The sequence below is a fragment of the Psammomys obesus genome, unplaced genomic scaffold (genome assembly GCF_907164565.1).
Source record: "Psammomys obesus unplaced genomic scaffold, mPsaObe1.curated_primary_1811, whole genome shotgun sequence".
In the NCBI taxonomy this organism is placed as follows: domain Eukaryota; kingdom Metazoa; phylum Chordata; class Mammalia; order Rodentia; family Muridae; genus Psammomys; species Psammomys obesus.
Genome location: NW_026596040.1, coordinates 388,991 through 456,787, shown reverse-complemented (window position 1 = coordinate 456,787; position 67,797 = coordinate 388,991). Strand labels below are relative to the sequence as shown.

Sequence of the window (67,797 nt, the reverse complement as noted above, 5' to 3'; positions counted from 1 at the left end):
ACACACACACACACACACACACACACACACACACACACACACACACACTCCTGATTCCTTTTCTTCCACCAGCCCCAGTAAAGTTTATTCACTTACCTATAGGAAGAAGCAAATGATTGAATACAGTTTTTCCTTCTCAAACCATTCACCTTTCAGGGCACAGAGAGGCATTATTATTCCAAACTGTTGCTTACTCTTATTGTTTCTCTTTTATGAACTGATAGCTGAATGGATGAATGAATAAATAAATAGAAGCAAAAAGCATTGGTAACAATTTGCAATTATCTACTCATTCGTGTGTTTACCTGTTTAATGCCTGCCTCTCCCACTGAGATTTCAACCCTCTGACATCAAGGATCCATTCTGTTCAGTGAATCTGACTGATACTAATAGATGCTCGATTTTGGGGGGAGTTTTGCTGGTGCTAGGCACTGAACTCAGGACCTTGCACATGCTAGGCAAGTTCTCTACCACTGAGCTACATCCCTAGACCCTTATATATGTTTTGATTAAATGAAAATACAAAATTCAGTATCCCTGTGATGTCAAATGAGCAGGGTTTTTTATTATTATTATTATTATTATTATTATTATTATTTAAAAGAAATAGATTCTTGGGCATCATTTATGATGTCAGTCATAGTTCCTTTGGTTTGCAGCCTGACTCATCCATTTGTCACATGCCATAGAAAATGCTAGGGATCTTATTCTGTGGAAAGGGATACAGGAAATGCCCTGATTTGGCTGGCATAAGAAGTATCTCTTGAAGTCTTTGAGATGGCTCTGTGAGTAAAGGCACTTACCACCAAGCCTGACAACCCGACTGAGTTTAATCCCCAGGCAGGACCCACATGGTAGAAAGAGAGAATTGACTCCTGTATGTTGTCTGCTGGCCTCCACGTTACACCCACAGAGGCATTTGCGCCTACACACACGCAGATACGATGAGAGATACAGACTGACAGACAGACAGACAGACAGGGAGAGAGAATAGAATAGATTTTCTTTTCTTGTATACACCTTTAATCACGGTAGTTGAGTGGCAAAGGCAGGTAGATCTCTGAGTTTGAGGCCACCCTGTCTACAGAGTGAGTTCCGGGATAGACAGGACTACACAGAGAAACCCTGCCTCAAAAAAAAAAAAAAAAAAAAAAAAAAAAAAAAAAAAAAAAAAAAAAAACAAAGCAGAACAAAACAAAAAACCAAAAAATAAAATAAAAGGAAGGAAGGAATTTTAAAGAAACTATTTGACTATTGAGAATTCCAGACCCAGAGAGGGAGAGGGTCAATCTCCGTTCAAGAATGCTGTCAACATGCCAGGTGTGATAGTCCATGCCTGCAATCCCAGCACCTGGGAGGGAGAGGCAGGAGGCTCAAGAATTCAAAGATAAGGCTGAGAAGATGGCTCAATGAGTAAAGCACTTGCTCTGGAAACACGAGGGCCGGATTCTGGATCCCGAGAACTTAGGTGAAGATGGGTAGGCATGGCAGTCTTCCTGTAATGCCAGCACCTGGGAGGCCGAGACAGAGGATCACTGGGCAAGCTAGGTAAGTGTGCCAGGTGGAACTGGTGAACTCTGGGTTCACCTAGAGCCTCTGCCTTCATAAATGCAGTGGAGAGGGATCAAGGAAAGCACCCGCCTTCAACTTTGGGGATCTACATATGTGTACATGCACCTGCATGCACACGTACTTACAAACACACGCATACACACACACACACACACACATACACACATGCTCAAACACAACATTCACACACATATAAAAACTGCACAAGCTGTATTCGATCCTGTCTCAAAAAAAAAAAAAAAGTCAGGGGAAGATGGGAGATAACGCATCAGTAACACATTTGCTTTGCAAGCATGGGGCCTGAATTTGATTCCAAAATGTACCCTAAACAATCTGGGCCTGGTAACACGTGCCTATAATCCTGGTGCTGGGAAGGCAGAGAGAGTAGGTTCCCCTGGGGTTCACTGGCCAGACAGTTTAGCCTAATCATCAAGCCCCAGGCCAGTGAGAGACAGTCTCAAAATACCCAAGATAGGGAATGACATCTGGAGTCAATCTCTAGCCTCTACATGTACATATGAATGCATGGGCTTGCACACACCAACTATGAGCAAGATAAAACTGAACACACCTTCAGAAAGCCAAGTGTATTCAAGGAGACAAGGAGGCCAGTGACCTCTCTAGCACTTTTCCTATTTTGGGAGTTGGCTTTCCGGCACAGCACCAGAGCTAGCTGAAAGACCATGCCGCAGGTGAAAGCATAATTGCTCCTTACTTTCCCTGGCTTCTCCAGTGTTAAATTAGCTTTATGTCAATACCACATCAGCAGCTTGGATGAATTATTGAAGCTCATTCACTGCAATGGGCCCAGGTTCCATTCGCTTTATAGGATGGAGGTGGATGTGAGCATATTATTTTTGTCTGTCTAGTTGTAGTCAGTACATTTTCAGTCTGTCACTAATATGAAGGGACTTGGGCCCGATGGGCAGATCATTCCAACCTCTATTTTTCATGAGAGCATCGGAGACTGGCATAGCAGGAGGGCTGAGCCCTGGATGAGATGGAGGAGCAGAGGAACGCCAGTACTGACCACTAGCTCATGGGGGCTCTTATCACCACCACCCTTCACACTGTCATCCCTAACACCTGTTCATCTACACAGAAACACATACCACCCGCCCATCGATGCGTGTGTGTGCTTTTTAGAGTGCTAATAAACTGTATTCACCAAAAGCCCAGGGCAAAAATATAAAGGATGGTCAACATTTTAAAAGAATGATTTTCCAAAAGATGACAAATTTTAAAGCCTTCTTCCCTTCCCCACCTTCAACACCAATGCTTGCCTAGAAGTGCTGGCTAGATAGTGCTCTGTCCTTGGCAGGGGTGGATGACCTGAAATGTATAGTGTCAAGGGCATGGAACCTGACTGCTGGAGGCTTCTGTGTAGGGGGGCAGCTGTCCCCCTCTCCATTCAGGGGCTGGTGCACTCCTGAATTTCAATGTATCCTCCTCCTGCTTAGTCCAGATGCCAAAACTTATTAACTGTAGCTTTGCATATACCCATGAACACCTGCACTGATGCTTATTGTCGCAAAGACGATTCCATATGTCCACTCTCTTACACACACACACACACACACACCATTCTCAAAGATAGACCTCCTAACTACAGGGTTTGGTGTTGGAAATCCGATTCTATCAGTAGGTAACGTACCTTCACACACCCCGCCATTAAATATTTATTCCTTTGGGAGTCCCCAGTTGAAAATCAAGTACCTCTGGTCAAGGCACTGCACCATAAAGTTATCATCTAACACTTTGGCAGGAACTCCCTTCTGCCCAGGGAACCTCCTTCTTCTTGTCTGTGTTGGTATAATATTCTTTTAAAATGTATACACCTTACCCTTGTTCATGCAAATGCTGATCCCCCCCCCCACTCTCTGGCTTCGATCTGGATATTGTGTTGTGATACTCATTCTAAGCATCTTGTCTCAACTCTTGTGTAAACAGGCCAAAATAAAGCAACTAGACACAATGTTGAGCTGGGAGGAGCGAGAGGACAGGAAAGAGGGGAGGAGCTAGAGGGCAGGAAATGAGTGGGAGGAGAAGGGGGGAGAGGAGAGCTAGGAGAGCGGAGCTGGAGGAGAGATCTTGGAACTACATGGAGAGATGGACTGGACCTAAGATATCACTAAAAGCAAGTATAATGTGGGAAATCTAAATGTTAGGAAACTATGAGGGCTTGGAGGTTTAGGATGGAGTAAATATTGCCCAGCATTGTGTTCTAGGTTAACTAAATAAGCCCAGTCTCTGTGTGGTGGTTTGGTTATACAGCTGTTTAGGACTAACAGCAGAATTACCAGAAGTTAAACCAACAGTTAATATTAATCGCTCCCTTACAACATGTCTGGCTGATTCTTATTTATTCTTCAGGTCTGGTCCTGTTTGAACCTCACTAGTCAGGGAGAGCAAGTTGTTCCATTATCCACCCTCATTACCCCTATCATTTCCCCCTGGATGAAGCTATTATAAATGCAATTAAATAAATGCTTGTGTGGTTCTATTTGTTGTAGCTGTTATTCACGTGCCTTGAATATAGGCTAGGGCCTGTCTAGCACAATACTTGTTACAGAATAGATATTCAATAAACTTAGATGAAGTTGGAGGGTTTGAGGAAAGGAGAACGGGGGGGGCATGAAAATTCAGAGACACTGACTCTAAACCCTACTAATCTCAGATCTCAGATTGCTATCACACCCCTCCCTTCCTCACTACGAGGATGTCACAGGGCATGATAAAAGCCCAGTGGGACCACAGGGGACAGAGCTAGGGGTGAAAAAGAAAGACGATTCAGAGACAAAACAGGCTCCAAGAGGCATCCTCACCTGGCCTGGATCCCCACTTATCCAGAAAGTGACTGGGCATGTACAGAGTGAGCCTCATATGAGGGATGTCCTCTACAGATATTTCCTAGTTGTTAATAGGAAAGATACTTGTTCCAGAGAACATACGTACTGTTAGTCATTGCAAACAATACTGGCAGACAGTATCTATCAAAAGTTCAGTACATGTCAGGCACTGATGGTTTGTATCTGTCATGTATCATTATCCAGCCAATACTCTTAACCACCTTGTGAGATAAGTACACAATTATTTCCACTTTATAGGTGGAAGAAAAAGCTCAGAGAGAAGAAATAATTGGCCTAAGGTCACACGAATAAGAAATGACAGAAGCCATGTGGTGGCACACACTTTTTATTTTGTTTTGTTGTTGTTGTTTTGGTTTTTGAGATAGGGTTTCTCTGTGTAGCCTTGGCTGTCCTGGACTCACTTTGTAGACCAGGCTGGTATCGAACTCACAGAGATCAGCCTGCTTCTGCCTCTCAAGTGCTAGGATTAAAGATATGTAGCACTACCACCCAGCTTGGACAAGCAAGGACAACCAAGGCTACACAGAGAAACCCTGTCTCAAAAAAATGAAACAAACAAACAGACAAACACATTAAAAAATAAAAAAAAAAAGAAAATACATGGCAGAACCCTTGCAGCAGAACTGTGAGGCCAAGCTTTTTGTTTTATTTTTCAAGCCAGGGTTTCTCTGTGTATCCCTGGCTATCCTTGAATTCACTCCATAGACCAGGCTGACCTCACACTCACAAATATCCTGCCTCAGCCTCCTGTGTCCTGGGATTAAAGGGTACACAATCAGGGCCTGGCTAGACCAGGCTTTTAACCCTAGGATATGCTGTCTGCCTTAAGCTCTTTAGGAGCCAGGGAGCCGGGCCACCCCTTGTCCTTACATTTTCATGTTCACTCAAAGGACACACACCAATGTTGTTTAATGGACTTGTGACATATTTGTCGGAATGTCAGCAGATGCCACTGTTTTCTTACAACCCCCAGGACCTGTCTCCTGACTGTTGGACTCAGAGAACAGGCGAGAGGATGCCCAAACATCTGTTATATCAGAAGGAAGCAGATACCAACAGCGGGGAGGCATTAGCTCCTTGGTGTTTTCCAGCAAAACATTCCTAGACTCCTGGCCCTCCTGCTTGAAAGATGAGTCCTTACAAACACTTTAAGTCATTTCCTTCTAACCCTCTCAGGGGAATCCTGGGCCTCGTTTCAGAACGATGGTTGTGAGGTAGGTGACAGGTGGAATGCGCAGGGCAACATGGCCCCAAAACAGACAGTGAAAGAGAGAAGCTGCCACTGTTCGCTGGGACTGTCTTCAAGGCCCTGGATTGTAATGTACTGCTAGCTCCTTGTAGGGAGTGAGATCAGCATACCTTTGACTTTGAGGCCCCAGTCTTGTCTGTTTCTTTCTCTTCCCAGTGTGCAGGGTTTAGCTTTGCTTTCCTAGGGATTCTCAGAGCCTGATCTCCTTAGAGATCTCCCAGTTAGAACTTGGGGACAGTTTGAAATAATTATGATCCTAGATTTGTGTTGCTGAAATTTGTTCGGAGACAGATAATTTCTTTCCCCTTTCATCCTGTTCCTATACTAACACTACCTGCTTAGTCACAGAACTTCCATAGTCCAATGGCAGGTGGCTTAGCTCCTTCTGCCTTCTCTGGTGTGTGTGTGTGTGTGTGTGCACGCCTGTGTGTATGTGCTGGAGATGAAGCCTAGGGTCTTTTCTTTTCTTTTCTTTTCTTTTCTTTTCTTTCAAGACAGGGTTTCTCTGCATAATAGCCCCGGCTGTCCTGGACTCACTTTGTAGACCAGGCTGGACTCAAACTCACAGAGACCCACCTGCCTCTGCCTCCCAAGTGCTGAGATTACAGTGTGTGCCACCACACCAGCTAAGCATAGGGTCTTAAGCCAATATGGTAACATTGAAATAGGTCTCCAGAATTCTTTCTGCTTTTTATTTGAGACTGGCCTGGACCTCACACAGGCAAACGTAGACCTCACAGTCCTCCTGCTTAAGCCTTCTAAGTAGCTGGGATCATAGGCTTGTGCCACTGTGCTCTGTTCTTGCTTTCTTCTAATGAGAAACCTCGAGATCTGGTCTGTATTCCTTGGACCCCCGTAACACTGGTGCACTTAAGTCATCAGATGGCAGAAAGAAGAAAGGAGTCTTTCTGTTTTCAATACATGTCATTTATTTATTGTGTGTGCACGTGTTCGGGTCAGAGGACAACTTGCAGGAGTCTGTTCCCTTGTCTCACCGCCTGAAAACCAAACTGAAATCATCCAAATGCTCTTACCCCTGAGCCATCTCCTTGGCTCTTCACTGATAAGTAGAACCCTAGAGATGGGGCATTCTCTTGTAAGAGCCATTCCAGCTTGTGAATATCTGCTTCCTAATTCCTGGAAAGTAAATTTTTGGCAAAGTGTTTTTTTTAAATCAATAGTCCCACCATCGTGGCCTTTTGATTTCTTACCTTGCCAGTCTTGACAAACACTAGCTCATCTGGTGCAGCTTCTGGGACTCTATCCACAAGAACTTTTAATTATTTTGGAATCACTAATCCCCTAAATTAACTCTTCCAGTTTAAAATACCTAGACTGGTTTCTGTTTCCTGGGCTGAGCTGAGCCCTCACATAGTTATAAAGTGAAACAAAATGAAACAAAATGAACAGAAGACAGTGTTAAACAAAAAACACTTTTAAAATTCACCGCTTAGGTCTATGGTCCAGATTACAATAACAAAGACAGAATGACAGAAGAAAACTATATATAGTTATTTAGTGTTTTATCTGACATAAGAGCCTTCATATGGAAATGAAGACCCAAAGAAACAGGGAAACCTGTTTAATAAAAATTAAATTTAAATAATTTAAATATACACTGTTCCTAGGGCTCAGTGAAATTGTCCTTAACACAAACAAACTGTGGCCCACAAAACCAGAAGCTGCTGTTATAAACCAACTTCTTCTGCTAATGCAGGGTAAGCTTTCTCTTTCCAAGGAAAAAAAGACATCTGAACTCCTCAGATTATATGTACTAAATGTGTGCAGTCTGGGCCAGCAAAATGGCTTTGGTGGGTAAAGGTGCCTGCTGCCAAATATGATGATCTGAGTTCAAGTTTCAGAACCCACATGGTGGAAGGAAACAACTTGTTATCCCAAGTTGTCCTGTGACTAACCACATGAACACTGTGGTGCATGTACACACACACACACACACACACACACACACACACACACACACACAGAGAGAGAGAGGGAGAGAGAGAGAGAGAGAGAGAGACACACACACAGAGAGACAGAGAGACAGAGAGAGAGAGAGGATAGAATATGTTTTTAGAAATTTTAAGTTGGACATGATGGAACATGCTTTTAATACCAACACTTGGAAGGCAGAGGCAGTCAGAACCCTGAGTTCTGAGTTCAAGGTCACATTGGTCTACAGAGCAAGTTCCAGGACAGAGAGACCATGTCTAGGAAAAAAAAAAAAAAACCTTACTCAATAAGTAAGTATCAGCATTTTAATTTCAGTTATATCTCAGTAAGAACGATTAATATAAGAACAGCATATGTTTAGAAGATAGAGGCAGGGACAGAGAGTATAGACAGGCAGCCAAAGAAACATACACATTTCAGAGCTTTATGACTTCTATAGGAGAGCTGCAGACAAATAAGCTTACAGTTCAGATGTTACCATTTAGAAGTCTGCTATACACTCACTATTGAATGGATAGTACCATACAGACTTACACACACACACGCACAAATCATGACTTACAATTTTCTCTCTTCCTTTGAAAATCCAACCCCTCCTCCCCCCCCTTTTTTTTTTACTCTGATGGCCTCAGTGACATGAGGAATGATGGAGAAGACAAAAGTAGCATGCATGTTAAAAGGATTCGAATCCTGGTGAAAGGTGAATTAAACCCAACAGAGGCAGGTGGCAGAGGCAGGTGGATGTCTAAGTTGGAGGCCAGTCTGGTTTGCATAGCAAGTTCCAGAACAGCCAGAGCTACACAGAGAAAGCCTGTCTCAGAGAGAGAGAGACAGAGACAGAGACACAGAGAGACAGAGACACACAGAAAGAATCCAGGTGACAATAAGAGAAAGAGAGAAGGAAAGCTGGAATGGGAATCATGAGGTGGCTAGACAGGACACAATGGGACAGATAGGTCACGTCGTATCTGTTGCATAGAGCCTGGAAAGTAGAAGGCAGTCTATAAACATTTCCTGAACCAAAGAACAAGGAGAGGCCCTGGGAGCAGGTGACATCATGTGGGGCACACTACCAACATTCATGGAGCTTTACCATAAGCCAAACGTTCTGCCAAACATTCGGTGAGCATTTTCACCGAAACTCCACAAGCCCATTTTATAGATGAAGAAACTGAGGCTCAGATAGGTTAAGTAACTTAATCACATGGGCAATGAGTGGCAGACATGAGCTGGATTCTTGCTCATTGGACTTCCCATCAAGTCCCCTTTGAGTCAAGCATCAGTCTGTGCTTCTTGCTTCTTTTACTACCTTAAACATTCAAAAGTCTAGAGAGGACCTCAAAAGCCATGGTCCTGAAAAAAAAAATTAAGAGGAGAGATGGGGTGCCTTCCCCCACTGAGGAGGGACCATATTAAAGCTTCATCTTCAACAACAGAAAGAAAAACAATTTGAAACTTAATCATCTCCCAGAATTATGATCCCTCCCCGCAGCGGGGAGCACATTAGCAGAACTGAGAAATGATAATTCAGCAGCCCCCAACCCAGCAGGAATGGAAAGAGGAGGGGAGGGAGGAAGGCAGGCACAGGCAGAGAGATGGGGGAGGGGAGGCAAGGCTGAGCTCCGAGGGTTCTTTTTCTCTTGCTCAGGTGTGAGAAACGGTTCAGGGGAGCAGTCTGCTACCACTTAATTCTTCAATTCTGCTCAGCTAGAGTAAGGGGTATGTTGCTTCCCAGGTCAATTCTGAGCACCGAGGGATGCCCACACCCAAAGCATCCAAGTCCACCTAGGTAGTCTGCAGTCTTAGCTTAGGCGAAGAAGACCTCCTGAGCTACCGGGGCTGGCTCTGGGCGCCCTCCTCTAAACGGCACCTAGGAGAATTAGCAGCCTATCAAACCTGAAGTGCTGGACAGCTCCCGACTGCACTGCTTTCCCCGAGCGCAGAGAGGTGGGGCCAGACTCCGCCCGCCCCTTCTCTGACACCACAGCAGTCCCCACCCTCAAGGGATGCGCGAAGGCTGCTGGGAACTAATGGGGACCTAACTTAGGGTCACGAAAGGGTCCCGACTGAGATCTGGTGGGGACCTTGAGACTGGAGCTACCCTCCCCCCTCGGGGAGGGTGCGGAGTGCAGGCAACGTCTCCAGACGCATTCCTTCCTTCTGAGTCGAGACCCCCCTCAGTCCCCATGCTACGTGCCCCTCCCGCGGGGGGCGACAATGGTGCCTTCAGCCCCTAGACATGAATGGGGCCTTTGAGAGCTGCACGCCATGGGGTCAGCAGAGGCCACCGGGTCCCCCGGGGCTGCCCAGCCTTCTGATTCCAGAGTCTCTGGACAAGGGAGGGAGAGGAGCTGGTGGGGGAGAGAAGGTGTCCTATGGTCCCAGTCGTAGGGATTAATGGGCCCTGGGAAGAAAGTCATTCCCTGTCAGGCAGTTTCTGGTAAACAAAGATCTTAAAGAGGTGAAGGGGGGAATTCCCTTATGTTGTGCCGGAAGAACACAGTTCTGCCCCTTCGCAGGAGGCAGCAGGGCAAACTGTATGCAAGCAGACTCTAGCAGGCGTTTTCTACCTCTTATCTCCCCTCCTAAAAGCAGTGTCTGACTCTGGATGAAGCAGAACCCCATCTTCTCTCGGTACCCACGTTTGTTCATCTGGGGCCGCCCTTGAGGCTTGGTCCCTCTTTCCCTCGGTCTCCCCTCCCACTTCTGCACTGCACAACCTACCAGGTTTCTATGGAAACGGGCTAGGAAGGCTCTGCCAGGAGGCCAAGGCCACTACTGCTCTTGAAGGGAGGGGAGAGAAGAAATTGAAAGTGAAGATCGGGAGACAGGTTCTAAGCATTCCCGAGGGGGTACAGATGTGTCGGGAGGGAGGCTTTCTCCAGGAGGAGGGGGCACAGGAACAGAGATGCAACTGAATGATTGAGGGGTTCCTTCTCATTCCCCCAACTCCCAGTGCTCCAGACATTTAGACAAGCTTCCTCGGAGGGAACATTAGTGGCTGATAAAGGAAGGGAGGCAGGTAATACCGAGACTTCTGGTCCTTCCTCTCTTGCAGGGGCTCTCTTTCTTTTAGAACATGCCCATTTGAGACGACATCTCTAGGGAACTAAGAAATAAGAAAGAGCCGAGTGAGAGCATCTGGGATACTCAGGTGCCTCCCGTAGGCAGGCGGTGCTAGCAATGGTTGGACACCTCGGGCTGCCAGGTTCTTTCATGGCACCCTAATCTACTCAGGCACCTTCACGGAGATGCTGGCAGTGGATGGCTAGTCTGGAGGACAGCATTTTTCTCTCATCAGTCTGTCCCATCAGGACATTGAACGATGAGTGGAGATGACCCAATGGGGCTAATCCTAAAACAAGGCAAGGGGAGAAGTGGTTAAGGGGAGGGTGGGTGACTGCAGATGTATTCGACTAGGGCACATTCTAACCTCAAGAAAAATCTGTCTCTAGATCAGGAACTATTGAAAATATCAGAGTCCTAGGAAAGTATGCTCTAAGGTCCCTTGGGAAGCAAGCTCCTAGGTTATCAAAAGGTTCAGAAACCTTCCTTAGAGAACAGGGGGAGTGAATGGGCTCCCCTGGGAACCTAGGCTTTCCAAGATCTTATCCATCAACTCTTCTTTGGCTGTAGCCCCCACTATAGCCATCCTGGTGTTTGCTTATTTTGGTTATTTTTTGATCAGATATTTTGGCACTATGCACACTGCCTCCTGTTGCCATGACAGCCGTGACAGGGGCTGAGGCACCGTGAGAAAAATACCAAAATTAATGAGTGAGCGAAAGTGCAGCCGAGAGAAAAACAAGGTTAAAAAAAGAGTTAAAACAGTAATGAAAACAGTCTTCTGAGCTCCACAGCAGAACAGCTGCTGAGGCCTCCCCAGAGCAGCAGCTTCAGCCCAACCTTAGGGTCCTGGCATCTCCCAACCTCTAAACAGGACTCACCTGCCCTCCCCCACCCAGTCCACCACAGACCCAGCAAGAGCCACTGGAGGACCATCCTGAACAGTAGCATGCTGCCTCCCAGGACAGCATCTCAGGGAACAGCTTCTCATCTCCTAGACAACGGAGTCTTAGCTACAGCCCCCACACAACTGTGGTCCAGCTATATTACCAAGAAATGGCATCCTAGCTACAGCCGTGCTTTGGAGCTTTAGCTGCAGGCGTAACAGCTTCCCAGTGAGAGTCTTGCACACAAGAACAGCCCAGCCACAATCCTGGGCAATAGCATCTTAGCTATAGCCAATCCTCAGTATGCTGTCATCACAGCTATAGCTTCAGGACCAATAGCATGCTAGCTACAGCCTTATATACAACAGCAGCTCTGCTCTTATCTCAGGTAACAGCCTGCTTCTTAGGTACAGGCTCCTAGCAACAGCTTTTTTATCTCCTAAGACCTACACAGTAGATTCAGCTACAGCCATAACTACATCAAATTAACACACAGCAGCTCAGCTATAGCCAGCCTCAGGCATGCCAGCCTCAGGCATGCCAGCCTCACACCTACAGCTACCAGACCAATGGCTCTTCAGTTACCGCCCTCTTTCAACGTGCACACACGTATACACACATCAAATCCCCACGGCTTCTTGGATCATCTGATTGTTTGGCTACAGCCTAGGCACACCAGCATCACAGCAAACGGAGGCAACAGCCTTTCTATTAGTCTCAGGTTCCACTGTATCCCAGTCCTCTTAGCGACAGCCCGCCCCAGGTAAACACATGTCAACAAGCATCCCGGCCATACCTAGCATCACCCAGGCTTCACTCTCTGGACACGGTCCCAGATGGACTCTCAGTCACTGTCAGTTTGAGGAGCCTCCCCCAACACTTCACTTGCCAACTGGTCCTCCTCCCAGTTTGGTACAGGGCCAAAAGCCCGGCTTCTCCTCTTCAATGCTCCCCCCTCTACTCCCCAACCAGCCTCCTCGAAGTCTCAGCAATCTTGCTTGCCTTCCCTGGGTGGGTGGACAGGGGGAACAAGCCCCAAAACGCATACCTACATTGTCCCAACTCAGGTCCCCACAAAAACAGTCTTGCAGCTGGAGTAGGAAGGGACCTGAAGCAGGGAAGAATAATAAACCCACCCTATGATTGCAGCCTTGGCCCAGTTCTATTCCAGCCACTTGGTGCAGGATTTTGGGTTGATGGTGGTGGAGCAGGGAGGATGGAGGGGAACATCTGGGAGATTAGCATTTCCTGCCCAGCTCTGCGGCTGCTGATCCTGCTCAGCCCTGAGCAAAGGAGGAGAACAGAGGAGCCTTTGAATGGCTCCCAGCAAGCAGCCTGGGGAGGGTTTGCTGCAGTGGGCAGCAGGCACATGCTGGGGGCAGGGAGGCTGGGGCAGCTCCTCTGTGGAAGATTTCTTCTCTCCGGCCCAATGATTTGCTTCTTGGTGCTGTGCTCGATGATGGGGTGAGAATGAGCTTTGCAACGGACAGAGAGAAGCCACTTAAAGGACAGACTCTCTTCCCACCAGCTTTCTGCATCTCCTGTTGAGCACCCCAGTTGGGCAGTTGGCTTCCTGGGCCTGAGAGTGAGCAGAGGGCCCAGATCAGAAAGGGAGAAGAGTTGGAGGTCAGGGGTGCTCTGAGAGATCCCTGGCAGTTCTCCATTGCTCCTTCAGTTAGCTACAGATCTCACCCCTACTTTGAAGAATGTTCCACATAAAGAGGCCCAGAGGCTAGGAAGGGGAGAAAGCAAAAGAAAGAAACACTAGACAGAAGAAAGGTAGAGATGGGAAAATGAGGGAGGGACGGAAATGGGGAGGGGGAAGGGTCAACGGCGATGGCAGAAACCTCCAGACAGTCTTCTCGTATTAGCACCTTATCCACACACAACATCAGGCCTTGCTACAGGCCTTGCTCATTTGTCTGACCTGGAACATGGGGCCTTGGCTTATAAAGCGGCACTAGGCAGGAGGTCCTACTGAATTGGGGCACTTGGCAGCCTGGGTACCAAAACCTGAGCGAGAGGGAGTGCCCAAGCTGCTCAAGCACCTCAAGATGGCGCCAGAGAGCCAGAGCTGAGCTCCAGAAACCAAGTACTGGGAGTGTGAGACACTGCGTGTGACACGGTGTGTGACTCGCCGAGTGTGTGACAGGGAGCTTGTGGCACTGTGAGGGCGTGTGACACAAGTCGTGACACTGCGTGGCTTCACGGGGTAGAGACCCATTTGACTCTGAAGTACGTTAAGTCACCGCCTGAAGCGAGTGGCAGAGGGTAGGTGACCAGGCGACCCTCGAACAGCCTGACATCAGGAGAGTCATTTCATCCTCACACTTGAATATATATATATTTTTCTGTCTTCGCTCTAGAGCTCCCAGATCCCATCCTCTAACCCTTTCTACGGTCCCCTGTATAGTCTCGCTCCCACTGCAGCTCCGGCCGGAGGGGGAGGGGCGGACTTCCCCCGGAGCGCCAAGAGAAGGGAGGGCCACTCTGGGTTACTCGGGGGTCTGACTGGGAACAGGGTGGGCTTGGAGAGGTTACTCGGGGAAGATGCTGGGAGGGGAAACAAGAGCTAGAGGAGACACTTCCCCGGCTTTGACTTCCCAGGAGGCAGAGCGGGGGACAGGTGCTTGAGGCAGGGGAGAGCAATTCCGAAGGGGTCCTAGATGGAGGCTTGGGTGGGACGAGCGTGAGGTGAAGAGCCGAGAAGGAAGCCTTAGGCAATGGTGGGGACAGCGTAAAAGGAGGGGGAGCTGGTTTGGGGGCGCGGTGCTCAGGGTCCCCTCCCAGCGGGACCCGAGCGGTCCCAGCTCCACCTCCCGGCCGAAGGAGGGGGGAGGGAGGAGGGCGGGCAGGCCGGGAGGGGGGGGGGGGGGGGGGGCGGGCCGGCTGTGCGCTCCGCTCGCTGCTGGCTCCGCCGCCGCCGCCGCCGCCGCCGCTGCCGCCTCACACACTAGCGGAGCGGGAGCGCGGCGCGGACGCGAAGCCGCCGGGCTGCTGCGCTCACAGCCGGCCGAAGCCGGAGCCTGGACCGCAGCGCCAGCCTCAGCCGTGCCGAGCCGCAGCCCGCGCCGGGGCCGGCGGCGGCTCGCGGACAGCGGGGCGGGCGGCCGGTGCTGCCCCGAGGCGGGTAAGGATCTGGCGGCGGCGGCGGCGGCGGCGGCGGCTCGGGGCCCGGAGCGGCCATGGCCGGAGGGAGCGGAGGGAGGGGCGCTCGCCGGAGCGGGGAGACCGGGGCCCAGCCGGTGCCTAGCGCGGCGCGCCGGGGCTGAGGGGGAGGCCGTTGGGACACCGAGTCGGGGGTTGCGGCTGGGGCGCCCCGGTCTCCGAGGTCCACCGCAAGAAGCGGAGAGGAGGGAGGGGGGCGCAGAGTTGGACCCCGGCCCCGGCGTCCGCAGCCAGGCGCGCTCCGAGCCGCGGGGATGGGAGACTCCAGGGGCGCGCGGAATGGAGAAGGTTTGGGGGAAGCGCGAGGCCCTCAGTCCAGCCGTGGGCTGCTGGAGGACCAGGCAAGCCGGGAACATTATCCACGACACACACACTTGTTGGGCGATTTGCTCGGCTCACTCAGGCGCTTCCAGCTCGTCGCGGACACCTGGAGGAAGAGCCACATCGCAGACACATACACACATACATCCATCCGTACATATGTGAGCGCAGACATACCTCCCGCACACCAGCGCCCACTGGGGCACAGTCACCAGCTCGGGATCTGCTTCCGCGCCTGCACGATCGGCAGCGGGGACACAACCCGTGGCCACAGATAGCTACAACACAATCCGGCGTGATGCTGAGCGGTGCCGGACACACAAACACAACCTCACGCCTTCATGTGCGATTATGATTCCAAATGAAGGCTCAAATCCTAGCTCCCTACACCCAGCGTTGAGGGAACACACCCTAACACAACGCTTGCCCACTCCTTGGCCAGGACATAGGTACACAGCACGGGTCTTGCTTACCCCTCTCTACGGCACCCACACATGCACAAGCCAGTATCTCTTAGCACGCCGTGGCAGCACACACCCTAGCACACAGAGGCGCCTACAGCAGCGCCTCACAAACAGGATCCGCTGCTTCGAGCATCTTTAACACTGGTTGTCACACACACCTTACACCAACAGTGTCACATTACACTCCGCAGCGCGCGCGCGCGCGCGCACACACACACACACACACACACACACACACACACACACACACTCCACTCTCCCTGGCCAGATTCCCTCGGGAGAAGCCTCCAGGCTCTCCTAGAGAGCACCCGGAGCCCTGTCACCTCAATCGGGACTTTGTTATTGTGAATATCGGCGCGACCGGAGTCCCCGGGCCGGCCAGACCGGCTTCCCGGCGGCACCACCCCCCACTTCCACTCCGGGGCCTGACCGGCTGGGTATTCCGGGAACAAGCCGGACCTGACAGGCCGCGCCATGCCGCCACCCTGGGCCTGTGTGGACCTAGGTCCCTTTGCAAAAGGTACGACACTGTAGGTGTTTGGGACCTTTTTCGGGCCATTTGGCCGAGCTCCCCGAGCCTCCTGGGTTCCTAGCACACCTAGGTCGCGCACACCTGGGTGCCCCTCTCCGGGGGCCCGGTTGCAGGCCAGTCCTGTGTACCAACAAGGCCCCGGGGCCAGAATGGAGACGGCAGCATGCGCAGAAGAAAAACTGGTAGGCGAATAGGACTCTCGCCCCTTTCTCCGGCCACTCTCTGGTAGTTCAGGCTTCTGGCCTCAGTTTCCCCAGCAGTGAGGGCGACTATTTCTTCGGCAGGAAAAACAGGTGACGCTGAGGCCGTGGAGGACCAAGTGCAGGGCAAGTACCCGGTTTCTGCAGCCTCGAGAGGATCGGTTTTATGAGAATGTCCCCGCCCGGCCAGGCTCGCGGCTTTGTGATTCCGGCGCCGGCTTCCTCCCTGCCCCCTCCCGGCGCCCGCTGCGCTGCTCCCGCCGGCGCCGGCTCGTGGGGGGACCTAGGCGGAGTCCGGAGATGCGGGAGAGGAGGGATTCCCCGCGGCGGTCCCGAAGGCGAGGGACGTGAGTGGCCGCCTGGCCTAAGAGAGTTCTCACTGTACTGCGCCTCACCTAGCCTCACCTTGGGCTCCAGGAGGCCAGGCGTCACCCTGGTGGGGGCGGGGATGTGGCGACCAAAAGCTTAGGAGGGGCCGCCAGCTCCCCCCACCCCCGCCGCCCCATAGACACACACTCGGCGTCCTCTGGGAGGAGGCGCTCGGGTGTGCTTGGGTGTGTGCTGAGAGCGCTCGCTGACCGAGATGGTGAGGACTAGGGTGTCTCATGCTGGCCGAGCCTGGGACCTAGAGCTGGGAGGTCCAGGGCTCCCTCTAGCACTTGCTCTGGGTCAGCCCTCAGGAGTTGCCTGGACCGGTACATCCCAGAAGGTGTTTGTAGACCCTGAGAGGTCTAGATGTGTGTGAGAACGCCTGCGTGCTACTTTCTTGAGTGGGGGATGGGGTGGGGTCCACGGTGGGTTTGAAGCCTTAATAAGAATTAGGTGAGGTCAGAGGACCCTTAGAAAGGGTGGGAAGCAGGGCATGGGGGACAAGGCCGGGTTCTGGTGCATCCTCATCTAGTTGACTCCTCTCCGTCTCCCATCCCCAGTTCTACATTAGAAGGGCCCAGGGTATTTTGCATCTTTGGCTACTTCTGCAGAGAGCTGGGCAAGAGACGCTGCCTGGAATGGGGCCTGCATGGTGGGGAGGAACTAAGAGGAAATCCAGGTTCTGATGTGGGGTGAGAGGTGCCCCCGCCAGGAACAAGGCTGGTTGGCGTTGCAGAGGGGGATTTTGTTAAATAACGTATTGAGCAGATACTATTCGCCGGGGCCCATGTGGGAGCAGCAATAGAACAGGCACTGTCTTTTCTTTTACAGGCTAGTAGATTCGTTCCTTCAGTGATTGAGGCAGAGAGCACCTACTATGTGCCAGGTGTGGGGGGAGATGCTCCATTACAGGATTGGGAGACTTAAATAGCTGACCTGTCTTGCGACGTATGGGAATCTCATTTAGTTCTCCCACATAACTTGAAAGGGCAGGATTTTAAAAATTGTATTACCTTTATTTATTTAGTTTATCTGTGTGCACACACATTTGGAGGTCAGGGAATGACTTTCAGTAGTCAGTTTTCCCCTTCAACTCTGTAGGTCTCGGGAATCAGGTTCAGAGATAGGCTCCTACTGAGCCATCTTTCTTGTCCAAGAGGCAGGATTTCCTCTCCCCTCCCCCTCACTCCCCATTTAATAATATGGAAATGGATTCAGAAAAGTGGATCACCTGGATAAGGTCACACAACTATGAAGTGTTGGGGTGAGGGTTTGAACTCAGCAATCTGGCTCAAGAATGCAGGTGCCTGGGAGCATGCAGAGGCTAATGGCAGGTTCTGGAAGACGGGGAAGAGAAACAGTACTGCTCGCTGTGGGAAGCCCCTGAGCAGCTCCACCCCAGGCTGCTCTTCTTGCTTACCCTCCCGCCCAGGCTCTCAGATGCTCCCTTTGTCCTTTGGTGTTTTGTGTTTGCAGCCCCAGTGCTTGTTGTGTAATGGTGCTGGGGCAGGTGTAGGGGTCAGGGGCTTCAGAGCTGACCTGCTCACCGGGACAGTGAGAGCTGTAAGCACAGCAGTCAGCAAGGAGTGGACCTTGATCCCAAAGTGGTGTGGAAATGAAGGTTCCAAGTGAACCCTCACCTGTCCCCATACCTTCTCAGATGCTGACACAAGATGGGGACTCCTTTGACTCTTGTCCGTTTGTTCCTCGCTCCTACAGTCCTGATTTTTTTTTCTCAGTCCTGATGGAAACAGGTCAATGTGCCTTTCTCCACTTAGGGTCTGTCCTATCAGGGTCCTGGGCACCCATGTTCCTGGGTGGAGAGGCAGTCCTGCCTAGGAAGGCAGCCCAGGCAGATAAGGTACTAATCCCTTCAAAGGCTGCCGCCTGAGACTAATGACTCCCAGCACTAACCGCCTGGGACAAAGTTCAGCAATGTTGGGGGTAGGGAGGTGGAAAGGCCTCTTTACTGCTTCTCCCAGCCCTTCCTGGCAGGCCACATGACTCCCTCCACAGCTGCAAATGGCTGGGAGCTTAGGTTCCCTCTTGACCAGGCCAGGTTGGCAATCTAGGGTTGGGCCGGAAGTAATAAATGGAATAAATACCATATTTCAGCCTCAAGCTTCTGTTGAGTCTTTTCCCAAGTCGGGTCTTTTGAGTTGGGAAGAGATCCTGCCAGTTCATACAGTCTCTGTGACCTAGGGTGTTGAAGAGTTTTGAGTCTTATAGCATAAATGATGTGGAGAGTATGGGGCATGGTGGACACAGCTTTTTTTTTTTTTTTTTTTTTTTTTTTCTTTTTCTTTTAAGACAGGGTTTCTCTGTGTAGCTTTGGCTGTCCTGGACTCGATTTATAGACCAAGCTGGCTTGAACTTGGAGATCTGCCTGCCTCGGCCTCCCAAGTGCTGGGATTACAGGCGTGCACCACCACACCTAGACTGTGGGCACACCTTTTTTTAATCTCAGCACGTGGGAGGCAAAGGCAGGTGGATTTCTGAGTTCAAGGCCAGACTGGTCTACAGAGCAAGTTCCAGGATAGCCAGGGCTACACAGAGAAACCTTATCTCAAAAAAAAAAAAAAAAAAAAAAAAAAAAAAAAAAAAAAAAAAAAAAAACCAAACAAACAAACAAAAAAAAGGATGAGGAGAGAGCTTTAATAATAGGTGATAGCCATTTCAAATGATTGGCAAATTCCATGAAATGCTTAGCAATGCACTAGTAAAGCTTTAGAGTTTTTTGGGATCATGGTGGTGTTGGGTGGTAGCAGAGGTGGTGATGATAAAGTGTGCAGGGCTTAAGCTCTTTTTCAGCTCTGTGAAACTACTGTCTCTCAAGGTTGTTTTCCCAGACCTTCCTATCACAATTGCCTAGGTGGGGGTTCTCCAGGTCCCACCTTCCAATCAAAATTCCTAAGGGTAGGGCCAGATAATCCTTAGGTTGGTAAAACTCTCCAAGTACTTCAAGAACCGAAACTCTGCTTAACACTTGTCCCCTTTCTGGCCAAGCCTGCCTCCAGACCCCATCCCCATGACCTCCTCGGATTGTGCCTTACTCTGTGATAAACCTTTTTTGACTGCAGCTAGCTGGAGGCAAAGCAAACCCTTAAAGGGAGGTAGACCACAGACCAACCAATTTGCTGCCAAGTTTTGTGAACAGACATTTTCCTAGGAAAGTCCTGCTTGATAATATTGTGTAGTTCTCCAAGGGAATGTGCCCCCCGCCCCAAAACATGACCTCTTGATCTGGGGGCAGAAAGCACTGATGAGGAAGCTTTTTTGAGCAGTCCTCTGGAGATAATTTTTAGGTTGGAGCTTGAAGCAGTATGGAGGATGGTTGATCCAAACAGGGCATCATGAAATTCTTCCTCCTTCAAAGAGAGTAAGCTGTGGCTGAGAATGGCGTGCACAGTTCTCTGGTGAAGGTCTCACAGGTTCAGGAGGGGCCTGTATTTGGGGAAGGCTCTCCAAGGAGATGTTGTGCTTGAGTTGTCCAAGGAATCAGTACATTTGGTGAACATTTGCTGAGCATCTACTACAGAGTAGACTCTAAATAGAGATTTGCATTTTATCCCAGTAGATTCCTTAGGGAATTGGCAAGCAGGCGAGTGACTAAGCCATTGACCATACAACCAAGGCCATCATCGGGAGCTAAACCCAGGGAACCAAAATAACCCCCACTGCGCAAGAACTGTTTACTGCGCATCTACTATATGTTGGGTCCAAAGCTAAGATGACACAGTAAACAATCAGAGGGTTATAACTGTAATCTCAGCTCTCAAGAGGCTTGAGTTTAAGGCCAGGCTCGTCTACATCTTGACCTCCAGGACAGCATGTTACAGGGTACGAAATCCTGCCTCAAGAAATGCTGTCAGCTTATGGTCCTGTAAGAGAGATAAACATTCACCAATTTTCCAAATAGGCCTGTGACTACAATTGTGCTTTGAAAGAAAGGATTGTTTGTTGAGTGCCTACTTTTAGCCGGTGTGAACTCAAACCCACCGGGAAATAGATAGCATCGTCTGCATTTGATGGGTGAAGAAACTGAGGCTTTGAGTTTTTGCTCCAAAAGTCTGCAGCCAGGGCTTGCCTCACAGTATCCGAAGTCAGAACCCAAGCCCATCTTCACCCTTCTGCCTTACAGATGCCAAGTGGGTACACAGAGGTAACGCAGCAAACTGACAGTCACTGAGCTAGAAGCACCGTGGGAGCAGATGGGCCCAGTCTGAATAGGCACAGTTTTACCCAGTTTTACAAGGTTCATCAGTGGGGCAGGGGGATGAGTGAGTATATGAACTCTTGCCTCTTTGGAATGTCTGGCATCTTCCTGGGGAGACGGAGAACACAGAATAGGTGCTCAATACTATAGTTGAACAACAGGGCTGGGCAGTGGCCGGGGCAGCCCAGTGATTCATTGCCGTAGGATTGGCATAGACAATAAGTGGCTGTGAATTGGAGGAGGACAGAGGTCACTGTGGGCTGGAGAGACCTAGGAAGGCTTTGTAGGGTTGTGGGTGGAGGGAGGCAGAACCTGTCTTCAGTGGGATGGGCATGATCAGTGTAATGCCTGGAAATTCCAGGGGTGAGGAGCATGACACCTTCCTCCCTCCCTACAGAAAATGCTGGACCAGAGACTTGGGGTTTGAATAGAGGAAGGGTTTGCCAGGGTTGCCTTTTTGGAGACAAGAGAGCAGTGATTGGGACAGCACTGGCAAGTCTGATAACATAGGCAGGTGGGCAGCCTCAGAACTGGGTGATGAAAGAGGCAGCCATTGTGGTAATGGTGGTGCAACTTCTAGTCTTGAGTGTTCACAGCACAGCCCTTCCTGGAAGGCTCTGGGGGTGGCAGAGGGAGGAGGGTGTAAAGACACTGGACCAGTCAGGGACGGGAGGTGGTGAGTATGCAGCAAGCTCTGGATGCAGACCGTGATAAGGGTCAAACAGGAGCCAAAGTCCGGTGTGGTACTGCTCATCTCTAATCCCAGTATTCTGAAAGCTGAGTCAGGAGGAGTTCAAGGCTAGACTAGGATACCTTGTGAGACTCTTTTTTTAAACCCAGGTCTGAGAATGCGGCTCAATGTTTGACCATTCATCTAACAATGCTCTGTGCTCAAATCTCAGGACCAGAGGAGAAAAGAAAAGAAAAAGAAAGAACCAGGAGGCAGATAGATGAGCATCTGGAGAGCAGAGGGGGTGGACCAGGGAAAGGCTGATGGTGTCATTGAAGCTCTGTCCCAGTTAGAGCTGCTGGGCTCTCTGTTGCTAAGGACAGGCCAGGGAAGCTCCCAATGCCAATTTGAAGGTCAGTCAGTCCTAACCCTAATCTTGGCCTCTATTCCTCACACCTGCCCATGGCAGGTGTGTGTGTGTGTGTGTGTGTGTGTGTGTGTGTGTTGAGACACATTTGTATGGAAGCCAGAGAGAGCTAACACCTATTCATTTCAGCATTTTCTTGTTTTAAAATTCTTTTTATCATATTTATTTACATAAGTGTTGAAGGCTGCATATCACAGGAAGTGTTTGGGGGTCAGAGGATAACTTCCAAGGGCCAGTTGTCTCCATCTGATGTAGGCCCCTGAGACTGAACACAGATCTTCAGGCTTGGCAGCAGGCACCTTTACCCACTGGGCCATCTCACTGGCCCTGCTACCAGCCACTTTCACAAGGTATTGGCATTCAGTTATGGGAGTGGGGAACACTGGGCGCCGTGGATGCTCTTTGTCAAAAATGGAGGATTTGGGGTGTAATCCCACATACACATAAGCTTATTTGCCATCTCAGAAGAAGGAGAAATGAAATACTCTTCCACTCTTCCTCCAGCTATCGTGAGAGGGAAGCCCGGGCAATGACTCTCAGGGTCTGGGGTATTTGAGGGGTTGGTACATGCTGCTCTCGTACTACACGTGTGGGGAGGAGTGTTCCAACGGGAGATGTCCCAGGCCTAACCCTTCCCCTTGCTTTTGCTCTGTATCTCAGTATCAGGGTAATTACCATGGGTGACTAAGGCAAGATGCTGGTGAGAAGGAGGTGTTGTGCAAAGCACAAAGCTGAAAGCAGACAGCGAAGGAGGGTGGGGGGCGGTGCCCAGGGAACGTCAGCTGGGTAAGGGCGTGCCATGGGCTGGAACTGCTGTAGACCTGCCTGTCATCTTACCAACTTCACCAGCTGGGTCAGGCACAGCTGCTACACCCCACCGTGGGTGAGACTCTGGGTTCTGGAATCCCAGATCTGGGCCGGGAGAATGGTGTATCGCTGGGAGAGGGTGGGGTGGGGGGTTGGCTCTGGCAGCCTCCAGGGTTGACTTCCTCTTCAGAGCTGATGGCCTCTACTCTGTCTTCTTGTAGTTCTCCTGGTTCTGGATCCTCCCAGGATGGGGCCTCTGAGGTCCAGCCCAGGGCCTGGGGGGCAGCGGCTGTTGCTGCCCTCCTTACTGCTCGCATTGCTGCTCCTACTGGCTCCATCTGCAGGCCATACCACCCAGATAATATACAAGGTGCAAGAGGAACAGCCGCCCAACACCCTCATCGGGAGCCTTGCTGCTGACTACGGTTTTCCAGACGTGGGTCATCTGTATAAACTTGAGGTAGGTGCTCCGTACCTCCGAGTGGATGGCAAGACTGGTGACATTTTCACCACAGAGACCTCCATTGACCGAGAGGGGCTCCGTGAATGCCAGAACCAGATCCCTGGGAATCCCTGTATCCTGGAGTTTGAGGTGTCTATCACGGACCTCGTGCAGAACGGCAGCCCCCGGCTGTTAGAGGGTCGGATCGAGGTGCAGGACATTAATGACAACACGCCCAACTTTGCCTCACCGGTCATCACCCTGGCTATCCCCGAGAACACCAACATCGGCTCGCTCTTCCCCATCCCACTGGCCACGGACCGAGACGCTGGCCCCAATGGGGTGGCATCTTATGAGCTACAGGCTGGGCCCGAGGCCCAGGAGCTCTTCGGGCTGCAGGTGGCCGAGGACCAGGAAGAGAAGCAGCCACAGCTCATTGTCATGGGCAACCTGGACCGAGAGCGTTGGGACTCCTACGACCTCACCATCAAGGTTCAGGATGGTGGCAGTCCTCCCCGTGCCAGCAGCGCCCTGCTTCGTGTCACTGTGCTTGATACAAACGACAATGCCCCCAAGTTCGAGCGACCGACCTACGAAGCTGAGCTGTCTGAGAACAGTCCCATTGGCCACTCGGTCATCCAGGTGAGAGGCCCACTCCATTTTACCCATTGGGGTGATTTGCCTTTAGAAATGGGATCTCCCAAAAGCAGGTTAAAGATTCCTTCACTTAGGGGGAAAAACCCAACAGAAAGCTACGGGACCCTCACTTCTCCCCAGCCCCAGCCAAAAGAGACTTTTTCACCAGCTTCCTCTCCTCCACTTCAACAAGTGGTACTTTCTTCTGCTGTCAATCAACTTAGATGACAGTGACATAACATCTCAATAGCATCATACCTCCCCATCAGACTCAGCTTAGGGAAACTTCTTGGGAAGTGAAATTGCTCTGAGCTCAGGGAGTACCCTCTGCTTAGCCCAGGCTGGATCAAGGAACTCTCATTTTACCCAGTAGACACCCTCCTGTCATGAGAGTGTCTTCTACCCAGGGGCAGGGCCCTTTAGACAGGTGAGCTTTCACTTCAGCTAAAGACTCAACCTCATTGTGCCCCTGCCCAACAAAGCCATGAGACATTGTCAGCCAGAAGTCTCCTCAGTTCTGACAACATTCTTCAGACTGCTTTCACACTTGCTCCTTCCCCTGCGATGGGGTGCCATTGGTATGTGGTGTCAGTAACTCTACAAAAGTTCTCAGCATCCTTCTTCATGGGAACCGCCCCAGGGGCAGGGCAGCAGCTTGGTGGGGCTAGGGCCTTGGAGGGAGCAGAGAAGCGTCCTGGCAGACAGGTGGGCGTATCTCCCGCTGTCATCTCGGCCCCTGGCCTCCTGCCAGCCCTGTCTTCTTTCTCCTTCCCCATGGGCTGAAGGTATCTCTGTCCATGATGTGAGTAAGCCAAAGAGAGTTCAGCTGACCTGGACACCATTACTCAACCTGAGACCCTTCGTTCTGGGTCCTGGAGCTGAAGTGAGTGGGTGGCAGTTTTTAATCTTTTCTAGAGGCTGGTGGACTAGAATATAGCAACAAGGCTGAGAAAGAATAGAAAGACAGCCATTCGGGATGGTGAATAATAATAGTCTAGGGGCCAGGCACTGTTCTAAAATACACTATGTGCATTATATAATTTAATCCTTACCGTACAAAGTAAGTAAGCATTATGCCCATTTTACAGATAGGAAACTGAGCCCATAGAGATTTTTAAACTTGCCTGCGGTTGGAGCCCACCTTACCCACATGGGACATGCGGAGTCCTTAGAGGTTGGCAGTGTTGAAAAGTGGATGGGAAGAGACCAGGTGGTGGAAAAGAGGCAGAGTTAGAGTTAAGCAAGAGTGGAAAGCTAAGAGTCATAGATAGAAATAAAGATGAGAGGTCGGTTAAGGAGCTAGCTGAGAAGTGAGGTGACCAGTCTAGAGACAGGAATGCCACGGGAGCATAGTCAGGGAGCTGGTGATGGACATGCTGGGATTGGGTAGGGAAATAGAGGTTTGCCTTTAAAGGTGTGAAGGGGGCAGGTGGTGATGGCTCATTCCTTTAATCTCAGCATTTTGGTGGCAGAGGCAGGAGAATCTGTGAGTTAGAGGTCAGCCTGCTCTACAGAGAGTTCCAGTACAGCCCACACAGAGAAACCCTGTCCCCAAAACAAAAACAAACAAACAAAGAGGTATGAAGGACACCAGAGTAGCTGGGAGCCCTTGTCCATAGGAAAGCCTTGATGGGTATGGACCCTTCCCGAGGAGAAGGACGGAAGTTCAGCAGTGGCACAAACGACTCTAGGTGCTGTGCTCAGCACTGTGTAATTGGACTTCTTAGAGACAGATGGACGGGAACAATGAATGAATGGATGACAGATAAAAAGAAAAGCGGAATTATTTAAGAGTCACTCGCCATGTTCCAGGCAGCAGCAGGTATTTCTTTTATATTACCCCATTTAACCTTTATCACAATCTTAGGAAATAAGTTCTATTAATCATCCCCATTTTATACATTTGTAGAGAGAGGCTAGGGAAGATTAAATAATTGGCCCAAGGCCATATAATTAATTGGAAAGCGGTCGAGCTGGGATTTGAACTCAAGACTTTCATTTTGCTCCTTAGAGGCTCTGCCAAGTTATGCCTACTCCTTCCCACCCTTCCCCCCTCACACATACACTTCATTACAATTCTGTTTGCCTGTAAACACTTCCAAACCCTCACCAGTGGTACCTCCTCACCATTCCCACCTGGCTTCTGTTGCCCCATTACCACCCATGTTTGTGTAGACTGGTCCCAGTGCAGGGCGGCATTGGCGTGGGAGGGCGTGCCCGCTGCAAAGGGACAGGCAGTTCATTGTTTGGTTCTGGAAGCCCAGCCTGCTGCCAGCAGGCTCTGTGGCCTGCACCAAGCCCTCCCTTCTGGCCCCAGGCTCAGGCTGGATTCCTCACACTGGTGCCTTGCCAGCAACAGACAACAGTAAGGGAGTTGAAGAAACAGGTTTCCCCAGTTTGACAGCAGTGGCTGGGTTGGGCCCGCCGGGCTCTTTCTGACCCGTATCTCTCTCTACCTGGTTGCTTTCAATAGAAATCCCCTCACCTGGGGCCTCTAGTTGGGCATGGGGGTCCACACTGTTGCATGCGCACGCATGAATGAACACACCTTCTCACACTGAAATATAAGCACAGCTTAGAGTCACATATTTGTAAGTATGTCACATGCCTGCATACCAGGTATGTACACAATAAGTGCACGCATGCCTGCCGTCTCTGATGCGTAAATCCTTTCTCATCCCTTCAGAATGCGGGGGGGGGGGAGAGCTCGTTTGACGAAAAGGGTTTGCTCGATCCTCACCTCTGTGCTTAGGTGGACTGGTACAAATGAAGAGTGGAATATAATTCTGCCCGGTCCTGGCCATGTAGTGTCACTAAGAAGGATTTGCAAGCTGCATCTGAGCTCTTTAGGAAAAGAGGTTAGCGGCATCGACCAGGGTGCCAGGCCTAGGGGAAAGACCACACCGAGTGCTGCTTTTGGAAAGGTTGCTAAGCTAGCATCATTGAGCCTGACCTGCTTGTGGGAAAGGACCTCAGCAGCACGTGCACTGTTAGCTCACTAACCTGTCCCCATCCCCTGTAGGTGAAAGCCAATGACTCGGACCAAGGTGCCAATGCGGAGATTGACTATACCTTCCACCAGGCGCCCGAAGTGGTCAGGCGTCTCTTGCGACTAGACAGAAACACTGGACTCATCACCGTTCAGGGCCCCGTGGACCGCGAGGATCTAAGCACTCTGCGTTTCTCGGTGCTCGCCAAGGACCGAGGGGCCAACCCCAAGAGTGCCCGTGCCCAGGTAGTTGTGACTGTGAAAGACATGAACGACAATGCCCCCACCATCGAGATCCGAGGCATCGGGCTGGTGACTCACCAAGACGGGATGGCCAACATATCGGAGGACGTGGCCGAGGAGACCGCTGTGGCCTTGGTGCAGGTGTCCGACCGGGATGAGGGAGAGAACGCGGCTGTCACCTGTGTGGTAGCAGGTGATGTGCCCTTCCAGCTACGCCAGGCCAGCGAGACAGGCAGTGACAGCAAGAAGAAGTACTTCCTGCAGACCACCACGCCTCTCGACTACGAGAAAGTCAAAGACTATACCATTGAGATCGTGGCTGTGGACTCCGGCAACCCCCCGCTCTCCAGCACCAACTCCCTCAAGGTGCAGGTGGTAGATGTCAATGACAACGCCCCCGTCTTCACCCAGAGCGTCACTGAAGTTGCCTTCCCGGAAAACAACAAGCCCGGGGAAGTGGTGGCCGAGGTCACCGCCAGTGACGCCGACTCTGGCTCGAACGCAGAGCTGGTGTACTCTCTGGAACCCGAGCCAGCGGCGCAAGGCCTCTTCACTATCTCGCCCGAGAACGGAGAGATCCGGGTGAAGACCTCGCTGGATCGGGAACAGAGAGACAGCTATGAGCTGAAGGTGGTGGCGGCCGACCGAGGCAGCCCCAGCCTTCAGGGCACAGCCACGGTCCTTGTCAATGTGCTTGACTGCAATGACAATGACCCCAAATTTATGCTGAGTGGCTACAACTTCTCCGTGATGGAGAACATGCCAGCGCTGAGTCCAGTGGGCATGGTGACTGTCATTGACGGCGACAAGGGGGAGAATGCCCGGGTGCAGCTCTCGGTAGAGCAGGACAATGGTGACTTTGTTATCCAGAACGGCACAGGCACCATCCTATCCAGTCTGAGCTTCGATCGGGAGCAGCAGAGCACCTACACGTTCCAGCTGAAGGCGGTCGACGGTGGCGTGCCGCCTCGGTCGGCGTACGTTGGCGTCACCATCAACGTGTTGGATGAGAACGACAATGCACCCTTTATCACGGCCCCCTCCAACACGTCTCACCGACTGCTGACCCCGCAGACGCGTCTCGGTGAGACGGTCAGCCAGGTGACAGCGGAGGACATTGACTCCGGCGTCAATGCTGAGCTGATCTATAGCATTGCCGGTGGCAACCCTTATGGACTCTTCCAGATTGGATCGCACTCAGGTGCCATCACCCTGGAGAAGGAGATCGAGAGGCGCCACCACGGACTACACCGCCTTGTGGTGAAGGTCAGTGACCGTGGCAAGCCTCCTCGCTACGGCACAGCCTTGGTCCACCTTTACGTCAATGAGACCTTAGCCAACCGCACCCTGCTGGAGAACCTGCTTGTCCACAGCTTGGACACGCCCCTGGATATTGACATTGCCGGGGACCCGGAATACGAGCGCTCCAAGCAGCGGGGCAACATTCTCTTTGGTGTGGTGGCCGGCGTGGTGGCTGTGGCCTTACTCATCGCGCTGGCGGTACTGGTGCGCTACTGCCGGCAGCGGGAGGCCAAGAGCGGGTACCAGGCTGGGAAGAAGGAGACCAAGGACCTATACGCCCCCAAGCCCAGCGGCAAAGCTGCTAAGGGAAACAAGAGCAAGGGAAAGAAGAGCAAGTCCCCGAAGCCTGTGAAACCAGTGGAGGATGAGGATGAGGCTGGGCTGCAGAAGTCCCTCAAGTTCAACCTAATGAGCGATGCCCCCGGAGACAGTCCCCGAATCCACCTGCCCCTCAACTACCCGCCAGGCAGCCCCGACCTGGGCCGCCATTACCGCTCCAACTCCCCACTGCCTTCCATCCAGCTGCAACCCCAGTCACCCTCGGCCTCCAAGAAGCACCAGGTGGTGCAGGACCTGCCGCCTGCAAACACGTTTGTGGGCACCGGGGACACCACGTCCACGGGCTCCGAGCAGTACTCCGACTACAGCTATCGAACCAACCCCCCCAAATACCCCAGCAAGCAGGTAGGCCAGCCCTTTCGGCTTAGCACACCCCAGCCCCCGCCCCACCCCTACCACGGGGCCATCTGGACCGAGGTGTGGGAGTGATAGAGCAGGTAGTGCGCCTGCCATGATCGACTAGATCATGTGCGAGCATCCTGAGCTAGCCGTGGGAGGTGGGAACACTGATCTGGGGGTGCTGAGGCCTCAACTAAGGGTCCTGCTGCCTTGCCCAGTTAGGGAGGGTTAGGCTGAGTGGAAACTGACTTGGGGTGGGGCTCTGTCCTCCCAGCTCCTCCCCACAGGGAGAAGCCTGGCTTGTCAGATCCCAGGATGCTGAACTAGCTCCCGGGTCTTTCAGGTGGAGCTGATGGGCAGGTAAATAGGTTTGGAGATAGAAGGGAACAGGGGGAAATGGGAGGAGACTGCTCCAAACATGGGTCTCTGCTGGAGATCAGCTCTATAGGTGCTCCTTTGGAGGGGACACAGAAGACCTAGAAACTGGGTGGGAACTCTGCTAGAGAGGGGGGAACCTCCCCACTTGTGCCTTCTACATGTACTGTGTGTTAACTTCTTCCTCATCCCCAGGCCCCAGGGGCTGGCCCCATGTCCCCTACCCCAGCCCTATTCATGTGGCCCTACAATAAAGTTGTCTATTTTTGGAGTTTTGGTTTCTTATTTTCCCGGAACTGAGAGAAGCAGCGAGAGAGACTGGAAGCAGCTTTGTTCTCAAATCCTGCCTCAATTTCACTATATCCCTCCCTACTCCCTAGACCCGCCTGCTTTACTCGGGAGCCCTATCTTAGCATATTATCTCCCAGCCACCCCCACACCCATCTCCATGTCTGGAGAAAGTTTCAGCTTTCAAATGGAGGAGTGTGGTAGCTTGCTTCCTCACCATATACTCCATATTTGTGAGGCTTTCTCCCTGCCCTAGGACTCTTCACCAAGAAAGAGTTGGAAAGGTTCTGTTTCCCTGGTCCCAGACAATTTTTTCCTATCTGCCTGAATGGAATAGCTTCTGAGAAACCTGAAGCCAGAGCACCTGTGTGGGGTGGCAGCCAGCCTTCCTGCCCCAGGTGAGGCCAGAGAACCTTTTGATTACACCATCCACTTTCCCTTAGGGCAAGCTCTTCCCCCAAGTCTCTTTCCCAGCCTCTTCATCACACCAACACTCAGCAATTAGCTGGTCCTGTCCTGTGTCTCCTCATGATCCAGCCTGGGAAGGGCCCTGGGAGAAGCAGGGGCTTCTCTAACACTGCAGAGACTCACTTCACACCCTCATGCTTGGGTGAGCCTTTGCCATAGGATGAGGTGTCCCATTTCTGCCTCCTGCCCGAAGCCACCTCCATCCCCTTCTGCCAGCCCCTTAATCTAGCCAGGATCACCAGCTGGCTCTCACTCTCTCTCCCTCCGTCTCTCACTTCTTGCTCTCCTGGGTCTCCTCTGTCTCCAGTTGTGCCTGAGGGAAGTTAAGGTGTGGGTGAGGGGCCTTCTGTCCTGGGGGAGTCTCTGAGGTCAGAGGCAGCTTATCTCCATGGTGATCGAAGAGGCTTGAGACACTCCCAGGAGGTCCAAGGCGCCAGCTCTCTTCTTGGTTCCATGTATAAACTCCCCAAAGTCCTGGGATACCCCCCAAAGTGAAAAGGCAATCCGAAGAGTTTTGGAGGAGCAGGGTTTGGGGAGGTCATATCTAGTTACAACTTCTTTCTCCTGAGAAGTCAGGATATCTCAGGTGACTTCCAGAAACTCGGGACCTCCCACTCTTTCTCTTCCATTTCTGCCTTGCAACTGTTGCTTCTTCCATACTTTTAGTTCACTGAGCCCTTTTCTTCCCCCTCAAGGTCTGAGGGATTGTCCTTCACTGGTCTCCAACCCAGCCCATCCGCAGAAACACACTGAATACCTCCTCCCAACATTTGAATATAACCAAACTACATTACCTGTTGTCTTCGACTGAGCATATAGGCCAAGTTTCTACTGTGTGCTCAGCATGGTACTCAGAAAAAATGGTTACAAGTGAAATGAAACATAAGTATCAAGTGTCAATGAATCCTATGCGTCAGAGCTTTTACCTATGTATACTGCAAAACTCTTTTAGGTTGGTTTTGTTTGTTTGTTGTTTTGTTTTTGAGACAAAAACATTATGTAGCCTGAATGGTCTGGAGCTTGCTATGTAGACCTGGCCTCGAACTCATAGACATCCACTGCCTTTGCCTTCCTAGTGCTGGAATTAACTCATGCACCACTATCCTAATTCTATGAAACTTGTATTACTGCTGTTTCCCATTTTGGGAGGCCTTGCTAGGTGCAAGGTACCATATGTGAATTCAGTCAATGCTCATAACTTTATGACACAGGCCAGTTTATTATAGTCATTTCACATAAGTGAAAACTAGCAGTTGATAAAGTTAAGATTTAAGCACAAAGCATCAGGGAATCTGATTGTCAGAGTCTGCCATTATCTACTATACAATTAAAAGCTGATTCTGTGATTAAGTTAGTAAGAGACTAGCTATCACATTAGCCTATAAAAAGTTCTGCAAAACCCTGTAAGAAAGGGTGAACTTGTTAAACTTGTATAACTGAGTTTTCCACATTTGTTTGTCTGTAACATCTCCTACTTTTAGGATATAATGTTGGGGAAATATGAATGGGCTTATAGGGGAATAGGAAACCAGAGCCAGCTTGTCAGTGGTGAGTAGGATTTGGGCAGAAGGTCCCCACCCCCCTGGCCTAGGGTCACTGTGTGAGCAGCTCTTGAAGCAGGGGGTGAGTGTCACCAGGTTGCAAGCAAGAAGAGGATGGAAAAGGGACCATTCAGGTTGGAGTGGAGGGTGTGGGAGAGAGTAACATGAGCCTGAAGAACTACAGATTGTATAGGACAAGGATTCCTTGCTGAATGTCCCTGAAGAAGAGAAGCAAGTCCCCTTATATCTCAGTTTGCCGGATGAACTGAATTTTAGAAAGAGCCACTTGCCCTGCCTAGCCTGTGTAAAGCTAGGCCTAGCTTAATGTTCATCTGTGCTGAAGGGCCTGGAGGGGGCTTTGGATCACTAAGGTTTACACTGAGGTTGGCAGTAAAGAAGATAGGTGGATGGATTTGGCTGAATTTAGGGAGAAAGGGCCAATAATATTCAAGATCCTAGTTGATAGGGAGTAGGGGTGGGGAGAACTGAGGGAGAACTCTCAGAATTCCCAGGTGGATATCAGCTTTCTGACTGTGGGTGATGAGATAGTGATGAGCTCACTGCCTATGTGAAAGACAATCGATGAAATATAATTTGAGTTCAGACATGCTGGGTCTGGAGGGTCTGTATGGGTAGGTAGCCCATGAAATGCTCAGCAAGGTCTTAGGATCTTCAGGACCAGAGACTGAGGGATTTGGGACCTGGTCTCTTAAGATTTTATAGAATTGCCAGAGCAGTTGAGGTTGAGAATAACCATCCAGCATTCACTGGAAAAACAAAAACAAAAACCCTGGGGAAAGGCCCAAGGGACATGCCCACATGTAGGACTGAACTCCTTGATTACTGGGTTCTTTAGAAAAGAAGGGCTGATGGTCAGTCTTGACAAAAAACAAGAAGCATCAATAACCAAGCTGGCTTGTGCCTTTGAGGACTGTCCTGGTGCCTCTGTATCCCCAAAACCAGGCGAACCTTGCTCCTTTATAACCTCATAGCCCCCAAAGTGCAGGTCAGTTCTGGAGTCTGGTTTCATCACCCAGATCCTGCACTGGTTGGAACCAAATGTGTTCCTGAAAAATGGGAGGTAGCAGTGCGCTGCCTTCCTATCACTCCAAAGCTCTTTGTCCTGACAGCCCGTCCCCTGACACCAGACGCCAGACATTAAAAGGAGGTTGCAGAAGGTGGAGAGTGAGAGTGTGGGCTTACAAACCTGAGACCATCTTTATTTACTATTTCCTTGACCTTTTGTGAAAGGGCCACAGAGCTGAGACAAGTTGCTTCTGTCTTAGAGAATTAAAGTCTGTTGACTCAACAGGACCTGGGCCTTGTTGCTCCTCTGGCCTCCAGGGGCCCAGGATTGGTGCCCTTCACAACTCCTAATTTCTGGCTGGCAGGAAAACCAGTGGAGGTCCCAGGTGGGTGGCTTGATGATTGTGCCAAGTGCCAGGCTGAGGTTGCCAGGTTCCTGGTCTGATCATTAACCCATGGCAAACAGGCAGAACAACTGGCAGGAAACCGGCTGCTGCCACCATTCCATTCTCTCAATGCCAACATCCAGTCTAAACTCATCTTGTTCTGCGAAGCAGGGGGTCCCTCCTAGCTCCTTTCATTTCCTAGAGGGGTCTCCATGGAGAAGAGCCTTCCCAGTCCTGGATGGATGTCATGTGCTCTGCCATGAAGGGCATTGCCCTCAGCAGTCCCTTTCCACACATGGAGCACTGAAGGGTTCCATTTATGTTCTCTTGACCCCAATGGGTCTGACTTCTCTCTCCTCCCTTCATATGCTCCCATATTCAGGCCTCTATGAAGGGATTTGTGGGGGGCTGGGGACTCAGTAGGAGGGCCTCTTTGAGGCCTCAGCACTGAAGACTTGGTCTGAGGAGCAAGATTCAAGAGGTTGGTACCTTTTGGATGGAGGCAACGGGGAGTTACAGAGCAGTGAGACAGGTGAGGAGCTCAAGCCGAGAAGGTACATTAGACCGTTCTGTTCAGAAGGGCTGTCTGGGAGTTAGGAGTCCTGCTTTCAGGAAGCTGTTTCAGAAGCTTGAGGTCTGTGCTGGTGTTTAGAGGCCCGGCTGGCATTTGGAGTTGGCTGAGACTGTGCTGTCTGCTCTCGGGCTCTACTCTGTATCGGGGCTCATTCTGTTCTGGAAGGCAAGGGAAGCCATGCTTGTGTCGGGAAGCCGGGCTAGAACTAGAAGGGCTGTGCTGAAATGGTGTAGTTCTGGGCTAGGGTTGTGATGGCAGGCTGGGGCTGTAATAACAGTGGGACCTATGCTGTGTTGGGATTTTCAGTGTGTGGACCTGGCTGTACTGGGAGCTAGCCTCGAATTAAGAGGCACCTCTACTACAGGCTGTGCTTTCTGGGGCCTATGCTGTACTAAGGGGCTGGACCTCTTCTTGGCTGCTGCTGAGGCCTGGGAGGGTCTTGCTGGGCTGGGAACTGGTGTGGTGCTGCATTGGAGGAGGCTTGCCAGCCAAGAGTAACGCTCTGTCTCCCTACAGTTACCTCACCGCCGTGTCACCTTCTCGGCCACCAGTCAGGCCCAGGAGCTGCAGGACCCATCACAGCACAGTTATTATGATAGCGGCCTGGAAGAGTCTGAGACGCCATCCAGCAAGTCATCCTCAGGCCCCCGGCTTGGTCCCCTGGCCCTACCCGAGGACCACTATGAGCGCACCACCCCTGACGGCAGCATAGGTGAAATGGAGCATCCTGAGAACGGTGAGGAGCGTCGGCATGGCTGAGGCAGGCCAGGAATGTGTGAAAGTCCAGGAAGGGTGACGCTGCTTTAAGACGAGCCTCCGTGTCTTGACTTGTGTTTGCATGTACTGTAAACACATGTATCTACTCATTTACTCCTCACACTCTCTGAGCTGAGTGCTTGATGGTACCCACTTTACAGTGGGGAAAAACTGAGACTCAGAGAGGGTTCTGCAACTCTCCCAAAATTGCACATCTGGAAAGCAACAGAACTGGAAGGGATTCATATCTATGTCTGACTCTAGGGTCTTTGGGTTCAGCATGGCCTTACACTGCCTTCCTGGGCACAGGGATTGTGAGAATGGTGGTCAGGAGGCACAGATAATGATGAAGAAACTGGAAGGAGGCTGGTGGTCCCCAAATGAGTGAGAGGATTTGAGATAAGAGCATGATGCTCAAACGATGGCACCCAGATGATGAGGGATTCAGAGCAGAATAGACTCTTCCCCCGTCCCCCAGGAGAAGAGTGGGAGAAGGTTAAGGAAGAGCTGGGAGGAAGTCTGACAGGGTGGGTCTGTCTGATGGGAGGGGTCTGAAGGGAGAAGCTGCAGCAGAGGTGAGCGTGGGAATGGATTGAGAGAGTATGCCGGTGGTGCACGTGTGTGTCCACGGGAGTGTGTGCGAGAAGGCATCCATGGCAGCCTGTGAAGGGGAATCTAAATAAGCCAGCCCTCGGGACAAAAAGACTGACTTAGAGCTGTCTTTGGGGCTCATACTTCTCTTAGTCCAAAGTCTCCCTCCTCCCAGAAGATGAAAAGTCCCAGGCTTCACCCTGAGCCATAGGGCCCTGAGTAACCTCCAAGGCCCTGGGCCCAGAGCACCCTCTGCCCTGTCTCCTGCCACTCTATGCGTGATCTCATGCCAGTCTCGTCCTTTTTGTGCCCGCGCAGAGCCGGCTGGCCGGAGCAGGCCCTGAGGCAGAGTGCCAGGTAGGTGGGAGCTGCTCTGGGGTCTGGGGTCTATGGGACTCGCCCCAGCACCCAGCCCCGCCCACCCAGTGCTCTGTGCCATACCGGGTCCCCCAACCCTGAACTAAAGAGCTTTGGCGCTTTGAGGGTTTGCAACCAAACTATCCCCTCCTCACCTTACACTGGCAGGAGGCCAAGCTAGGGTTGGGTGGTGCTGGGGGAGCCCCTGCCCCAGGCAGAGCTTCTCAGTCATGTCCCCGAGGGGGGTCACCGCCTGGTGCTGTCCCTGAGTCAGGGCGGCACAGGGGCAGCTGTGACAGGAAGTGCTCATGGCCCAGCCGTTCCCATGGAGACTCGCTGCCCAGCAACCACACTGGCTACTGCTGATGTCAGGCGGCCAACTCCTGTTCCCGTGGGTGTTCTGGGCAGGGAGCTGGGGGCAAGGCCAAGGGTGGTGGCTGGTGAGGGGCTGGTGTGAGGTGGGCAGGGGCTGCATGTGTGTGCTTGTTGGTTGTGTGTGTGTGCTTACGTGTGAACATCCCACGTAGAAGCTCGTCTCCTCCCCTTGGCTTTAAAGTAAGGCATTGCTGTGCTGGGGTGGGGTGGGCTTCTGAGGAGGCTGGGAGCATGTAAGGCTTAAGGGGACTTGGAAGGTATGTGCCGTCTTTGTCTGGGGACAGAGGTGTCCAGTGGGTATTGTTGTATAACCACGGCTCTGTATGTGTGTGGGGGGTGGGGCTCTCAATCACAATGGGGTTTCCTCAACCCCTTCTGAAGGTGGAATTCCATGACTGAACCTGTCTGGAGACAGGTGACGGTTTGCAGATTCGCTGTTTGTGCACCTGTCTGAGGGCAGATTTGGTGGGTGTGTGAGAATTGTGCTGGAGGGTAGGTGAGGTTGGAAGAATAGCACTTATTTAAGGTGTGTGTGTGTGTGTGTGTGTGTGTGTGTGTGTGGAGAGAGACACTGACCTAGTACAGAGACAGTGGGCCACAGGTGGATAAGGGAGATTGTGCTTGCCTTGGGGGTGGGGGGGTGGGGGTTCTGAGCTCTGTGGGCAGGAGGACCCGCAGGAACCTCAGTTCAGAAGTAGACTGTGAATGATAACGAGAGGCCACGGAGCAGAGCTCTTCGAGGGTGCCATCCCTAATGGCTGTCCTTGCTCTCCTGCAGACCTCCGCCCGCTGCCCGATGTTGCCATGACGGGCACATGTACCCGGGAATGCAGCGAGTTTGGTCACTCTGACACATGCTGGATGCCTGGCCAGTCATCTCCCAGCCGCCGGACCAAGAGCAGCGCCCTCAAACTCTCCACCTTCGTGCCTTACCAGGACCGAGGAGGGCAGGAGCCTGCGGGCGCCGGCAGCCCCAGCCCCCCGGAAGACCGGAACACCAAAACGGCCCCCGTGCGCCTCCTGCCCTCCTACAGTGCCTTCTCCCACAGTAGCCATGACTCCTGCAAGGACTCGGCCACCTTGGAGGAAATTCCCCTGACCCAGACCTCGGACTTCCCACCCACAGCTACACCGGCATCTGCCCAGACCGCCGCCAAGCGTGAGATCTACCTGTGAGCCCCCTTCTGGCCGGCGGCCACCCCTCCCCCAGTCGCCGGCCAGCTCCCAACTGGGTCTATTCCAGGGCCCCACTCACTCCCTCCAGCGTGGACTCTGTGGTCAGGGCCCCAATTCGCGGGAGTACTGGCCTCAAGACCACGTTGACCCTTGCCCCGACGCAGGGTCCAGATCTTTTCCCCCCCGATTCCTACCCCTTAGCTCCAGGGAGCCCCTCTTCCCCATCTACGGGGCTCCACCCAGTGGATGCCCACGAGGGCTCCGCTGCAGTGACTGGGCTCTCTTCCATCTACTTCTAGGGAGCACCCCCTTGCTTTGGGCGGATGGTAGAGTCAAAAGTGGGCAGCACACTTTAACTCACCATCTCGTCTCCTGCACGGCTGGCCAGGGCAGTGTAGCCTTGCAGCTGTCAACTGGGGGACTTACTCCCTGGGAAAGCTCAGAGGAAACTTTCCACCACCAGGGGCTCTCTGAAGGGCTGTTGTTACCAAAGGTGGGGTGGGGATTGGGGTGAGAGTACCGGGAAGGCCTCAGTCTTCCAGTACTGCTTCTGGGCTGGCCCACCTGCCTGTCACAGGCTCATGCCTGATCCCATCTGGGCACCCCCTTCCCTGCTGGTCTTGCGGTGTCTGTATATAAGGACCTTGGAATGATGTCCCCATTTCTGCCTGATTTGCAACTTTTCTTGTTGATGTGTTGTCTTGGGGGGGCCCCTCCGGGGAGGGGGGACCTGCCCTGTGCCCCTCCTCCCTGCCGCAGTGCCCCCCCAAGGCCTCTATTGTTCCATGTTGTAAATACCCCTGGGGCCATGGTGGGATGGGGGTGCAGGCCAGGGAAACAAAGGGTGGGTGGGGGTGGGGACAGGGGTAACGTTCGCCTATCAGCAGAGCTGGGCTTTTATTTAATTTTTTTTTTAAGAAAAAATACAAATCTCTATTTTTTTGGAACTGTTGCGCTGTGCCCTGGGGGAGGGGGGACTCCCCCCCTACTCAGACTGGACCCCCACACCCAGATGAGCATCACAGAGGGGCCCTGAGGCTGTCGGGGGCAGCTGGACAGGGATGGGATGACTGTGCCTCTGGCCTGGTTGGGTGAGTTGGGAGCAGGAAAGGTTGCTCAGGGGGTGGCTGGTTGCTGCCTCCTCTGTGGGGGACCCGCACCTTGCCTCTCCTCCCTGCCCTCCAACCCCCAGCCCCTGCCATGACTGACCCATCAGCCTGTAAAACCACCATTGCCTTGATCTCAGGGGGTGGGAAGGGCTGCCTCAGGGCACCCTGGGCTCCAGGCCCCTTCTTCCAGTTGGGCTTCCCTTCACCAGGGTCAGGGGTCCCATGGGGGAGGGGGTGGGGAGGTTTAGGGGGCCCAAGAAGCCCAGTCAGCCATGATGAGGTGGGGGGGTCTTCACCTCAGGGGGGCCGAGGTGTGAGGGGTGTCCTGCAGAGCCCCCCACCTCCCACTGTGGCCATCTCACAGCCTCAGCCTCCCTTCCTTCCAAAAGCCCCCACTGCCTTGGCCCCTACCTCTCCAGCTCCCCAAGGGCCCGGGCTGGGAGGCTGGAGACTCAGGGTATGGCCCCCACTTGACTTAGTCTAAGCTTGGGGGGGTGGCCCATTTGGGAAGGGTGGACAGGCTGCTGGGTTGTCCGGTGCCTTTGGGAGCTGTGCTGCTGGAGTCTTGACTCCTGTAACCCCAGAGACCCCACTACCACTCCAGAAAAGCCAGGGGCTGTAGAGTCACCCGATTCTCTGCCTCCTTACCCCTACTTTTGTCTGGGGTAACAGTGCTGGGAAGGAGTGCACTGTTAGGGTGGCGACCCTGGCATCCACAGCCCTTCTATGGAGGGCAGTGGGTAGGGTGGCTAAGGTGACAACAGCCAGGTCTAGGGGTTGGCCAAAGGCTCCCATCCCTGGGGGAGGCCCAGAAGGTGGGCCAGGGGCTTGCTAAGGACACAGCCCCTTTCCCCTGCACAAATGGGGCAGGTGCAATAGTGGTGGAGCTGGTAGCATGAGGTGCCCGGCTAGTGGGGCGGTGGCCTGGAGGGCTGTCCTGGGTCCTGAAGGTTAGGATCTGGACAAAAAGATTGTATGAGGCCCATCTGTCCAATGGAGAGGGTAATCCGGCCAAGAGGCATCCATGGGGTCAGTAGACTCCCACTGGAAGCCCCTGGTGGCTTGGGTACCCTGACCTGGCCTTGGGGACTCCTGAGCATGGAGTGGGAGGGCAGAGGAACATTTTGCACAATGGAGAAGCCAGAAGGAAGGGGGTAGGGTAGCCTAGATGGCTGGGAGGGCTCAGAAGCACAGAGCAGACGCCCTTCCACAGGCAAGGGCAGAGCCCTGGTCCCCTGGTCGGGGTAAGGGCACTGAGTCTGTCACCACCTGGGCACTCAAGAGGTGAAACCAAAGGTGGGCAGGGGATGGGTGACAGCACTAAGGACTGACCCTGTTGGTCCTAGGTCTGTAATACCCCTTCCCAATGCCTTGTGTCGCGTACAGTTTTATGTACCAATAGGCGACATTTGGCCAGAGGAGACCCCCTCAAACCCAGCCTGACCCAGTCAGTGTCTTCCTAGAGGGGACCGAGTTGGTCCCCACCTCCCTACTTCAGAACATGTCTGTTAGTAGGGGAAGGGTATGTGGGGACATATTTCCTAGGGTCCCCAAAGCATCTCTTACATCAGGAGGGGAGCTGCCTCCTGGCACCCTTAACCTGGGGGCTTCCTAGTCCTTATGTCTCTCCTTGGGAGTCTCTGGGGACATGAATTCCCACCGGGGACCATGGGAACATGTCTCTCTTTCCTACCCAGGCTCTCTGTGGAGCCTGTTTGCCTCCCAGGGTTCCTGGGAGTACCTAAGACAAGTCAGTCTTGGGCCGGCTCTCTTTCCAGGAAGAGCTGTCTATGAAGCTCCCTGGAAGAGATGTCTCTGGCTCTCCCCCCACCCCCCATCTCTCCGATGGGAGTGTCTCTGCCCTGCAGCACTTGGAAAGAGGCTGAGCATCTCTGAATTCTTTCCGCCTAGGGACTCTAGGATACCACTCTCTCCTGAGGGCGGCCCCCTGGAGCCATTCCTTCCCTGGGTGGGGGCTGTCTGTCTCCATTGTTGGGAGGGCTTGTGTTGACCATGAGAAAGTCTCTGGGGGGGGGCATCTTGTGAGACTTCTCTAGGAGGAAGGGCCATCTCGCCCATTGGGGTTCCAGGGCGGGTATGTCTGCCCATGGGGAGGGGAGACTGTGTCTCCTTGGGTTATCTGAGTGGGGAGGGGGGCCGTGTCTCTCTCGTGTGTCGGGTGGGAGGGTTGGGGAGGGGGGGATTGGGCGCGTCGGGTGCCCACTTCGGGGTCGTGTTTCTCTTGGTTCGTGCCACTTCCCACCGCCTCGCTCCTCCCGGGAAGGGCCCCCGCCTCCACTCCATCCCCACCCCCGGCGCTGCGAGCACAATCCCGTTGATTTGTAATGATTTCTGTCTTTTCTGTCTTTCTCTTTCTCTGACCTCCCTCCCTTCGCCGCGAGCATGCGCAGGCACCGCCCCTACCCCCTCCGGTTCGGTTCGTTTCCGGTTTGTTTGCTGAGCTGTCAATGAAAGACCCGTGTAATTATTCCCGAGCTTTACAATAAAAGTGTGAAAACCGGACCCCACTTCGCTTCTTCCGGTCCCTCGGGTCTATAACCCTGGGAGAATAGAGCTGTCCTCGGGTTGGAGGCCTTGGGCTAGGGAGATGCGCGCGCGAAAGAGACCTACACTGGGATCAGTGGTGCCTTGGGGGGGGGGGGGGGGCGGAGGAAGGGGGGGGTAAGAACTCAGAGGGCAAGACACCTGGTTCGTGCACCTCAAAGTGATTTCTTTCGGCTCCGGCACCCCATGCACTCCATGCGCCCTGAGCTCCGGTGAAAGGGACGGAGGGGCTCTCTGGGGGGACCTTGTTGTATTACCTTCTTCAGTGGGGAGCCCTCCAAGGATTTGAGGGTGGGAATTGAAGCAAGCCCTTGAGTCGTTCCCTAGTGTATCACTTCCCTCTCCTTTGGCAATGAGTAGGCATTGCGGAAATGGATGGGGGGGAGGCATCTGTGTGTCTAGCGCTTCCTCCCACGCTCAGGAACGGGGGTTGGAAGTTGATTTTGGGGAAGGGGACCGATATGGCCTCCGGCTGCGCCCTCCCCTCCTTTCAGTACTGGAGCGACCTGGCCTCTGTCCAGTTCCCAGGTAAACACCGGCTTGAGAGAGGTCGAAGAACAGATACTGGATCGGCCAGTTCCCGGCCCCGCCTTCGCGGACGCGCCTCTTGCCCAGCTTGTTTCTCCTCCGCCTACGCGCTCCCTCAGGGCCTGCGCTTTCAGGGCCTCGGACTCTGGGTCCATCCAGCCACTGGGATTAGCTGAGCACAGGGACTAATCCCGGATGAGCCACGGTGTAAACCCGGATTGACTGGAGGACGGCGGGTGGGGGTGGGGGGGCAGTGCCTGGAGTTCTTTCTCCATTCCTAGACACGCGGCATGATGGGGTCTAGAGGCTCAATCCAGGTCTCTGCTGCTTTTGAAATGACCTGTAGCTAGCTGCGTGTTTGTTGAGGGCTGAGGGTGGAGAGATGGAGGAGTGCGAGAGGACATGATGAAGACACATTGGATCAGGCTGTGCCATAAGTGTGGCACATTGTTGGTGAAGTGAGAGAAGAGAGAAGGGAAGCAGTGTTCTTGGCAGCCATGACTCCACAGGGTTAGGTCGGCTCCCTGGCTAAGTATGCAACACAGTCCCGCTGTACCCCCACAGACTCACAACACCCCCCTCAACCAGCAGCCATGGTGATGGTCCCCCACCCCAGTCGTTAACCTCATTGAATCAGGAGGTAGGTTAAGCAGTGTGGAGGACCCATATCCTCCCCATCCTGATTTGATTAGATAGTGGAGAATGGGGAGCCCTTCCAGTTAAGGCCAAGCCAAGGGGGGAAATGTCAAAGGTCAAGGGAGTTGAAGAAGATGGGCCGTGGCCAGCTGGGTGCCAGAATCCTGGTTCACTTACTAATTCTACAAACATTTCCTGGGCCTCTCCCTCTTACCAGTCCAGGACCAGATACTGGGACACCCCAAGAATGACACATGATCTCTGTGGAACATGAAGGCAGGCAAAAACAATGACCACATCTGTGATCAGCTCTGGCTTGAGCCCGAATTTCTGGCTGGAGAACCAAGGGGGTTGCCTCCTCCAGAGGCAAGAAGGCTTTCCCAAAGGGGTGACAAGCAATGAGTTTCAAAGGGCATATGACTGAAAGCTCACAGAGGGAGGAAGGGAGGGATGGGCCTGCCCTGCAGACACAGGAAGTCCCGTATGTGAAGGCCTAAAGCAGAGTAGCAGGTAGAGTGGCCTGGAGAAGCAAGAGAGGTTGAGCAGAAATACAAGCCAGAACCAGAAGGACCTGCTAGTCCATCTAAGAGCTGAGGGAAGAGAGGACCATTGAAGGAGTCCACACCTCTAAGAGAAAAGGTCAGATTTTCTTTTTCTTTTTTTTTTTTTTTTAATATAGAGTCTGTCTCCCTTCCCTACCCCAAGCTTCTCTGGGGATGCCTGGGCTGGGAGTAGAAACAAACACAGGCAGATAGACAGGAAGAGGAACCAGTTTTATTACAGGTTGGTTAAGATAGTCCTGTGTCTTTCCACCCTTCGTGAACTTAATAATAGCAGGAACTTGTCTGTTCAACTCCAGGTGACCTGGTTTGGAGCAGGTTTCAGCCTCAGTTTATTCACCTATAAAATGGGGATGGTAATGGGCTGATTATAAGAGTTTGGTGAAGTCATTTGTCTGCTTTTATTTTATAGCATGTGGAAGGCCCTATGCCAGGTGCTGACATTCAGGCACTGAGTTAGGCAGTGAGTGTCCTTACTCTCTCCCCTGGAACTTACATTCCAATGCAGACAACAGACAACAAACAAACAAACAAATGAGGTAATTATAGATTGTGTTTAAGTTCTGGGAAGGAAACAGTGGGACAGGAAGGAAGATAAATGGAGGTGGAGTAGGGGAAGGGGCTGCTTTATTTGGCATAGCCAGGAAGCTTTTTTGTTGTTGTTAAGAAATTCTAGGCTTTGGAGCTTTGGGAGGAACTCCAGCTGCAGAGGGTCTGATGCGGAAGACAGTCTTCCTCCTGAGCCCCGGGAAGATGCTAAGCTTCAGAAGGACAGTTGCCTTGACCTCTGCAACAGCTAACTTTCAGGTTAAGTGCAGGGGATGTGATTAGAGAGGAAAGTGACAAGTTTGCTGACGCCCTCCCCTGCCATTTATTGAATGGTATTGGGGAGCTGTTGATCTCTTTATTATTCAGCTCATCTGCCCAGCTGTCCTAACAACTGCCTCTCCCAGTTCTAGGGGGAGTTGTCTCTAGACCAGTTGAGCTCAGTCCACTTCTAATCTTTTCCTGGGCTTCTTATTCCTCTCCTGAGGTTGCAGGAGCAGGTTTGGTTCCTCCAGGATCTGCCTGTCCAATGCCTGGACTAGATACAACACTGGGGCACAATGTTCCCAGAGGAAAATATCAGTATTTAAAGGTTTAGGCCCTCCAGAGTGTCCCCCTTAGTACAGTCACACTGTGGGGAGGTGACCTGGATCTCTGTCCAATTCCCCCTTGAAGAATGCTTCCTACACACCAATGCGTTTCCCACAGAGCCACAGAGCTACTGCAAAGTGCATACAGCTCCTCTCACTCACCATCCAGCTGCACACTGCGTCTCCATGGCAACTGGGAGGCCTGGTCCATGGATGTTAGAAATAAGTGCCAGAGGAAGAAGAGAGAAGCTGGGGGAAGAGAATGAGAAGAGAAACGTCAGGAGGGGAAAGAAAAAAAGATATTGAAAGATGGCCTCGCAGGGAGACCCCGACCCTGGCTTTGTATCCACTTCCCAGGAAGACACTGTGGACTCAGGTCCTGAGAAAGGGGGTGGGGTAGGAGACCGAGAGTGGACTGAGGTGGCCCCAGGTAATGATGCTCCTGGACACCGAGAAAGCGCAGGGATAGGAGAACTTGAATGACAGTGTAGAGTCTTGGGATGAGACTATTCCTTCTGGGTAAAAGGCAGATAAGGGTGGTAGGTTGGGGTGAGAGACGTGGGGGAGCTACTTTTCCTTATTCTTGACCTAATTGGCTGTTCAGGCTGAAACCACCTCTTAGTCACTTAGTCTAATTAGCGTTGTTCTGGAGAAGATGTTGGGGGAGGGGAAGGAAATAATGGGGGAGGTGAGGGGAGTTAGAAAGGGGTGGGGTGGGACTTCTGTTTTCCACCTCCCATTCATTGGCTGGGGTAGTACAGAGTCCAAGCTGGGAAGTCACCCGCACGTCTGTCCTTCCAGGGTCATTGTGTACCCTCTTACTCACCTGCTCTCTGCTCCACCCTCTCCCACCCTCCCATCTCTGTCTGTGTGTGTCTCCTTAGTTACTTCTACTCCTCTTTCTCTCCTGATCTCTCTTAATCCCGGAGCCCATCACTTCCCCTTTTCCCCTTCTTCAAGGTCTCCCAGCCTTGTCTTCCACCTGCAAGCTATATCTAGTAAACCGATAAAGTATTTGGAAATCATAACAGGGAGCTGAGCCACTGGGACATAGAGAAAGAGACAGATCTGGAGGGGACAGAGCAGAGGCTGGCCTGACGGAACGCTCTCACTGCCAGCAACAACAGATAGAAAGAAGGCCTACGATGCCCTGGCTTAGCCTTCTCAGCTCTTGGGAGGTTATCAGGAGAACAGGCCTGTGAGAACTCAGCCTGGTTCTTCACTGCCTGACTGATTGCCTTGGGGGAGTTACTTAGCCTGTGTGAGTATCAGTTTCCCTACCTGGAATGAAGATAGTAAACCCGAACTCTGTCTTGTGGATTTAAGGTGATAACGCACACAAACTGCCAAGTAAAGGCTCACTAGGAGCGGAGTAAATGGCAGCTTTAAGCCAGGCATGGTGAAACATGGTTATCATCTCAACACTTGGGAGGCCAAGGCAGAAGAATTGACATACATTCCGAACAACTGCAGGGTTACATAGTGATTTCAAGACTAGGTAACAGTGAGATGGTGCCTCAAAAAATTAAATAGATAGCCACGCATGGTGGTACACACCTTTAACCCCAGCACTGGGGAGGCGGAGGCAGGCAGATCTCTGTGAGTTTGAGGACAGCCTGGTCTGCATAGTAAGTTCCAGGACAGCCAGGGTCACATAGTAACACCCAGTCTCAAATAAACAAATACATACATACATACATACATACATGCATGAATAAATGGCAGGTTTTATTGTCAGTCCAGACTTTCTTTTCTCTCGAGCCTTTCAGGAGCATTGTTCTCTTGAAGCTTCCTTATCCCTGAGAAGCAAAATGACCCCTTCTTAGCCTAAGACCCATCTTCCCTTGCTTCCCAGGCCACCCAGTGGGTATCCTCTTTCAGAGTGCATAGCTGTGTGTAAGGTGGGGCTTGAACTCTGCCTTCTGCTCACAGGATCAGAAGGACTTCTTCAGCTTCAGGTCTGCTTCTTCCTGCTCTGCCTGCCTCTGAGGGGAGGAAAGAGGACAGCCATAAATGATGTAAAGGAAGAAGTATCCTTGCTGAGGGGACAGTAAGGGATGAACAGCATCCAGGAGCCTAAATATTTCATGGGGCTGCAGCACAGGGAAGGGCAAAGTCCCTGGGCTGTGTTTGCCAGTGTGCGCGTGATTCTTCCACGTGGCTTGGACCCACTCCACCTGCCCAGTGCCCTCTGTACTCCCAACCCTCAATAACCTGCACCCACAGAAAGCTGACCCCCTGAGCCCTTTTCCTGGCTGGGATCCTTCTAAAAATCTCCCGGAGAATACGTATTTTGTTTCTCACAGCAGCAGGAGTTTGTGTAGCATGGAGACTGTGAAAACACTTTACCTGGGGAATGGAGAGGTGGCTCAGCAGTTCAGAGTACTTGCTGCTCTTCCAAGAGGGCTTCATTTCAGTTCCCAGCTCCTGCGATTTATAACCACCTGTGATTTCACCTCGGGGGGAATCCGACACCCTCTTCTGGCCTCTGAGGCCACTGCACCTATGTGTACAGACATGTCCATACATAAAAATAAGTTAAAGCTGGGTGTGTTGGCACACAACTTTAATCCTGGCTCTCAAGAGGCAGAGGCAGATGGATCTCTGTGAGTTCAAGGCCAGCTGGTCTACAGATTTCCAGAGCAGCCAAGGCTACACAGAGAAACCCTGTCTCAAAAAACAAAAAGAAAAAAAAAATTAAATTTGATTTGGGTTGGCCTTGGCTTTTCTTACCCATGTATTCAGCATCTCCTTTTGTCTTCTGTTTGCTGTGTAGGACTGGAGATTGAATTCAGAGTCTCTGTGTATGCTAGGTAAAACCTCAGTCATTGAGCAACAAACAGCCCCAGCTCAAGTTTCTTTATTTAAATTCCCCAAAGAAGGCCTGATAGAGTAGTGCAGATCTTTAATTCCAGCGCTAGGAAGGCAGAGGCAGGCAGATCTCAGTGAGCTCGAGGCCAGCCTGGTCTACAGAGTGAGTTCCAGGACAGCCAGAGCTACACAGTGAGACCCTGTCTCGATAAAACCAAAAATATATAAAAATAAACAAATAAATTTCCCAGGAGTTAACCCCTTTACCCTTCATCCCTGAGCATTATGAGATACAAGTAGCTGGAAAAACTGGTGGGTGGAGGTGAGTGCTGCTGAGGAGGGGACCACTGTGATTTTATATCTTTGCCATGGTTGACTGAGCAGCTGGTAGCAGAGGATAGCAAGAGGGTAAGTGCCTCCGTGCCCATGATTCGCTGCTGGGGACAGCCTATGCCAAATGACCACTATCTTCCAGTATCCCTAGAGAGCTGTTCTATCACCCTTCCCTAACTCCATATCCAAGTGGTAAAGTATAAGGTGCCCCTTTTAATTTGGGTCTCAGGCCCCCTTCTGTCCTGTGTCCTGACCTTATCCCAATCTGTCGTTACTTTGTTACTTGTTCAAGTTCTGTTTCTCTCTACTATAATAAAAAGCTTACAGAAGGCAAGAACCTCGTTTATGTTATTTCCCACTACTACCGCCAAAAAAATGTTTGAGGAAGGAAAGAAAAGGAAGGAAATCTACTTTGAGATTGTATAGCCAAAGCAAGAAGCTGGGGGTGTAGATGGTGGGAGAGGGAAGAAGGCTGGGGAGAGAGTTGAGAGGGATACTTTGGGAGTGGGGGCTGGAAATGAGGAAGGACTTGGGCTGAAAGCAGTTGGATCTGGAACCAGAAGCTGTGGGCTTTGGTGGTGGGGTCCAGGTTTCCAGAGGAGCAGGAAGCCAGAGTTTTGGAGAGGAAGAGGTCAAATAGGATCTTCACTCACCAAGGCTAAACCTGAAGTTGGGAACTGGGGCCACAGCAGGGAGGATGAAGGGGTTCATTAGGAGCAGCCAAGCCTTAGGGATTTCCCAGAGCCCACTGCCTCTTTAAATCACCTTCAGCCCCAAATCTGAGCTTGATGTTCAATCCAAGTGCCTTTCTTTTACCCTTCTAAGCCTGTAAAAAGAAGTGACCTAGGCTTGACTAGCCAGTACTTCCCTGAGAGAAAAGGCCAGGTGTTCTTCTATAGCTGGGAAAGGTACCAGAAGCCAGCAGGATCCACTGACTCTTTGATTCCCTATAATATGGTCAGGAAGGCCTTTTGCAAAGCCTCCATCCTCCCAAATCAAAGATGACAGTGATATTAAGTCATTAGCACAGAGCCCAGAGGAAACTAGGTTGGAAGGAATAATTGTGAACAGGGCTTAGTCTAGTTCTAGCCTATCCCAGCCTAAAGGCTCTCTGAGAAGACAGGAAGACAGAAGTCAGGCTAGGTGTTGGGTGATTCTTACCACAAAGGTGGTTTTTCCCCCAGCACTGGCTGGTGTGGCTGTGCAGGGATGGGGTCACTGGGGAGGGAGCAGAGGATAATAAAAGTGTACCCCTTCAGTAGTTGTCATGGCAACTCGACTTGGATCCCAAGAGGGTGGCTTCTTCCCCAAAGCCCTATGAAGTCTGGAACAGGAGAACTTGCATGTGTGTGCGTGCGCACACACACACGTACACACACTGGGGTTGGCAGAACTCCTAGCCAAGGGTTGGCCACTTCTCCAAGTGAGAGAGACCAGGTTAGAGGCTGTGGAGAGGATGGAGGAGTAGAGGGAAGGCCCTTCACAAAGGGAGGTGGGGTGGGGGGTTCATGTGCATTGTGCCTGGGGTATGGAGGACCGAGGTACATATTCAACTCACCCACCTATGTCCTCCAGCCAGACCACACTGCAGAAGGGTTTAGAAAGGAGATGATTATTAACAGAGACAAAAACAATCACACTTAACCTTAATTGAGAGCTTATTAAATCCAACTATGTATGTGGTTATGCTAAACATTTTATGGGCAGTGTCCCATTTGACTCTGGGAACAACAATACAAGGTGGGAATGATGAGTCCTGCTTACACATGAGAAAACAGATCCTGAGAGGTTAAATGCCTTGCTGCAGGTCAGTGAGCTGGAAAGAAATAGGCAAGAGCCTGCAGGAAAAGAGGAGACTGAGAACATGGTGGCATCCTGGGGTCATCCGCCCAGTCTCTGGGTCACATGGGTCACTCATACCCATGTGCCTTTGTGTTACTTGACAGGGCTGGTTGAGAGGCTGGGCCTGGGAACCTCAGCGCCCGCTGAGTGCCTGGGCTGAGCTGGGGCAGCTGAGGGCACCTGTGGGGGTGTGGGGTATACTGAGCAGCGGGCATCGTGATTGGCACGAGCCAGGGGAACGGCTGGCAGCCTTGTTCCTGGTAAACACGAGGAGAGGTTACTTCACAAGGAAACAGTAATTAACTTTAATTAGCACCTTGCATCTCAGAATATTATTAACATCTCAATTTCTCTAATCAAGGCAGCAGGAGAGGGGCGGCATCTGCTTTGCTGACTCTTTCCTGGCCATGCTTCCCAGCTTGGCATGGCTCCTGGGCGGCCCCCACCCCTGGATGGTACCCAGGAGTACATCCTCGGGGACTGTTGCCAAGGGGAGCCAGCCAGGGAGGAAAAAGGGGCTTGGGCTGGCAGGCCAGAGAGCAGGTACAAGCTGAGGCTTCAAAGCCAAGGGACAGGAGTTGAGGGCTCTGTGTTTGGCCATCTCATCTTTCCAGATAGACTGTAAGCACCTGAGTAGGGCATGCTTATGCTCTGTGATTCTGAAAACTGTTATAGTCACCTTCCTTTCTTCCCTCTCCTTCCTTCCCTCCCTTTCTTCCTTCCTCCCTTCTTCTATTCCTTCCTTCCTTCCTTCCTTCCTTCCTTCCTTCCTTCCTTCCTTTCTTCCTTCCTTCTTTTCTTCCTCCTTCTTTCTTCTTTGAAGCTATCCTCCTCTCTGTTACTCTTTTTATTTTCTCATTCTCTCACCCTCTCCCCACTGGGATTCTCTATTCCAACACAAATACCTGAAGTCTCCTTTGTAGCATGAGGGCTATGCTCCCACTTCTAGAGTACAGAATGGGCAGAAGATAAATCTGTACCAGGGTTTAGAAGCCTTGGGTATAAAGTATACAGCACTCTCATTTGTGTTCCCTCCTGATAGTCATCATAAAGTAAGAGAGGTAAGGGCTATGGGTGTCCAGGAGAAAGGCAGGGATAGGAGAGGCCAGAGCCCTAACTGGAACACCAGGCTAGAGACAGACCATCTGAGGCCCCAAGACCCTAAGCTAGTGACTGCACATGGGTGCTGGCCCACCCTCTTCAGAAGGCCGTCTCAGAAGGAAGTCCCTGAGGGCACAGGGAGTGATTCTCGCTTCATTATCCCTACCCTCAATGGCTGTTAACCCTGCCACGAGTCCAATATTAATAAGTGACTGCCCTCCTTGGTCTAATTACAGCAGCCAGCTGCTTGCACAATTTGGCATTTGTTAGACGGTCTTCAGGGATGTCTCTCTGGTTCCTCCAGTTTGTGTGTTTGTGTGTTGTGTGAATATGCACACACACATACATACATATAGTATTTGTTGAGCACCTACTATGCGTTGAAGGCTTGGTCCGCGCTGGAGTAGGTACTGGTACTGGAGTCTCTGTGTAGGGACTGGAGGAGCCAAAAGAACATGACCTACAGGCCTGGACGTTTTAGCAAAAGAGCCTGGCAGTGTAGGCACAGGGTCACCAGGAATGAGGCTGTGTTTGTATCGATCTGATCAGCAGTCCTCACCTGCTGCTGAAGTTGTGCCTACATTATCACCCTGCACCTCCGGTTTTATTTAACCTAGAGGACAAAGTTAGAGGATCAAGTTAGAAGGCAGGACAGGCCCAACTGGAGCCCACCCAGTTGGAGTCACAAACCATTTGATTGCCTCATTTACCTTGCCTCAGGGAACTGACTTATCAAGCTGCAGGTGCAAAGGAGGAGCAGCTACAGGGAGGGCTCAGCAGGGGCCTAGGCCTTTCCCTTGCCATCGAAGTAGCCATCATTTAGGACTAACTTCATTGAGGCCTTAAGTCTCACTGTAACCTGGAGAGGAAGGAATTCTCAGACCTAGTTTGTGGTTGAGGATGAACAGAAGACAGAGGTGAAGTCACCCTGCTGGGAAGAAAATGGAACTGAGATGAACAAGCACCTCCGTTTTCTTCGTTGTAGTCCGCCGGCTTTATTGTGAGAGCCTTCCTGACCTGAGCTTGACCTTTAGCTCAAGGAGAACTCAAAGAAGGGTTACTAGCTTGTTAGGAAACAGTCTGTCAGCTCTCCCTCCCTTCCTGCCCCTCACCCCCTCCCCAGTTTCAGCACCCTGAGGGCCAGGGGCTGGGCCTCCATAATTGTAGAGTAGTCTGCACAGGGCGGGGAAGAATCTGGCGTTTTTCCAAAGGCCGTTTTGATGTTGATGATTATGGCAGTGATGAGGCTCTCCTACCCAGACCCAGGCCTTTGTTTTTCTCTCTAGCCTCTCTAGCTCAGTGCTCTGAGGACTGCCTCTTAGGAAATCAGCAATGGCTTCTCTGTAGGAAAGGGAGGGGCTTAGCCAAAATGAAATCCGGGGACCTAGCCCACCCTCACCTTCTTGCTGGGCACTGGGACACACTGACGGGATCATTAGCATAACATTTGCATAAGGAACAATTGAGGCGATTGGAGTCCTGCCTCAGAGGAAACACCTGCAAGCGTCTTTGAAAGAAAGCCTTTCCACCTCCACCCGATATCCCTCTGCCCTGCCCCCAGGATCCCAGGAACGTGGCTGGAACTCAGCTTGATTAATGATGATGAACAGCTAGCGAGCACAGAGCGCCTACTAAGCACCAAGCACAGATGTGCGCGCCGCTTCTTTTGATCTTCACAAATGACTCCCCTGAGGTGAGAGGTTTTATAATCCCATTTTACAGAGGAGGAAGCTAAGAACCATCCACATGCCTTCAGGCCAGATGGGCTGTGAGCAGGTCCCCTTGGAGTTGAGGAAACAGTCACATGGCCCCTGCCCTCCACCTCTCCCAGTGAAGCTGGGTGCTTTGACCTCCTCTGAAGCAGGCAGGTTCAGGGCCCATGGGTCCTAGGATCCCTAGAGGCTTAGATAAGAGCTCAGAGACAGGCTCCTAGACACAGCTACACATGCTGATACACTCACTTGCACAGCTCTGACCCTCCCCCACTCCTGCTTCTTGAGACAGAGGAGCCCTGCTGACTCGGCCCATAACCAGGTTAGCCAAGATCCAATTAACTAGTTAGCATAGGCAGGGCTGGGGGCAGGCAGGTCGTGCGGGGAAGCAGATGGATGGGTCTCGTAATACGCGGAGACAGCCAGAGACATCGGCTCCAAGCTAACCTGATAAGCAGCTCTCAGTATCCACTCCCCCTGCCTAGCAGGATGAGAGACCCGACCCGGCAGCTGAAGGGAAGAGGGAGCTTTGGCTTCTGACCCACTCTGCCCTCCCAGTGAATTCCCAGCACCCTCAGCCTATGGCCTTCTCTCTCAGCAACCCTCTCTCCCTTCTTTCAGATGCTGTGAAGTCCCAGCTTCAGGAAGATGTATTTTCATCCCAACGAGGCCAGAGTAGAGACCTGGGCATCTCTGTTATCTGTCAGGCAAGGCAGCAGGAAGGAGAGGAGGGTAGGAAGCTCCTGGGGACGGTGGCGGAGGTGAATCAACAATAGCCACTATTTCTGGAGCTCACCGAGCGCTAGGCACTGTAAAACCATTCCTGTGTACTATCTCATTTACACTCCCAACAGTCCATTGCAGTAGGTATTAGCAGAGCCCTCATTTTGCAGATGAGAAAATGGAGACCCAAGGAACTTACCCAAGGTCACACTTCCAAGCTGCCTCAGTCTCAAAATGACCATGCTGCTGCATACAGCCTCCGGACCAGGTCTACACCTGACAATAATATACCATTGCTCTGTACATCCCTGTAGACTGACGAAGGTTGCCTGCATCTGTCATAGGCAGGTGCTTTACCATAAGGTAGTTTTACTTCTCATCTCCAATTTGCTGTTAAGTGAAATTGAGGCCCCAAGGAGCAATGGGATCTCTTCAAAGCCTCACAACTGGTGTCAGTCAGAACTTGAATCCAGGCCAGTTCCGACTTCTAATCTAGTACTCTTCAGGAAGCAACATGAAAGGGAAAAGACAGCCCGTGCTGAAGTTAAGGTAGGCCACCCATCTATTTTGGTTTATTTCTTTATCTCGGGCTTACTGGCAGCCAAGGGTGTACAAGGTGTTGCACGTGCTGAGCATACATATTTGGGGGTAGAAGAGGCAAGCGGCAGCAGAGGGGAACGCTGAAGCTCGGGACCGCCTTAGTTAGGGCACTCCGGGGTGGGGGGGAAGGACCCACAGATACCCTCCTGTTGGTGCCCCTCTCAGCACCAGCGCTGATTGCCTGCTTTCCCAAGGCTGCTTCTGAAGTGCAGAGTTGAGGAAGTCACCCAGATGCAGACAGAAATATAAACCACGTTTCTGACTTCGAGGCTCATTTGCTCTTCACCTGGGTCCCCCTTTCTTGCAGGGTGGGGACCTTCTAACCCCCAAAGCTTTGAGTTTGGATGATGTCCTTTCACCCCCCAATCTCGAAAGAATGTGTGAACATGCGCATTGCTTCCTCTGACACCACCAGCACCAGAAGAGTTAAGACGTCCTCAGCAGAAGGGATAGAAAAGTTGTCCATACAGGAAGCTATTCTCCAGTCCCAAAAGCCTCTGGGGAAGGGGGAAGGGAGCCACTTTTTTTTTTTTCCAGCCTGTTTCTCAGGCTCCTCAGCCTCTCCCTGGGGATCTAGCTACATGCCAGAGACTGACCCTTGACCTGGCCCCTTCCACTCAACCTCCCCAGCCGGATAGACTCTGATTCCACTCAGGGCCCCCAGGGGACTGGGAGAATGGGACTCCCCCACTTCCCCACCTCCCTTTTTTCCCCCACCATCCCAACTATTCCCCCAGTCTGGCTTATCGCCCCCTGCACGGTGCCTCGCTCCCCTCCTGCACCCCAGTCACCATATTCAGATCCTCCTCCACTTTAACTCTGGGTCCCTAGTCCTCTCCTCCCAGCCCCCGCCTTCATAATCTTCTAAAAATAAAAGCCTGTGATTCAAGTAGGCAACTCCGGAAACACACAATTCAACCCAGGCATCCGCAGGGTGGGGGGACAAACAGAGAAATACCCAGACCCGAGCAGCCCCAGGTAAACACAGGAACACCAGCTGCAGAAAGAAGCCTGTAGTCAAGGCTGGAAGGGGCCAGGAAGGAAGAGACCGTTGCTGGAGCAGAGAGGACTCCTGACGTTAGGTCTCTAATATACAAACGCGTCCGGGGTCTCCCAAGGCTTCTTGTCTGTGTCATGAGTGTGTCCTACTTTCTTAATATTAACTCTATCCCCAAAGGCAGGCCCTGACTATCTAGAGTCTGAACTAAAACCCAGGGAAATCCCCTCCTACAGAAAGGTTTGAGCCCATTTCCTTTGGGGCTCCTAGTTGCTTTGCTTCCCAGGGAGGGGGGGGGGTCATGATGGGCATGGTTGTTCAGAACCATCTATTCCTAGCCTGCTGCTGCCTCTTCCTGGGCCCTGGCCAGGACAAAGGTCAGAGCTTTCTTCCCAGCAGGACCACCAGGTGGCCCTGGGAAAAGTTTCCAGGAAGGGGGGTGGGGGCATTGAGAGGATGGACACTTTTCTATGGCAGTCCAGGCCATATAATTGGGTGGCACACTTTACCTGAGTGACATTCTCTCCTGTACTGACCTCTTCCGTATTCTTGACTGAAGTTTATTTAAGTTCTTGATCACAGTACATTTGGGGACCTCATGAGCTATAACAATTAATTAGAAGGAGAAAAAAAAAAAAAAAAACCAGCTAGTGTTTTCCAGGTATGTCCCACACCTGCCTGTTGTGAGCTCATTTTTATCATTCCCAACTTACTTACAGATGGAATAGATACAGATTGCTCCCAGCACTGACTGGCCTAAAGGTTCCCAATAGTAAATGGCCAAGCTGGGATTCAAACTCAGATCTGCCTGAATCCATAGCCCTTTCCCTTCAGCCTCCATGCCTTAGCCTGAGGGTGTGGCATATCTCTGAGCTAGAATCTGGAAAGCAAAGGTGTTCCTAATGTGGAGCAGTACCACGCTCCCATGTGTCATGGGGCCAGATATCCAGGTAGAGAGATGGTAGCTCTTTGGGAAGCTGAGATATCTGTCTGCTGTGGCCTGGCTCCTACACCGTACCAAGTGGCAGATCCCATGGGCACAAGACGGGGTCAGATGACCGAAGGACCTTTTATTCTTTAGTCATCATTAGTCAGAGCCTCTGAACAGCTTCTGGGACACTGGCTACAGAGATTTAGGAAAGTGCCCCACCAGCCTAATTCCTGTTTCCAGGGATAGTCAGCCAGGCCTACAAAACAGCAGTCTGGGCCCAGCCAGGCCAGCTCCAGTGGGTGGTGGCCTCGTAGGAGCACCAGATATTGTGTTTGATTTTTTGTGTCCTCCGTTGAGTGGAGGCTGGGCCAGGCAGCCTGGGTAGGCTGGGCAGCCCGCAACCTGATGATAGAGGAGATAAGATTGGTCTAAGGACCTGACCATCTATCTTGTCAAATCTGCGAGCTATTCTCAGCCCTCTCCGTCTACTCAGTGCCTGTGCTGTTCTGCCATATATGGCCTCCACATGCTGGACAACAACTGGCCTCTCTGCTTGAGGGCCTGCAGATGCTGTCCTGCTCTTCCTATACCACGAGTGGCCAGTTTGGGATTGCAGCCTTTCGTTTACACAAACATTTTGTGTGTCACATGGAAGTTATATGGTGTGCTCCAGAGAAGTAGGCCCTTAAAGTTGATAAACATAGATAAGCACACACATACATGGACCTGTATATGCCGCAAGGCTTAGGCGTGCTAGGCCAACACTCTACTCTTGAGCTGCAGCCCTAGCTCCTCCTACATCTTTTGCTGTTGTTTTTGAGACAGCATTTCTCATGTAGCTTAGGATGACCCTCAGATTTCAAATTTCAAAAGAGGTTGAGAGTGACCTTGATCTCTTGATCTTCCTGCCTCTACTTCCCAAGTGCTAAAAGCCATTAGACTCGGCGACCCTTTCTTGGTAGTTCTGGACTTTGAACTCGTATCCTTATGTAATGCTCTACTGAGTTATAACCGCAGCTCATTTATGTTTTTACTTTGAGACAAGATCTTGCTAAGTTGTCTACAGGCTGACTTTGAACTAGCTACGTAGAGGTCAGAGGACAACCTTAGGAGTCATCTTCAGAAATGCTGCCCCCTCTTTGAGACAGAGCCTACGTTTGGCTCAAAGCTCACCAGTTAATCTAGATTGACTGGCCAGTGAGCTCCAGGAATCCACCTGTCTCTGCCTCCTTGGAGCTGGAATTACAACACATACCACCACCACACCCAACACTGTTATGTGTGTTCTGGGGATCCAACTCAGGCACATACTTTATCAACAGCTAGGGCCCCAGCCTCCCTCCCAAATGCATTCTTATTTAATACTCAAAAGACAACTCCTTAGGGTAGGTGATATTCATCTTCATTTTGCAAGTGAGAAAACGGAAGCCAGAGTGTTTCAGGTAGAAAGTAGATGATCTGGTATTCGAACCACCAAATGATAGACAAGGTGCTTTCCTGTGGTCACTCCTCTCTGAACCCATTCGCCTTTAGGCATGTCCCACAAGCACACATAACCCTCAGGTAAAATTGGAATTATTTTCTGGATGTCTAAAACTGTTCCATAGTTCTTACGGATAAGCCATAACCAGTAGCCTAGGTAAAGCTTTATGATAAGCCTCTAATTGGCTGCTGGCCAGTACCTAGCCCCCTGGTCCAAAAATCTTCTGATCAGTAACTTGTGGATGCTGTCACACCTATAAAGCCCTGTTAAGTCTTTCTCATTATGGCCATTCTTCATAGTCTGCTGCTACCAAAAAACCCTCTGTCCTTTTCATGTTTGTCATTCAAGATCCCAATTTATATGCTCCCTTTGTCCTTTGTGGGTTTAGGTCCTACCAATCCTCCCTCCCACTGTAACCTTGGGGGCTCCAGGACAAATTTCATTCAGATTCCCCCTCCCCATTCCTATCCACAGACAACCTTGATACATAAATTTAACTCTAGACTCTGCTTTGCACATTCTGTTATCTCAAAACATTTCTGTGGACTCATCCCTTCTGCCCTCCTGTGACTGCCTCCGGTGTGTCTGTCAGTGCCTGCCTCTGTGAGCCAATGTCACAGAATTGCTCAGTACATGTAACTTACAAGGAACCTGAGGTTGAGTGACAGTAAACAGAACCTTGGAGACATAGACAGCAGCAAGCGTTTGTATGGACTCAGAGTCAGAACTCAGAAACAGCACAATGAAAGAGAGGGAGAGATGGGAATGATCACAAGGATTGGGGCTGGGTGGTGGTGGTGCACCCCTTTAACCCCAGCACTTGGGAGGCAGAGACAGGGGAATCTCTGTGAGTTCAAGGACAGCCTGGGCTACAGAATGAATTTCAGGACAGCCAGGGCTACACAGAGACACCCTGTCTCAAAACAACAACAGCAAAAAGAATGATTAAAATGAAGAGTTGGAGGGAGAAAGGGGAAATGAGGGAGTGGTAATCATTCAGCAACGTCAAAACAATCCTTAGCTGTCAGCATGGGAAGAGCCTTCAGAAATCAGCCAGTCCAAGACTGGCAAACAAGCAGCCACAAGCTATAGTAGAACGAGTAACAGCTGTCTGGGTACACCTTTAGAAGAGCATGCTAGGGTTGATTGATAATGTCTGCTATGGGCACTGAATTGGAAATGGTGGTTCATGCACTAGAATTTCATATGCTTGCTTCAGTTGCAACCTTTTCAATGTAGAACAACAGAAGAGTCAAGGTAAGGTACCTTGCTTGAGGAATGGATTTCGGTGGGCACTGTGTGTATAACAGAGAGCAGACAGCCCACAGCTGTGGGGAAGGTCAGGGTGTGTCACAGACTGAACATGGGGCGGATGTTTCCACTGAGCGCTAACTCACTGGACCTGCCTGGCACCTGCTTCTGCCTCTTTTATTTCACTTCTGATATTCCCACCTTGGTGTCCCCACAGAAGAATAGGAAGCTCCTTGGAGCAAAAGCTTTGACTTTCTTTAGAGTAAAAAATACAGTTGGGAGGTGAGAGGACAGGGCTGCTCAGGGATGGCACCCAGGTGCAGAGGCTCCGGTAGTGTCAGTGAAAGGACCCTGAAAGCAGGTAGCCTCCAGGAGGAGCAGAAAGTTGGGCAGGAAGCATTAATCTAGTATGTACCATCCCTGGCTGGAGGATGCAGTTGGGGCTAGAGGGTAGGTCCAGGTGCCCAGGATTGGCCCACCTTCAAAGTTTGCTCATGAGCCTCTGTCTTCTTCCATTCCTGTATCTGCTGTTTTCCTCTCTAATCCATCTCTTACTTTTCATACTCGCTGTCCCTGTCCCCATCTATACCAGAGTGTCCCCTGGGTATATGATGAGAATGGTTCTGATAAAGTTGGGCTAAGGAGTTGCTTTAATCTAGATTGTGGAGCTAAAGCTAAAGACACTAGTTAGGCTATGAGAGTGCCCCAGGGCGTCTCAACATCCCACCATCTTTCCAGAAGAGAAAACAGACCTAGAGAGGAGAAGACTGCTCCAGAGTCAGTAACAAGGTACCAACAGTCACTGTGAGTTACCATCAGACTCTCATCTTTCTGCTGGGGAGCACACTCAGACCCTGCCTACAGAACTACCCTTCCCGGAGTCTGGTTAGAAAGGTCTCTTTGACCTTGTCCCTGGATAGACACAGAACTGGATCTGGCCAGTCTGTGCCATTCATCCATTGACCACAAGTCACTCAATAGAAATAGACCCAGTACCATCAGCCAGGGGCCTTGTGGTGACCTCTTAAGGGAAAGAGTGTTTTTGTTTTGCTTTTCTGTGGTGTTTGCTACTGTGGGAAGCTGAAGTATGGGACCGCATAGAGCATTTGGGGGTGTGGCTACCTAGACAGTAACACAAATGAGAGCAGACCTGAGTCAAAGAGACAGATTGTCCCGGTGACAATGTCTGAGTACAAGATCCAGAGATACTTGAAATCTATATCTCTGAATTTTTTAGTTATGTGAGAAAAAGCTTAAGCTACTATGATTTGGATCTCTGTCTTTGTCTGTGTCTGTCTCTTGCTCTCTAGGGTCGCATGTAGCTCAAGTTGGTATTAAACTCTCTGTGTAGCTTAGGCTGATCTGAACTCCTGCCTCCACCTCCCAAGCAGGGATTACAGGCATGTGCCATCACACATGGTATGGATGGATTCACATGGCTCTGGGGATCAAACCCAGGTTTGTGTATATGGCAGGCAAGCACTGTACCGACTAAGCCACACCCTCAGCCTCTTGAGCTGGGTTCCTATCATTTACATGCACGAGGCTGTAGATCAGCCTAGGGAAACAGGTAGAGAGATGAAAGAAGAGAAAACAGGGGTGTGTTTCTGGTGGTAGGGGGCAGGGGTATGTGAGTGTTTCTGTAGGGGGGGTCTATTTGGATTACCGAGCCGATATTTAGCAGTGAAGCAGGAAGATGAGAGTTTGTTGAAAAGAACACAGAGCCAAAGAGGATTTTTGAGAGACCTGTTCAAGATAGGTGAAAACTTTTCCTTTGGCTGTCTATCCATGCGATGACAGTGGTCCATTCCAGCCCCCGTGCTGTACAGGTGGTAGGACAATATAGAATGAGAGGAAGACAAGGCCAGCTGGAGCGTATCTGGTCAATCAACACTGGTTGCAGCGGATGTCCTACTAATGAGCCTCTAAAGATGAAGGAAAACATTCAACAAATTCCTGCATGTCTCATACTCGGAATGCCCTGTTCCTTATCAGACGTATCCGGATTTCTTCTGATGTTCAGTATACAAAACTCAGTGATAAACACTGGAGGCCTAAGAAGAACTAAAGGGCCCTGATGGCCTTTCTCCGATGCATCCTGAGCTGGCCTAGAGAGGTGACTTCAGCATTCCTCTCCTCTCTGTAATGCAAAAACCTCTGCTGATTATGAACCTAACAAAGTGAACTCTGGTGCTCCCAAACAGAGGTCTAGTCTGAGACTACCTCTGGAGGTGCCAGGCCAGGATGGGGTTGGTGGGAGGAAGTGGTGCCCAGCACTGATAAGCCACTCCCTTCCTTTGTCCCAGGCAGACTCCAATGCCTGCTATGTCTATGCACTGGGACTCCTCAAGGGAGAGACAGAGAACAGACAGACAGGGTGGAGGGGTTGCTTCCTGGAGCCTCTTTACCCTTCCCCACCTTTCCTCACTTCCTCTCACAAGGAACCATCAACACCATATAAAGAAACCTCAGCTATAACAATAAAATACATATATGGAGTATATGTGCATTTTTATAATGTCTGTAAATGCATCCAAGAGCTGGGGTATTGTTATCTCCTTCTTTGGTTTACAGTCTGGCCTGTCTCTTCTCGAAGCCACATAGTATTGTACTTCTCCCCTCCTTGTTGATGGACATTCAGGTTACTCCTGAGGTTTTGCTATTGCATACAGGAAGAACATCTAGACACTGTGCGCATGTATGAATGTTTCTTGAGGATTCATTCCTAGAAAAGAGATTGCTGGCTCCAAACGCCTATGAATTTTTCATTTTGGAAGATTGTGCCAAGTTAGAGTGGAGACCTTTTCCCTGTGAAGGAGACTTCCCTCTCTAGGGCCTAACCAGAGATGAAAGATGCCCAGGCCAGAAGGAGCACAGGCTTCCATTAGACATGGGCAGGTTCAAGTCCTGTGTGACTTTGACTAAATCCCTTCATCATTCTCTCTCTTTCTCCCTGGTGCATGTGTGATGTGTGTATGGCAGGCACATTTCATAGCACATATGTGGAGTTCAGAGGGAAACCTCAGGTTGGTCCTTTGTTTTTGAAGTGGGGGTAGGGGAGGTTGTTTCTTTGTTGTTCACCATTGCATATGCCAGGCTAGCTGGCACAAGCATCAACAGGATCTTGACCACCATGTGTTCTCTTTCTCTGTCTGAACCTTCTACATCCACCAGCTCTGGGGAGAGGCTGAAGGAGATACTTATCAGTGAGTGTCATGCAGAAGTCAGGATCCTTTCCTTCCAGGCTCTCCTCAGCGCAGCCAATACTTTGCAGTCTCTGCTGAAGAGGAAGGGGTCAAGAGCAGGAGGATGGTTGGATTTGGTGACAGAAGCATAACAAAGGCCTGGGGTTAGCAGCAGAGGGCTTTAGTGTCAGAGAGAATGATGGCCCAGCTCAGTTCAGAGGGAAGTCCTTGGAGGGGTAGCAGTAGCAGATCACCTCCTGAGTCCCACTGGGGACCATCAGCTGCAGATCACTGCATTCTGCAGTCTCTAGGGCTTCGTGTGGTAATCAGATCTGTAGTCTCCTGTCCCTGTAATGTAACTGGCCATGGGACAAGCAGACCCAGCTGCTCTCCCTAGAAGAGGGTAAGAGGCTGCTGGCATGGGAATCGGAGGGCTGACCCAAAATGGCGTAGCAGAGCAGCAGCAGTGTGACAGCAGTGCTGGCAAGGCCTCCAGAAGGTGGAGTCATGATGGGTGGCCATCAGCGCAGCTGGCAGTGGGCCTGGGGAGCACACTCGAAAGCCTGTGTCTGCACAGGTGGCTTTTATTCCCAGATCCAGCCAGCACATGTTCTGTGGTCTGGGGGAGTGCTATACACTTTTAAATATCAGTTTCTTCCTTGGTAAAATGAAGATAGTAACCTCCATCGTGTATACCTCCAGAGGCTGGGTATGGTAGCTCATGCCTGTAATCAGCACTCAGAAGGCTGTGGCAGGAGGATTTGGAACTAAGGCCAGCTACAGAGTGAAAGTGGAGTGTGTTGGCTTACATCTGTAAATCCCATCATCAGAGGCTGAAGCATAGAACTACCGAGAATTCAAAGCCAGCCTGAGCTACACAGTAACTTCTAGGTTAGCAAGAAATACAGTGAGACTTTGTCGCAACAAAACAAACAAAAACCCTAAAGAAATGAAGAAACCAGGAAAGTAAAAAGGGATTTGTGGGGATGGGAGGAACAGTAGAGAAGGGACAAATGATCTGATTGGAAAAATGGGGAAAAATTGTGGAGGAGATGGTGGAAGGAGAAAGGAAGAGGGTAAAATAACAGTAAAGATACCTGAAAAAGTAGCAAGGGATCATACTATTAACTATCTACCTAAAAATACTTGTAAGTTGATGATAAGCATACATTTATAGTTTAAATGAAAAATTCCCATCTGGGCTGACAATACTGTCTCCAAGACCCAGATACCAAAAAACAGGCTTAAAAAGCCCTTTTCTGAGTTCTTGGTCAGAGTTGTCCAAGAGACTGTCAAAGCAGTTGACTACTACAGACTATTGCTGTTGGCCTTTAATTGCCCCTAGAGGTGGAAGGTAACTCTCTATTGCTAAAGATGCATCCACTTCAGACACAGGGCTCAGAGACCCCTGAGCTGGAAATGACCTGAATGCCTTTTCCCTGAGGACTAGCTTTCAAGGTACCAGAAGGCACTGTTCAAGCTTCCGAACGTAGGAGGAACGTAACCAGACGTGACACCTGTGAACTACAGTGGGCAGCCAGCCACAATAACATCAAGGGTGTAATAATGGCACGCATACCTTCGCAGCAACCAATTGAATTTAAGACCTATTCAACAGGAGAGAAACCATCCCCGGTACTGGAAACCTAGCCAACTACGCAGGGCTAGTGAAGTCATGGATCTTGGAGGAGGACCTAAAATCCCCTTTTATTTAACCAGCATAATCCCTAACTATATTCTAAAATATTTGTTCTTATACCCGTAGATAATGTAGTCCTCACCCCTCATTGACTGCTATCTCAGGTGCAATAGTATGCCCAAGACAAGGGGTAAATGAAGAGAAAAACATTTGCTAAATCCTGACCTGACCTCCTGCTAAATCTGGGGTCAGCTTGACCCTTGGATATGCATAGTACTTAGTACATAGGACTCATAAGTCACCTGACATTGTTTTGCTTCTGTAACTACAAGGCTTTCTTCTCTCCTCCCTGATCAAACAGTGGTAGAATGGTAACACAGCTCTGCCTCATTTTTGTGAGAAGTTCATATCCCATCATGCTTGTCGACAGCTGCTGTGTCTGCATCAAAGGAAAGTGTTCAATATGTGGGCTTTGTCTTTACTGACTTGGGACCACCTCTTTAGATTTGTAGTTAAAAAAGAGCATGCCCCCGTCTGGGTCTGTGTGGCTCAATAAAAACTTCAGACTCATAAAGAACTCATCCTAGTCTACTTCTCTTGGGTGAGAACAGCCTGGCTACAACATCATCAAGGAAATTTTTCTTTGCAACAGATAGAGACCATTATAGAAAACCACAACCAATCAAGATGCAGAGTTGTGGAGCTCTGTCCCAAGGATATATGTACATAACAACCCTTGCACCTAAGGTTTGGAGGTCGTTGCACAAGAAGGGCCAGAAGGATTGTAAGAGCCAGAGGAGCAGGGAGTTTGCTGTGAGATTTGTGTCTCCTAGAAATGTCAGAAACTACACCCCATAAAGTCTCAGCAACCGCTACCTAAACAGGGACTGAACAAGGACAGCAATAGACGTGGAAATAGGGATAGAGAAAGGCCCAGGAGGCCTCAACCCTAGACAAAGAACTACGGGCAACTAAGGAATGGAGCTGAGAGGGCATAGACTTCTCCAGGAAAGAAAGGGCACACCAGCTGGTTATCCAATACCTAATGGTCAGCCCTGAAAACATCCATAGAAATAACATTATACAGACTGGGCAGGTTGTATTTGTGCATTTAGGACTGTGTGTGTGTGTGTGTGTGTGTGTAAAAGAACAATTAATAAAAAAGGTTGTCATGACCAGGTAGTGGTGTCTTTAATCACAGCATTCATTCAGAAGGCAGGGGGATCTCTGAGGTTAGCCTAGACTACAGAGGAAGTTCCAGGACAGCCAGCCTGTATCAAAAAATAAATAAAAGAAAGAAAAGAAAGCTTTTGGTCATGCCTTTCTCACTGTCTGATAATGCTTTTTGCTGGCGCTGGAATGGTACTTGGGGCCTTGATGATTGTGAGCCAGTGTTCTACCACTGAGACACACTCCAAACCAACAGCAGATTATTAGCAAGCTCACGTTAAGTGTGACTCCAAGTCTGGCATGGTGGCCCATGCATGAAATTCCAATACTCAAGAGGCATAGGCAGGAGGAGCAGAAGTCCAAGACTATCCTCAGCTATGTAAGTCTGAGGCCAGCCTGAGTCACATGAAACCCCTTCTCTCTCAAATAAATAAGTAAGTAAATAAATAAAATTTAATAATGGGGTATTCAAATAGATGGACTTTGGGGAGGTGACAAAGCAGAACTGATCCTTTCCCCCCCAACCCCCTTCAGAATTATCTGTCTTCTGGAGGCTCCCATACTCTTCACTGTATTGTGTGGTTCCTGATTCCTGGACACTGGAGTAGCTGAGATTTTCTGGTTCTCACTTCCATTAGCTTCTTACAGTGATGTCCTGGCTTCCTGCCCAGTCCCCACTCACAGGTTCTGGAGCTGAACTTGCAGGCCCCACCACTCTCCCAGCCCAGCTCAAGACAGGGCCAGGGCTTGCTGAAGGCAACCCATCAAGGCTTGCATGGAAGCCAAATGCTTTGTCCACCTCCCTGACTGCAGTGGCTGGCAGGCTGGGCCCAGGCGTCTCAACCCCAGAGGGACCTACCTCTCTGAGGCCAGAAGCATGTCAACTCTGTGCCTGGGGTGAGCAGGAGAGAGAAGGGGCAGGGTGGGGAGTGGAAACTGCCCAGGGTTTGCTTTCCGTAGATGGTCCTCGATCTTATAACGGAAATGCACCATGGAGCTCCTTAGCTTCAGCCTCTCTAGTCTATCATCTTGGGTCACCTCCTCCCTTCCCAGCCTTCAGGGCTATGACTCCTTTCACCTTGCCACACTCTGAAAAATGGGCAGTGGTCATCCTAAGAAAGCTAGCCTTTAGAGCAATGGTTCTTAGCCTTCCTAATGCTGGGACCCTTTAATACAGTTCTTCATGTTGTGTTGACCCCTCCACCCCCGCCAACCTTAAAATTATTTTTGTTGCTACTTCATAACTCTAATTTTGCTGCAGTTATGAATCGTAAGGTAAATATCTGTGTTTTCCGACGGTCTTAGGTGGCCCCTGTGAAAGGATCCTTCATCCCCTACAAAGAGTCTAGACTCACAATTTGAGAACCGCTGCTCAATCTGCCTCCTTGGAAAACGAATGAGGCTAGGCTAGTGTTTACAAAACAACGGAGAGGGCAATGCTTGCCAGTGACCTCTAGCGGCAGAGCAACAGGAGAGAACTACCATTCCAGGGGTCTTAGTTACTACTGCACTATTCCGTTCTGTCTTAGGAGAGCCGTGTGCAGAAGGCGCTAGCTCCAGACTTCAGTTTAGTAGCCGAGGAAACTGTGGGTCTGAGAGGTTCTCACTCACGATGCTAGGGAGAGGCTGATCTGAAATGGAAACTCGGGATTGCCTGCCTGCAAAGTGGATGTTTGTGGTCCTTCCCAAGGAGCAAACCAACCTCCACACACAGCGGCATGACATCCACCGCGTCCAGCCCTTGACTCCGTGCCCTAGTCCCTCCCACACACAAGGGCTCTTAGCTCCTGCAGTCTCCTCACACTCCTCACTTCCTTTCCTTCCACTTTGGAAAGCAGCCACAGGCTTTTTTTCTTCCATCTGAGGGAAAGAAAATGCTCTCATCCCCTACACCCAGGTCCTTCCATCCTCCCATCCATCCAAACCTAAGCATCTTTCCATCTTCTCTCCCTTCCTCCCCACTTCTTGTTCCCCCCTCTTCTGTTTATCCATCACTAGAAGCCACCCCCTTCCTTTTTGCCTGTAGGTTCTGTGGCTATAATCAAATCATAACTTTTATTAAATTTAAGATTACTTTTTAATGGAATCAATTTCTTGTGTGGTGCTTCTCTGCCTGCCCGCGGGCTCCGCCGGCTCTGTGCTCGGCATCCCCACCCTCACAATTGTCTCTGCCGCTGGCGTTTCTAGCTAAGCTGCCTCCCAAGGAGGGGTAGGTCTGCCATCCCTACACACACCACACAGAAACACACACACATTTGCACACACACACACACACACACACACACACACACACATCAAGCTCTGCTTTCCTCAAAGCCCCAGACACACAACCTCCAAGCCCCAGGCGCCCACGCTGGGTGGTGGGGGTGGGGAGCCAGCGTGGAAGTGGCAGGGGCAGGAGAAATGGAGCTGCAGAAAGAGGGTGCAATACAAACGCGGAGCAGAGCAGCATTTCTCAGCCTGTTCATTTCCTACCAGTTCTGTTCTCTAGCCTCAGAAACAAGCTGGTTTCTGTCAGTGCACCCCTTCCCCGGACTTCATTGTGCAGCTGGTGAGCAAGGGGGAAGTTGCAGAGGGAGGGGAGTCCAAAGAATCGGCCAGCCAGGAGAATCTGGGGCTTCCTGTGATTCATAAAAGCAGGTACACGTTACACATGATACAGGTACTGTGACCCCGCCCCCACAACACGAGCTCATCAGGCCAGATTAGCAACTGGATGCCCCCTAAACCTGAGTTCATGTGTGGGCCACGTTTGCAGGGAGGGAGAGAGCCTAAGGGTTCTAAGGGGAGGGGAGGGTATACAGGGCCACTTTGATAGGTTGGCACAATCGAGGGAGAGGGATTGCAGGAGAGGGAAAGCCATCGTGGCCTGTGGATTAGGGGTGGGGGCTGTCTGCTGACTCAGCAAAGATGTGGTAACCTCCAGGAGCTCAGCTCTAACTTAGGCAGACTCAGGTGGCAAGAACACATAAGTGGACAGGTGAATTTGAGGCTGGGGGATTGCTATCTTGGCTTTCTGTACTGCCTCAGCACACTTGCTTTACTGTTAGGAATAGTAGTAGTTCAGGCTCATCCAGGTGGGTGGGCGGGGCTTAGCTTAGCAGGTGGGGGCCCAGCTTTTGGCATGGGGTGCTCTCTGAGTAGCCACCTTGATGTTTTTATCAGAATGACCTTGAACAGGTGACCTAGCTTCTCTGAGACGGAGTCTTCTCCTCAAGTGGGGAGTTTACCTGGAGTGTTGCAGGCAGAGGAGCTAGCCTAGCACAAGTTGGGAGAGGTGGTACCCAGAAGACTAAGGCAAGAAGAGGACTAGAGTTCAAAGCTAGTGTGGGCTACATGGTGATTACCAGAGCAGCCAGAGTACAGAAAGTAGGGTAGGGTCCTGAGAGGTGGCCCAGTGGTTAAGAACACAGACTACTTTTGCAGAGGACCTGAGTTCAGGTCTCTCAGTACCCACTCAGGGTCTCATGACTGTTTACGACTCCAGAGCCAGAGAGATATGATGGTTCTGGCTTCTAGGCACTGTACACAATCCTCACACAGAGGCACACATATACATAAAATGACAATTTTTAAATCTTGAAAAAAAAAAAAAAAGCAACCAGGCACGCCCGTTATCCCAGTACTCAGGGAGGCAGAGGCATCATGCAGATCACTGTGAGTTCAAGGCCTGTAATCCCGGCACTTACAAGGTGAAGAAGGCATTAGAACCCAGGAGTTCAAGATCATCCTTGTCTATTAGTGAGACTCTGTCTCTAGCCCAGCCTGGGCTACACAAGATCCTGCCTTAGAGAAACAAAAAGGCTTAAAACACACACACACACACACACACACACACACACACACACACACACTGGTGTTCAATATGAGCGAACCATATGGTTTCTAAGCACCAGATGCATCTACAGAGCCTGTGTCAGTCCTGCCACCGCAGTCACCTCCAGGCAAGCCTGGGTTCCCGGATGAACTTTAGGCTGGGACCAGACAGTGGATAAGTAGCCCTGGAGTTGGACCCCAGGGCATGTGTAGCTCTACTCTGCTTTCAATGAATAGGTGGCTGATGTCTGTGAGGAGTGGAGCAGGGACCCACAAAGGCTCCTGACATTGAACCCCCACCCGGGCTTTCACGGAGCTGGCCCTAGTCTGGGGCAGGGTCAAGGGAAAGCATCGATGGATCCCGTCTCTGCAGCCTCAGCTAGCACCTGTTGTTTTTGAGACCTCAGAGCGCTCTGACATCTTTAGACAAAGTCCAGACAAGGAAAGTCTATAAAGATTTAATCAAGCACTGTGCATGGGTGACCCTTGCTGCCCGTTCGTGTCCTCCAACTCTAGGGAGAAGGGAGAGCTTTATGAAGCATGCAAAAAAGGGGCAGAAATGGCGAAAGCCAACTTTGTTAGCGGAGCCCCACATTTGGCTAAGCTTGGGAGCAAATGCCAGCATGGCTCACAGCCTCACCAGGCTCTGTAGCTGGGCCCAAGGAGAGAGGCTACTTAGAGCTTAGTGGTTGTTT

At 51.2% G+C, this 67,797-nt stretch overlaps 2 protein-coding genes and 1 long non-coding RNA gene across 3 annotated transcripts; 2 read left to right on the top strand and 1 right to left on the bottom strand.

Moving 5' to 3' along the window:
• Positions 1–15,829: 15,829 nt before the first annotated feature.
• Pcdh1 (protocadherin 1) lies at positions 15,830–29,707 on the top strand. Its single transcript, XM_055622931.1, has 3 exons — positions 15,830–16,070; positions 22,993–23,855; positions 26,872–29,707. The coding sequence occupies exons 1-3, from the start codon at positions 16,025–16,027 to the stop codon at positions 29,149–29,151; spliced, it is 3,189 nt and encodes a 1,062-aa protein (XP_055478906.1). The 5' UTR covers positions 15,830–16,024; the 3' UTR covers positions 29,152–29,707.
• Positions 29,708–35,748: 6,041 nt separating this feature from the next.
• Positions 35,749–40,606, top strand: LOC129688053 (protocadherin 18-like). The gene is made up of 2 exons (XM_055622809.1): positions 35,749–35,863; positions 36,577–40,606. The coding sequence occupies exons 1-2, from the start codon at positions 35,749–35,751 to the stop codon at positions 36,972–36,974; spliced, it is 513 nt and encodes a 170-aa protein (XP_055478784.1). The 3' UTR covers positions 36,975–40,606.
• A 1,747-nt stretch (positions 40,607–42,353) lies between these two features.
• On the bottom strand, positions 42,354–45,517 carry LOC129688189 (uncharacterized). The gene is made up of 4 exons (XR_008721870.1): positions 45,439–45,517; positions 45,215–45,307; positions 43,671–43,757; positions 42,354–42,712 (listed from the first exon to the last, which is right to left on the bottom strand). It is a non-coding gene; the product is annotated as an uncharacterized LOC129688189 (long non-coding RNA).
• Positions 45,518–67,797: the final 22,280 nt, after the last annotated feature.

Excerpts from the sequence above, each read along its gene's own strand:
- Pcdh1 (XM_055622931.1), top strand. The coding sequence starts at position 16,025 with ATGCCGCCACCCTGGGCCTGTGTGGACCTAGGTCCCTTTGCAAAAG. Across the intron at positions 16,071-22,992 it reads CCTAGGTCCCTTTGCAAAAG|TTCTCCTGGTTCTGGATCCT; the intron begins GTACGACACTGT and ends GTCTTCTTGTAG. Across the intron at positions 23,856-26,871 it reads TTGGCCACTCGGTCATCCAG|GTGAAAGCCAATGACTCGGA; the intron begins GTGAGAGGCCCA and ends CATCCCCTGTAG.
- LOC129688053 (XM_055622809.1), top strand. The coding sequence starts at position 35,749 with ATGGAGACTCGCTGCCCAGCAACCACACTGGCTACTGCTGATGTCAGG. Across the intron at positions 35,864-36,576 it reads AAGGCCAAGGGTGGTGGCTG|ACCTCCGCCCGCTGCCCGAT; the intron begins GTGAGGGGCTGG and ends GCTCTCCTGCAG.